Source organism: Drosophila miranda, assembly GCF_003369915.1.
Source record: "Drosophila miranda strain MSH22 chromosome Y unlocalized genomic scaffold, D.miranda_PacBio2.1 Contig_Y1_pilon, whole genome shotgun sequence".
Classification (NCBI taxonomy): domain Eukaryota; kingdom Metazoa; phylum Arthropoda; class Insecta; order Diptera; family Drosophilidae; genus Drosophila; species Drosophila miranda.
Window position 1 is genome coordinate 23,379,594 of NW_022881603.1, and position 66,433 is coordinate 23,446,026.

At 45.9% G+C, this 66,433-nt stretch overlaps 1 protein-coding gene across 3 annotated transcripts; it reads left to right on the forward strand.

Moving 5' to 3' along the window:
* Nucleotides 1-30,743: 30,743 nt before the first annotated feature.
* On the forward strand, nucleotides 30,744-48,781 carry LOC117191069. 3 transcript variants are annotated; one of them, XM_033396037.1, is made up of 2 exons: nucleotides 30,744-30,761; nucleotides 47,907-48,781. In XM_033396037.1, the coding sequence occupies exon 2, from the start codon at nucleotides 47,931-47,933 to the stop codon at nucleotides 48,465-48,467; it is 537 nt and encodes a 178-aa protein (XP_033251928.1). In that variant the 5' UTR covers nucleotides 30,744-30,761; nucleotides 47,907-47,930; the 3' UTR covers nucleotides 48,468-48,781. The 3 variants fall into 3 exon arrangements, with proteins under 3 accessions (XP_033251928.1, XP_033251926.1, XP_033251927.1); XM_033396035.1 differs by lacking the exon at nucleotides 30,744-30,761 and adding an exon at nucleotides 41,610-42,197; XM_033396036.1 differs by lacking the exon at nucleotides 30,744-30,761 and adding an exon at nucleotides 47,768-47,855.
* Nucleotides 48,782-66,433: the final 17,652 nt, after the last annotated feature.

Sequence of the window (66,433 nt, forward strand, 5' to 3'; positions counted from 1 at the left end):
GAATCGGTGAGGATGACCATATCTTCTACAGCGCAAAATCTGAACCAGATCGTATAATGATTATAGCCAGAATCAAGAAAACAATTTCATTCTTTCTCGCTCTGTCTCTCTCTAACACACAGGTTTCATGGTCGGTTTTGTCAATTGCAAAATATGAGTTCAAGGATCTCAGAACCTATAAGAGCCAGAGCAACCAAATTTGGTATCCACACTCCTGTGATATCGGACCTTGACCGTTTCGTGTCCAAATTTCGCCACACCCCCTTCCGCCCCAGAAAAGGACGAAAATCTGGGGCATCCACAAATCTCAGAGACTATTAAGGCTAGAGTAACCAAATTTGGTATCCGCACTCCTGTTAGATCTTACTATAAAACGTGTATCTCAAAATTTCGCCCCACCCCCTTCCGCCCACACAAAGAACGAAAATCTGTTGCATCCACAATATTGCACATTCGAGAAAACTAAAAACGCAGAATCATAGATAATGACCATATCTATCAGATTGCTGAATCTGGATCAGATCAGATCATTTTTATAGCCAATAGGAACAAGTCAATTTGCAGTGGCTACGCAGCGCCCGACGTCACGCTCAGACTGATTTTCTGTCTCTCTCGCACGCACGCTTTGTCGTGTCGTTCAATATTAGCGGCGTCTGCCGGAGGAGAGCCATACTGACTTAGTATCGGGTATAACCGTAGAGTTGCGGTGTCGGCAGCAACTCACAACGTTCCCCCTCGTTTTTATTATACCCGATACTCAAAATGAGTATTGGGGTATATTAGATTTGTGGTAAAAGTGGATGTGTGTAACGTCCAGAAGGAATCGTTTCCGACCCCATAAAGTATATATATTCTTGATCAGCATCAATAGCCGAGTCGATTGAGCCCTGTCTGTCTGTCCGTCTGTCCGTCTGTCCGTCCGTCCGTCTGTCCGTCCCCTTCAGCGCCTAGTGCTCAAAGACTATAAGAGCTAGAGCAACGCTGTTTTGGACCCAGACTTCTGTGATATGTCACTGCTACAAAAATATTTCAAAACTTCGCCCCGCCCACTTCCGCCCCCACAAAGAACGAAAATCTGTGGCATCCACAATTTTAAAGATATGTGAAAACCAAAAACGCAGAGTTGTAGAGAATGACCATATCTTTAAGACTGCAGAATCTGAATTGGATCGTATTATTATTATAGCCAGCATCAAGAAAACAATTTCATTTTTTCTCGCCCTGTCTCTCTCTAACACACACGTAGCATAGGCGGCTTTGCTTAGAGTAAAACATTAGCGCCTAGATCTCAGAGACTACAAAAGCTAGAGCAACCAAATTTGGTATCCACACTCCTAATATATCGGACCGAGACAAGTTTGTTTCAAAATTTCGCCACACCCCCTTCCGCCCCCGCAAAGGACGAAAATCTGGGGATATTCAAAAATCTCAAAGACTATTAAGGCTAGAGTAACCAAATTTGGTATCCGCACTTCTGTTAGATCTTACTATAAAACGTGTATCTCAAAATTTCGCCCCACCCCCTTCCGCCCACACAAAGGATGAAAATCTGTTGCATCCACAATATTGTACATTCGAGAAAACTAAAAACGCAGAATCATAGATAATGACCATATCTATTAGATTGCTGAATCTGGATCAGATCGGATCATTTTTGTAGCCAAAAGCAAGAAATCAATTTGCAGTGGCCGCGCAGCGCCCGACGTCACGCTCAGACTGATTTTCTGTCTCTCTCGCACGCACTCTTTGTCGTGTCGTTTAATATTAGCGGCGTCTGCCGGATGAGAGCCATACTGACTTAGTATCGGGTATAACTGTAGAGTTGCCGTGTCCGCAGCAACTCACAACGTTCCCCCTCGTTTTTTTTATACCCGATACTCAAAAGGAGTATTGGGGTATATTAGATTTGTGGTAAAAGTGGATGTGTGTAACGTCCAGAAGGAATCGTTTCCGACCCCATAAAGTATATATATTCTTGATCAGCATCAATAGCCGAGTCGATTGAGCCATGTCTGTCTGTCCGTCTGTCCGTCCGTCCGTCTGTCCGTCTGTCCGTCCCTATTAGCGCCTAGTGCTCAAAGACTATAAGAGCTAGAGCAACGATGTTTTGGATCCAGACTTCTGTGATATGTCACTGCTACAAAAATATTTCAAAACTTCGCCCCGCCCACTTCCGCCCCCACAAAGGACGAAAATCTGTGGCATCCACATTTTTAAAGATACGATAAAACCAAAAACGCAGAATCGGTGAGGATGACCATATCTTCTACAGCGCAAAATCTGAACCAGATCGTATAATGATTATAGCCAGAATCAAGAAAACAATTTCATTCTTTCTCGCTCTGTCTCTCTCTAACACACAGGTTTCATGGTCGGTTTTGTCAATTGCAAAATATGAGTTCAAGGATCTCAGAACCTATAAGAGCCAGAGCAACCAAATTTGGTATCCACACTCCTGTGATATCGGACCTTGACCGTTTCGTGTCCAAATTTCGCCACACCCCCTTCCGCCCCAGCAAAGGACGAAAATCTGGGGCATCCACAAATCTCAGAGACTATTAAGGCTAGAGTAACCAAATTTGGTATCCGCACTCCTGTTAGATCTTACTATAAAACGTGTATCTCAAAATTTCGCCCCACCCCCTTCCGCCCACACAAAGAACGAAAATCTGTTGCATCCACAATATTGCACATTCGAGAAAACTAAAAACGCAGAATCATAGATAATGACCATATCTATCAGATTGCTGAATCTGGATCAGATCAGATCATTTTTATAGCCAATAGGAACAAGTCAATTTGCAGTGGCTACGCAGCGCCCGACGTCACGCTCAGACTGATTTTCTGTCTCTCTCGCACGCACGCTTTGTCGTGTCGTTCAATATTAGCGGCGTCTGCCGGAGGAGAGCCATACTGACTTAGTATCGGGTATAACCGTAAAGTTGCGGTGTCGGCAGCAACTCACAACGTTCCCCCTCGTTTTTATTATACCCGATACTCAAAATGAGTATTGGGGTATATTAGATTTGTGGTAAAAGTGGAAGTGTGTAACGTCCAGAAGGAATCGTTTCCGACCCCATAAAGTATATATATTCTTGATCAGCATCAATAGCCGAGTCGATTGAGCCATGTCTGTCTGTCCGTCTGTCCGTCCGTCCGTCTGTCCGTCTGTCCGTCTGTCCGTCCCTATTAGCGCCTAGTGCTCAAAGACTATAAGAGCTAGAGCAACGATGTTTTGGATCCAGACTTCTGTGATATGTCACTGCTACAAAAATATTTCAAAACTTCGCCCCGCCCACTTCCGCCCCCACAAAGGACGAAAATCTGTGGCTTCTACAATTTTAAAGATATAAGAAAACCAAAAACGCAGAATCGTAGAGAATGACCATATCTTTTAGACTGCAGAATCTGAATTGGATCGTATTATTATTATAGCCAGCATCAAGAAAACAATTTCATTTTTTCTCGCCCTGTCTCTCTCTAACACACACGTAGCATAGGCGGCTTTGCTTAGAGTAAAACATTAGCGCCTAGATCTCAGAGACTACAAAAGCTAAAGCAACCAAATTTGGTATCCACACTCCTAATATATCGGACCGAGACAAGTTTGTTTCAAAATTTCGCCACACCCCCTTCCGCCCCCGCAAAGGACGAAAATCTGGGGATATTCAAAAATCTCAAAGACTATTTGGGCCAGTGTAACCAAATTTGGTATCCGCACTTGTGTTAGATCTTACTATAAAACGTGTATCTCAAAATTTCGTCCCACCCCCTTCCACCCACACAAAGGATGAAAATCTGTTGCATCCACAATATTGTACATTCGAGAAAACTAAAAACGCAGAATCATAGATAATGACCATATCTATTAGATTGCTGAATCTGGATCCGATCGGGTCATTTTTGTAGCCAAAAGCAAGAAATCAATTTGCAGTGGCCGCGCAGCGCCCGACGTCACGCTCAGACTGATTTTCTGTCTCTCTCGCACGCACTCTTTGTCGTGTCGTTTAATATTAGCGGCGTCTGCCGGATGAGAGCCATACTGACTTAGTATCGGGTATAACTGTAGAGTTGCCGTGTCCGCAGCAACTCACAACGTTCCCCCTCGTTTTTTTTATACCCGATACTCAAAAGGAGTACTGGGGTATATTAGATTTGTGGTAAAAGTGGATGTGTGTAACGTCCAGAAGGAATCGTTTCCGACCCCATAAAGTATATATATTCTTGATCAGCATCAATAGCCGAGTCGATTGAGCCATGTCTGTCTGTCCGTCTGTCCGTCCGTCCGTCTGTCCGTCTGTCCGTCCCTATTAGCGCCTAGTGCTCAAAGACTATAAGAGCTAGAGCAACGATGTTTTGGATCCAGACTTCTGTGATATGTCACTGCTACAAAAATATTTCAAAACTTCGCCCCGCCCACTTCCGCCCCCACAAAGGACGAAAATCTGTGGCATCCACATTTTTAAAGATACGATAAAACCAAAAACGCAGAATCGGTGAGGATGACCATATCTTCTACAGCGCAAAATCTGAACCAGATCGTATAATGATTATAGCCAGAATCAAGAAAACAATTTCATTCTTTCTCGCTCTGTCTCTCTCTAACACACAGGTTTCATGGTCGGTTTTGTCAATTGCAAAATATGAGTTCAAGGATCTCAGAACCTATAAGAGCCAGAGCAACCAAATTTGGTATCCACACTCCTGTGATATCGGACCTTGACCGTTTCGTGTCCAAATTTCGCCACACCCCCTTCCGCCCCAGCAAAGGACGAAAATCTGGGGCATCCACAAATCTCAGAGACTATTAAGGCTAGAGTAACCAAATTTGGTATCCGCACTCCTGTTAGATCTTACTATAAAACGTGTATCTCAAAATTTCGCCCCACCCCCTTCCGCCCACACAAAAAACGAAAATCTGTTGCATCCACAATATTGCACATTCGAGAAAACTAAAAACGCAGAATCATAGATAATGACCATATCTATCAGATTGCTGAATCTGGATCAGATCAGATCATTTTTATAGCCAATAGGAACAAGTCAATTTGCAGTGGCTACGCAGCGCCCGACGTCACGCTCAGACTGATTTTCTGTCTCTCTCGCACGCACGCTTTGTCGTGTCGTTCAATATTAGCGGCGTCTGCCGGAGGAGAGCCATACTGACTTAGTATCGGGTATAACCGTAGAGTTGCGGTGTCGGCAGCAACTCACAACGTTCCCCCTCGTTTTTATTATACCCGATACTCAAAATGAGTATTGGGGTATATTAGATTTGTGGTAAAAGTGGATGTGTGTAACGTCCAGAAGGAATCGTTTCCGACCCCATAAAGTATATATATTCTTGATCAGCATCAATAGCCGAGTCGATTGAGCCATGTCTGTCTGTCCGTCTGTCCGTCCGTCCGTCTGTCCGTCTGTCCGTCCCTATTAGCGCCTAGTGCTCAAAGACTATAAGAGCTAGAGCAACGATGTTTTGGATCCAGACTTCTGTGATATGTCACTGCTACAAAAATATCTCAAAACTTCGCCCCGCCCACTTCCGCCCCCACAAAGGACGAAAATCTGTGGCTTCTACAATTTTAAAGATATGAGAAAACCAAAAACGCAGAATCGTAGAGAATGACCATATCTTTTAGACTGCAGAATCTGAATTGGATCGTATTATTATTATAGCCAGCATCAAGAAAACAATTTCATTTTTTCTCGCCCTGTCTCTCTCTAACACACACGTAGCATATGCGGCTTTGCTTAGAGTAAAACATTAGCGCCTAGATCTCAGAGACTACAAAAGCTAGAGCAACCAAATTTGGTATCCACACTCCTAATATATTGGACCGAGACGAGTTTGTTTCAAAATTTCGCCACACCCCCTTCCGCCCCCGCAATGGACGAAAATCTGGGGATATTCAAAAATCTCAGAGACTATTAAGGCTAGAGTAACCAAATTTAGTATCCGCACTCCTGTTAGATCTTACTATAAAACGTTTATCTCAAAATTTCGCCCCACCCACTTCCGCCCCACAAAGGACGAAAATCTGTTGCATCCACAATATTGCACATTCGAAAAAACTAAAAACGCAGAATCATAGATAACGACCATATCTATCAGATTGCTGAATCTGGATCAGATCGGATCATTTTTGTAGCCAAAAGCAAGAAATCAATTTGCAGTGGCCGCGCAGCGCCCGACGTCACGCTCAGACTGATTTTCTGTCTCTCTCGCACGCACTCTTTGTCGTGTCGTTTAATATTAGCGGCGTCTGCCGGAGGAGAGCCATACTGACTTAGTATCGGGTATAACTGTAGAGTTGCGGTGTCCGCAGCAACTCACAACGTTCCCCCTCGTTTTTTTTTTTTTTATACCCGATACTCAAAAGGAGTATTGGGGAATATTAGATTTGTGGTAAAAGTGGATGTGTGTAACGTCCAGAATCTGGCCTGATGAGCTCGTGAGGTGGCTCAAAGGGGGCCTAGCTGAGGCCACCGGACGGGTCGCAGGTTGCGGATAGCGAACGACCTACCTATATACAGGTCATATAGGTAGGTCAGCTGCGAATTGGCTCCCAAAACCGATACCTTGGCAGAGTGGCTATGCAATCCTGCGGCTGCTCTGCCTGCTGGTAAAGTGGCGGGTGATGAGTCACCATCTACTAGTGTCCAAGCCAAATCTTTTACATATGCCGATAGAAGGAGTGCTGGCAATATCCTCCGTCGGCAGAACGCAAGCCAGATGTCCAGCCCGACGGACAAATGGATAAAGAAGGTTGAGTGGGCCTCGAAGGTGCTGCCGAACTTTGGCAAGGAAGCACCGAAGAAGGAAGCCCCTCAGCCAAAAAGGCAGCGCTCACAAGAGACTCCGGGGCCGACACCGAAGCGCTCCAGAGTGCTGCCTAACACATCATTCGCGCAGATTGCCAGAGAAAGGACGCTGATTGGCGTCCTGGACAAAGGCAGCGCGGACTCCCGGATACCTAGAAACCAGTGGAAGTGGGTGGAAGCGGCACTGGCCGACCGCTGCTTCGAGCTGCTGGAAAAGCAGCCTGGACCCCCCCCCCCCCCCCCCCGTCTGCAAAGACATGGGCTGGTACCAGGGCTGCATAAAAATCGTAGCCTGTGAAGACGAGCGCTCCGTACAGCTGTACAAAGCAGCGGTAGCGCAAGTCGGGGAAGTCTACCCAGGGGCGAAGCTCGTCGCTGTAGACTGGAGCGAAGTGCCCAGTAGACCAAGGGCGAGAGTCTGGGTGCCCGCCTCCATGAAGGAGCCGGAGCGCATCCTAAAAATGTTGCAAAGATGCAACCCCCACCTCCCAACAGCAGATTGGAAGGTGGTCAAAGTTGAGACGACACAGGGCCCCACAAACCAGGCGGTGGTCGTCCTCAACAAAGAGTCGCTGGCCCCGATTGAGGCTGCCAAAGGCGAGCTCAATTTTGGGTTCAGCTCTGTGACCGTAAAGGTCTACAAGTCGGATGCGGCGGCCGAGGCACGTCCTGTCGACAAGCCAGTTGAGCAGGACGCTGCCTCGGAGATCGAAGCACCCGACGATCACACAGAGATAGACCCAGAGGGCTACTCCACCGATGGCACGCTGAGATGCGACTTCGAGGCGATGTGTTGCCACGAGGAAGTCGAGGATGATCCGGATGCCGACATTACAGTGGTGGAGAACACTAAGGATGTCCTTGAGGCTCCTTCAGATCAATCTCCACCACTGTAAGGCAGCATCCGCTGCTCTTATACTCCGCCTCGAAGAGAGCGGAGCAGACGTAGCCCTGATCCAGGAACCTTGGATAGTGGGAGACAAGGTTTGTGGACTAGGGTCGAAGGAGTACAAGATAATTGTAGCTCAACATGAAGGTAAAACCCGCACCTGCATTCTCGCCAGAAAGCACCTTAATATCTTTCTGCTCCATAACTATAGCGATAGCGACAACACGGCGGCAAGCCTAGAGCTGAAAGGGACACATCTAAGGCTGATGTCGTCCTACATGGCCCATGAGGGAAACGATCCTCCCAACGACCTGGTTCGCAAACTAGCCAGCGACAGCGAGAGGTCGGACATAGACCTATTAATAGGTTGCGATGCCAACGCTCACCACACTCAATGGGGGAGCTCGAACATAAATGTAAGGGGGGAGTCACTTTTCAGCTTCATCCTCAACTCAAATCTATTTATTTGTAATCGGGGCAACGACCCCACTTTTATAATTAAAAATCGACAGGAGGTTATTGACATCACCCTAGTGTCTTCCAACCTGTTAGACATAGTCAAGAGTTGGCAAGTCCTTGATGACCACTCTTTCTCTGACCACAGATACATCGAGACCACACTATCCCTCGAGTGTCCGAAACCTAAGGACTATATTAATCCCAGGAAAGCCAACTGGGAAAAATATAGCTCAGCCCTGGAGGACTTACTCCCCTCCAAAGCACCATCATGCCCTGACACAAAAGACGACCTAGATCGCCTAGTGAACAGGTTCACAGAGGCATGCAACAAAGCCTTCGCGGCAGCGTGCCCCTCTAGCAAACCTAGGGGGAAAAAGAAACCCCCCTGGTGGTCAAAACAAATAGACATCCTACGTAAAAGCTGCAGGACCCTCTTCAACAGGGCCAAAAGCGCGAACGAGGAGAGCCACTGGGCAGACTACAAAATCAGTCTGTCACTATATAAAAAGGAAACAAGGAAAGCAAAAAGGGCCTCTTGGCAAAAATTTTGCTCGGAAATTGAGGAAACGTCAGAGGCCGCAAGGCTTCGCAAGATTCTCTCAAAAACGAACCCCTCGGTAGGGTATCTTAAAAGGAATGACGGCACGTGCACTAACTCCAGTGAGGAGTCCCTGCAGATTCTACTAGACACACATTTTCCAGGGTGCACAACCATCGAGACGGCACATCTTCCAGGAGAGGGACCGGTAACCTCGATGGATCACATCCTCACAAAAGGTAACATAAGCTGGGCAATAAACAGCTTCAACCCGTTCAAATCGCCAGGCCCAGACCAGGTAATCCCGGCCCAACTTCAGAAGGCCGGGGATACGGCCATCAACTGGCTACAAGGTATCTTCAGGAAGATACTGGCTGTGGGTACAATCCCGCGAACATGGCTTAAGGCAAAGATAGTCTTCATTCCCAAAGCTGGGAAAGCCTCGCACTCAGCTGCAAAAGACTTTAGACCAATCAGCCTATCGTCCTTCCTTCTCAAAACCTTTGAGAGACTCGTCGGGCTGCAACTGAGGACAACTATACACCCTCAGTTGCTGTCAGGCGCACAGCATGCCTACCGGAAAGGAAAATCCACGGAAACGGCTCTTCATGAAGTGATCTCAGCGGTAGAGAAATCTCTGCATCACAAAGAGTACTCACTCATAGCCTTTCTCGATATTGAGGGAGCTTTCAACAACGTTGTACCGGGCGCCATTACAGAAGCCCTGACTGACCTGGGGGTGGACCGTCACTTGGTGATGCTCATTGATCAATTGCTCACATGCAGGACGGTGACATCATCGATGGGATCGTCCGCCCAGTCAAGGTATGTCAACAGAGGCACCCCGCAAGGTGGTGTCCTGTCTCCTCTTCTGTGGAACATAGCAGTCAACAAGATTCTATGTGACCTGGAAGGGGGGGGCTGCAATGTCGTGGCCTATGCGGACGACGTTGCGATTATCTTCTCGGGGAAATACCCCCAAACACTGTGCGTCTTAATGTCCACAAAGCTAGCGCAACTGTCGGATTGGACAGAATCGCGCGGTCTGGGAGTAAATCCCTCAAAAACGGAACTCGTACTATTCACAAATAAATACAAGGTCCCGCCCCTCAACACTCCAATACTACAAGGATGCAGGCTCTCCTTTAGCGACAGTGCCAGTTACTTAGGGTTGGTAATTGACAAGAAGCTTAGCTGGAACCTGAATGTCAAAGACAGAGTGAAGAAGGCAATGACTGCACTCTACACATGCAAAAAAGCTATTGGGCTAAGATGGGGAATGATCCCAAGCATAGTCCAATGGATATATCAAGCTATAGTTAGACCAATACTACTCTACGGAGTTACGGTGTGGTGGCCGGCCCTATCAAAAAGGGCGATCACCAAGCAACTGGGCAAAGTCCAGCGGACTGCCGCCCTATGCATCAGCGGAGCTCTTCGCACCACCCCAAATGATGCGCTAAATGCCATCCTATGCCTACAGAGCCTTGACCTCGCAGGAAAGGAACGGGCAGAAGCAGCAGCAATACGTCTAAGAGACTCAGATCAATGGGTGACACAGTGCATAGGTCACTCAGCCATATTAAATAATAGCAGTACCGTCCCCTCAAAAACAGACTTCCAAGTTCCAAGAGAGTACACAGACACTCCCTTCGACACAATCATCCCTCACAGAGACGAATGGCTCGAGGGACTCCCAGGCCCAGATGGGGCCATAAACATCTTCACAGATGGATCAAAGCTGGACGACAGAGTCGGAGGGGGAATCTACTCTGAACAGCTAAGCATAAGGCATTCCTTCAGACTCCCAGATCATTGCAGTGTCTTTCAAGCGGAAGTCATAGCAATCAGGGAGGCTCTAGACTGCCTACAAGCGGCTGCCGTCACGGCAACCAAGCTAAACATTTATAGCGACAGCCAGGCTGCGATCAAATCGCTGAGCGCGATTTCCTCGAACTCGGCCACCGTGGCAGACTGCCGCAAATCTCTGCACGAGATGGCTCAGCAATTTGCTATTAGCCTGATTTGGGTCCCGGGCCACCGGGACATCGAGGGCAACTGTATAGCGGACGAGCTGGCCAGATCTGGCACTACAATCCCCCTTCTCCAAGACAAGGAGGATATCTGTATGCCAATGGCCACCTGTAAGCTCATTATAAGGGAGCAATACAAGCGACTAAACAACGATATGTGGCAAACAGTGCCACGATGTCGCACAACTCGGCAAACATGGCCGACCATGGACATGAAGCGCACCTCCGAGCTCCTCAAGTTAAGCAGGAAAAGGTGCAGCGTGGTCACACGTTCCCTCACGGGACACTGGCTAATAGGCACCCACGCTAACAGGCTGGGGGCCCCACATAACGATTTTTGTCGCAGCTGTAGAGACGAGGAAGAGGAGGAGACAGTGGAACATCTGTTCTGCTCCTGCCCAGCTCTCAGCAGAAGAAGGCTACAGCACCTGGGCTCAGCCTTTCTACACGACATCTCAGAGATGTCCAAACTATGTCCCAGGAGGATAGCGAACTTTGTGAGAGCATCTGGCTGGGATAATTGCTGACAGGAAGTCTCAGGAAGGAAATGATCCTATGCGGTATCACAACGGGCCGAAACCGGCCTAAGTGTGACGGGTTCCGAGCGAGCCCGGCAGCCGCCTCAACCTAACCTAACCTAACCTAACGTCCAGAAGGAATCGTTTCCGACCCCATAAAGTGTATATATTCTTGATCAGCATCAATAGCCGAGTCGATTGAGCCCTGTCTGTCTGTCCGTCTGTCCGTCCGTCCGTCTGTCCGTCCCCTTCAGCGCCTAGTGCTCAAAGACTATAAGAGCTAGAGCAACGCTGTTTTGGACCCAGACTTCTGTGATATGTCACTGCTACAAAAATATTTCAAAACTTCGCTCCGCCCCCTTCCGCCCCCAGAAAGGACGAAAATCTGTGGCATCCACAATTTTAAAGATAAGAGAAAACCAAAAACGCTGAATTGTAGAGAGTGACCAAATATTTAAGACTGCGGAATCTGAATTGGATCGTATTATTATTATAGCCAGCATCAAGAAAACAATTTCATTTTTTCTCGCCCTGTCTCTCTCTAACACACACGTAGCATAGGCGGCTTTGCTTAGAGTAAAACATTAGCGCCTAGATCTCAGAGACTACAAAAGCTAGAGCAACCAAATTTGGTATCCACCCTCCTAATATATTGGACCGAGACGAGTTTTTTTCAAAATTTCGCCACACCCCCTTCCGCCCCCGCAAAGGACGAAAATCTGGGGATATTCAAAAATCTCAGAGACTATTAAGGCTAGAGTAACCAAATTTGGTATCCGCACTCCTGTTAGATCTTACTATAAAACGTGTATCTCAAAATTTCGCCCCACCCCCTTCCGCCCACACAAAGAACGAAAATCTGTTGCATCCACAATATTGCACATTCGAGAAAACTAAAAACGCAGAATCATAGATAACGACCATATCTATCAGATTGCTGCATCTGGATCAGATCGGATCATTTTTGTAGCCAAAAGCAAGAAATCAATTTGCAGTGGCCGCGCAGCGCCCGACGTCACGCTCAGACTGATTTTCTGTCTCTCTCGCACGCACTCTTTGTCGTGTCGTTTAATATTAGCGGCGTCTGCCGGAGGAGAGCCATACTGACTAAGTATCGGGTATAACTGTAGAGTTGCGGTGTCCGCAGCAACTCACAACGTTCCCCCTCGTTTTTTTTATACCGATACTCAAAAGGAGTATTGGGGTATAACAGATTTGTGGTAAAAGTGGATGTGTGTAACGTCCAGAAGGAATCGTTTCCGACCCCATAAAGTGTATATATTCTTGATCAGCATCAATAGCCGAGTCGATTGAGCCCTGTCTGTCTGTCCGTCTGTCCGTCCGTCCGTCTGTCCGTCCCCTTCAGCGCCTAGTGCTCAAAGACTATAAGAGCTAGAGCAACGCTGTTTTGGACCCAGACTTCTGTGATATGTCACTGCTACAAAAATATTTCAAAACTTCGCTCCGCCCCCTTCCGCCCACAGAAAGGACGAAAATCTGTGGCATCCCGACAATTTTAAAGATATGAGAAAACCAAAAACGCTGAATTGTAGAGAATGACCATATCTTTAAGACTGCGGAATCTGAATTGGATCGTATTATTATTATAGCCAGCATCAAGAAAACAATTTCATTTTTTCTCGCCCTGTCTCTCTCTAACACACACGTAGCATAGGCGGCTTTGCTTAGAGTAAAACATTAGCGCCTAGATCTCAGAGACTACAAAAGCTAGAGCAACCAAATTTGGTATCCACACTCCTAATATATTGGACCGAGACGAGTTTGTTTCAAAATTTCGCCACACCCCCTTCCGCCCCCGCAAAGGACGAAAATCTGGGGATATTCAAAAATCTCAGAGACTATTAAGGCTAGAGTAACCAAATTTGGTATCCGCACTCCTGTTAGATCTTACTATAAAACGTGTATCTCAAAATTTCGCCCCACCCCCTTCCGCCCACACAAAGAACGAAAATCTGTTACATCCACAATATTGCACATTCGAGAAAACTAAAAACGCAGAATCATAGATAATGACCATATCTATCAGATTGCTGAATCTGGATCAGATCAGATCATTTTTATAGCCAATAGGAACAAATCAATTTGCAGTGGCTACGCAGCGCCCGACGTCACGCTCAGACTGATTTTCTGTCTCTCTCGCACGCACTCTTTGTCGTGTCGTTTAATATTAGCGGCGTCTGCCGGAGGAGAGCCATACTGACTTAGTATCGGGTATAACCGTAGAGTTGCGGTGTCGGCAGCAACTCACAACGTTCCCCCTCGTTATACCCGATACTCAAAATGAGTATTGGGGTATATTAGATTTGTGGTAAAAGTGGATGTGTGTAACGTCCAGAAGGAATCATTTCCGACCCCATAAAGTATATATATTCTTGATCAGCATCAATAGCCGAGTCGATTGAGCCCTGTCTGTCTGTCCGTCTGTCCGTCCGTCCGTCCGTCCGTCCGTCCGTCCGTCCGTCCGTCCGTCCGTCCGTCCGTCCCCTTCAGCGCCTAGTGCTCAAAGACTATAAGAGCTAGAGCAACGATGTTTTGGATCCAGACTTCTGTGATATGTCACTGCTACAAAAATATTTCAAAACTTCAACCCGCCCACTTCCGCCCCACAAAGGACGAAGATCTGTGGCATCCACATTTTTAAAGATACGATAAAACCAAAAACGCAGAATCGGTGAGGATGACCATATCTTCTACAGTGCAAAATCTGAACCAGATCGTATAATGATTATAGCCAGAATCAAGAAAACAATTTCATTCTTTCTCGCTCTGTCTCTCTCTAACACACAGGTTTCATGGTCGGTTTGGTCAATTGCAAAATATGAGTTCAAGGATCTCAGAACCTATAAGAGCCAGCGCAACAAAATTTGGTATCCACACTCCTGTGATATCGGACCTTGACCGTTTCGTGTCCAAATTTCGCCACACCCCCTTCCGCCCCAGCAAAGGACGAAAATCTGGGGCATCCACAAATCTCAGAGACTATTAAGGCTAGAGTAACCAAATTTGGTATCCGCACTTCTGTTAGATCTCACTATAAAACGTATATCTCAGAATTTTGCCCCACCCCCTTCCGCCCCCACAAAAGACGAAAATCTGTTGCATCCACAATATTGCACATTCGAGAAAACTAAAAACGCAGAATCATAGATAACGACAATGTCTATCAGATTGCTGAATCTGGATCAGATCGGATCATTTTTGTAGCCAAAAGCAAGAAATCAATTTGCAGTGGCCGCGCAGCGGCCGACGTCACGCTCAGACTGATTTTCTGTCTCTCTCGCACGCACTCTTTGTCGTGTCGTTTAATATTAGCGGCGTCTGCCGGATGAGAGCCATACTGACTTAGTATCGGGTATAACTGTAGAGTTGCCGTGTCCGCAGCAACTCACAACGTTCCCCCTCGTTTTTTTTATACCCGATACTCAAAAGGAGTATTGGGGTATATTAGATTTGTGGTAAAAGTAGATGTGTGTAACGTCCAGAAGGAATCGTTTCCGACCCCATAAAGTGTATATATTCTTGATCAGCATCAATACCCGAGTCGATTGAGCCCTGTCTGTCTGTCCGTCTGTCCGTCTGTCCGTCCGTCCGTCTGTCCGTCCCCTTCACCGCCTAGTGCTCAAAGACTATAAGAGCTAGAGCAACGCTGTTTTGGACCCAGACTTCTGTGATATGTCACTACTACAAAAATATTTCAAAACTTCGCTCTGCCCCCTTTCGCCCCCACAAAAGACGAAAATCTGTGGCATCCACAATTTTAAAGATATGAGAAAACCAAAAACGTAGAATTGTAGAGAATGACCATATCTTTAAGACTGCGGAATCTGAATTGGATCGTATTATTATTATAGCCAGCATCAAGAAAACAATTTCATTTTTTCTCGCCCTGTCTCTCTCTAACACACACGTAGCATAGGCGGCTTTGCTTAGAGTAAAACATTAGCGCCTAGATCTCAGAGACTACAAAAGCTAAAGCAACCAAATTTGGTATCCACACTCCTAATATATCGGACCGAGACAAGTTTGTTTCAAAATTTCGCCACACCCCCTTCCGCCCCGCAAAGGACGAAAATCTGGGGATACTCAAAAATCTCAGAGACTATTAAGGCTAGAGTAACCAAATTTGGTACCCGCACTCCTGTTAGATCTTACTATTAAACGTGTATCTCTCTCGCACGCACTCTTTGTCGTGTCGCTTAATATTAGCGGCGTCTGCCGGAGGAGAGCCATACTGACTTAGTATCGGGTATAACCGTAGAGTTGCGGTGTCGGCAGCAACTCACAACGTTCCCCTCGTTTTTATTATACCCGATACTCAAAATGAGTATTGGGGTATATTAGATTTGTGGTAAAAGTGGATGTGTGTAACGTCCAGAAGGAATCGTTTCCGACCCCATAAAGTATATATATTCTTGATCAGCATCAATAGCCGAGTCGATTGAGCCATGTCTGTCTGTCCGTCTGACCGTCTGTCCGTCCGTCCGTCTGTCCGTCTGTCCGTCCCCTTCAGCGCCTAGTGCTCAAAGACTATAAGAGCTAGAGCAACGATGTTTTGGATCCAGACTTCTGTGATATGTCACTGCTCCAAAAATATTTCAAAACTTCGCCCCGCCCACTTCCGCCCCACAAAGGACGAAAATCTGTGGCATCCACAATTTTAAAGATATGAGAAAACCAAAAACGTTGAATTGTAGAGAATAACCATATCTTTAAGACTGCGGAAGCTGAATTGGATCGTATTACTATTATAGCCAGCATCAAGAAAACAATTTCATTTTTTCTCGCCCTGTCTCTCTCTAACACACACGTAGCATAGGCGGCTTTGCTTAGAGTAAAACATTAGCGCCTAGATCTCAGAGACTACAAAAGCTAGAGCAACCAAATTTGGTATCCACACTCCTAATATATCGGACCGAGACGAGTTTGTTTCAAAATTTCGCCACACCCTCTTCCGCCCCCGCAAAGGACGAAAATCTGGGGATATTCAAAAATCTCAGAGACTATTAAGGCTAGAGTAACCAAATTTGGTATCCGCACTCCTGTTAGATCTTACTATAAAACGTGTATCTCAAAATTTCGCCCCACCACCTTCCGCCCACACAAAGAAAGAAAATCTGTTGCATCCACAATATTGCACATTCGAGAAAACTAAGAACGCAGAATCATAGATAATGACCATATCTATCAGATTGCTGAATCTGGATCAGATCAGATCATTTTTATAGCCAATAGGAACAAATCAATTTGCAGTGGCTACGCAGCGCCCGACGTCACGCTCAGACTGATTTTCTGTCTCTCTCGCACGCACTCTTTGTCGTGTCGTTTAATATTAGCGGCGTCTGCCGGAGGAGAGCCATACTGACTTAGTATCGGGTATAACCGTAGAGTTGCGGTGTCGGCAGCAACTCACAACGTTCCCCTCGTTTTTATTATACCCGATACTCAAAATGAGTATTGGGGTATATTAGATTTGTGGTAAAAGTGGATGTGTGTAACGTCCAGAAGGAATCGTTTCCGACCCCATAAAGTATATATATTCTTGATCAGCATCAATAGCCGAGTCGATTGAGCCATGTCTGTCTGTCCGTCTGACCGTCTGTCCGTCCGTCCGTCTGTCCGTCTGTCCGTCCCCTTCAGCGCCTAGTGCTCAAAGACTATAAGAGCTAGAGCAACGATGTTTTGGATCCAGACTTCTGTGATATGTCACTGCTCCAAAAATATTTCAAAACTTCGCCCCGCCCCCTTCCGCCCCCACAAAGGACGAAAATCTGTGGCATCCACAATTTTAAAGATATGAGAAAACCAAAAACGTTGAATTGTAGAGAATAACCATATCTTTAAGACTGCGGAAGCTGAATTGGATCGTATTACTATTATAGCCAGCATCAAGAAAACAATTTCATTTTTTCTCGCCCTGTCTCTCTCTAACACACACGTAGCATAGGCGGCTTTGCTTAGAGTAAAACATTAGCGCCTAGATCTCAGAGACTACAAAAGCTAGAGCAACCAAATTTGGTATCCACACTCCTAATATATCGGACCGAGACAAGTTTGTTTCAAAATTTCGCCACACCCCCTTCCGCCCCGCAAAGGACGAAAATCTGGGGATATTCAAAAATCTCAGAGACTATTAAGGCTAGAGTAACCAAATTTGGTATCCGCACTCCTGTTAGATCTTACTATAAAACGTGTATCTCAAAATTTCGCCCCACCCCCTTCCGCCCACACAAAGAAAGAAAATCTGTTGCATCCACAATATTGCACATTCGAGAAAACTAAGAACGCAGAATAATAGATAATGACCATATCTATCAGATTGCTGAATCTGGATCAGATCAGATTATTTTTATAGCCAATAGGAACAAATCAATTTGCAGTGGCTACGCAGCGCCCGACGTCACGCTCAGACTGATTTTCTGTCTCTCTCGCACGCACTCTTTGTCGTGTCGTTTAATATTAGCGGCGTCTGCCGGAGGAGAGCCATACTGACTTAGTATCGGGTATAACCGTAGAGTTGCGGTGTCGGCAGCAACTCACAACGTTCCCCCTCGTTTTTATTATACCCGATACTCAAAATGAGTATTGGGGTATATTAGATTTGTGGTAAAAGTGGATGTGTGTAACGTCCAGAAGGAATCGTTTCCGACCCCATAAAGTATATTCTTGATCAGCATCAATAGCCGAGTCGATTGAGCCATGTCTGTCTGTCCGTCTGACCGTCTGTCCGTCCGTCCGTCTGTCCGTCTGTCCGTCCCCTTCAGCGCCTAGTGCTCAAAGACTATAAGAGCTAGAGCAACGATGTTTTGGATCCAGACTTCTGTGATATGTCACTGCTCCAAAAATATTTCAAAACTTCGCCCCGCCCACTTCCGCCCCCACAAAGGACGAAAATCTGTGGCATCCACAATTTTAAAGATATGAGAAAACCAAAAACGTTGAATTGTAGAAATAACCATATCTTTAAGACTGCGGAAGCTGAATTGGATCGTATTACTATTATAGCCAGCATCAAGAAAACAATTTCATTTTTTCTCGCCCTGTCTCTCTCTAACACACACGTAGCATAGGCGGCTTTGCTTAGAGTAAAACATTAGCGCCTAGATCTCAGAGACTACAAAAGCTAGAGCAACCAAATTTGGTATCCACACTCCTAATATATCGGACCGAGACGAGTTTGTTTCAAAATTTCGCCACACCCCCTTCCGCCCCCGCAAAGGACGAAAATCTGGGGATATTCAAAAATCTCAGAGACTATTAAGGCTAGAGTAACCAAATTTGGTATCCGCACTCCTGTTAGATCTTACTATAAAACGTGTATCTCAAAATTTCGCCCCACCCCCTTCCGCCCACACAAAGAAAGAAAATCTGTTGCATCCACAATATTGCACATTCGAGAAAACTAAGAACGCAGAATCATAGATAATGACCATATCTATCAGATTGCTGAATCTGGATCAGATCAGATCATTTTTATAGCCAATAGGAACAAATCAATTTGCAGTGGCTACGCAGCGCCCGACGTCACGCTCGTGTCGTTTAATATTAGCGGCGTCTGCCGGAGGAGAGCCATACTGACTTAGTATCGGGTATAACCGTAGAGTTGCGGTGTCGGCAGCATCTCACAACGTTCCCCCTCGTTATACCCGATACTCAAAATGAGTATTGGGGTATATTAGATTTGTGGTAAAAGTGGATGTGTGTAACGTCCAGAAGGAATCATTTCCGACCCCATAAAGTATATATATTCTTGATCAGCATCAATAGCCGAGTCGATTGAGCCCTGTCTGTCTGTCCGTCTGTCCGTCCGTCCGACCGTACGTCCGTCCGTCCCCTTCAGCGCCTAGTGCTCAAAGACTATAAGAGCTAGAGCAACGATGTTTTGGATCCAGACTTCTGTGATATGTCACTGCTACAAAAATATTTCAAAACTTCGCCCCGCCCACTTCCGCCCCACAAAGAACGAAAATCTGTGGCATCCACATTTTTAAAGATACGATAAAACCAAGAACGCAGAATCGGTGAGGATGACCATATCTTCTACAGTGCAAAATCTGAACCAGATCGTATAATGATTATAGCCAGAATCAAGAAAACAATTTCATTCTTTCTCGCTCTGTCGCTCTCTAAAACACAGGTTTCATGGTCGGTTTTGTCAATTGCAAAATATGAGTTCAAGGATCTCAGAACCTATAAGAGCCAGAGCAACCAAATTTGGTATCCACACTCCTGTGATATCGGACCTTGACCGTTTCGTGTCCAAATTTCGCCACACCCCCTTCCGCCCCAGCAAAGGACGAAAATCTGGGGCATCCACAAATCTCAGAGACTATTAAGGCTAGAGTAACCAAATTTGGTATCCGCACTTCTGTTAGATCTCACTATAAAACGTATATCTCAGAATTTCGCCCCACCCCCTTCCGCCCCCACAAAAGACGAAAATCTGTTGCATCCATAATATTGCACATTTGAGAAAACTAAAAACGCAGAATCATAGATAACGACCATATCTATCAGATTGCTGAATCTGGATCAGATCAGATCATTTTTGTAGCCAAAAGCAAGAAATCAATTTGCAGTGGCCGCGCAGCGCCCGACGTCACGCTCAGACTGATTTTCTGTCTCTCTCGCACGCACTCTTTGTCGTGTCGTTTAATATTAGCGGCGTCTGCCGGAGAGCCATACTGACTTAGTATCGGGTATAACTGTAGAGTGTCCGCAGCAACTCACAACGTTCCCCCTCGTTTTTTTTATACCCGATAGTCAAAAGGAGTATTGGGGTATATTAGATTTGTGGTAAAAGTGGATGTGTGTAACGTCCAGAAGGAATCGTTTCCGACCCCATAAAGTGTATATATTCTTGATCAGCATCAATAGCCGAGTCGATTGAGCCCTGTCTGTCTGTCCGTCTGTCCGTCCGTCCGTCTGTCCGTCCCCTTCAGCGCCTAGTGCTCAAAGACTATAAGAGCTTGAGCAACGCTGTTTTGGACCCAGACTTCTGTGATATGTCACTGCTACAAAAATATTTCAAAACTTCGCTCCGCCCCTTCCGCCCCCACAAAGGAGGAAAATCTGTGGCATCCACAATTTTAAAGATATGAGAAAACCAAAAACGTAGAATTGTAGAGAATGACCATATCTTTAAGACTGCGGAATCTGAATTGGATCGTATTATTATTATAGCCAGCATCAAGAAAACAATTTCATTTTTTCTCGCCCTGTCTCTCTCTAACACACACGTAGCATAGGCGGCTTTGCTTAGAGTAAAACATTAGCGCCTAGATCTCAGAGACTACAAAAGCTAGAGCAACCAAATTTGGTATCCACACTCCTAATATATCGGACCGAGACGAGTTTGTTTCAAAATTTCGCCACACCCCTTCCGCCCCGCAAAGGACGAAAATCTGGGGATATTCAAAAATCTCAGAGACTATTAAGGCTAGAGTAACCAAATTTGGTATCCGCACTCCTGTTAGATCTTACTATAAAACGTGTATCTCAAAATTTCGCCCCACCCCCTTCCGCCCACACAAAGAACGAAAATCTGTTGCATCCACATTCGAGAAAACTAAAAACGCAGAATCATAGATAATGACCATATCTATCAGATTGCTGTATCTAGATCAGATCAGATCATTTTATGAGCAAAAAGGAACAAATCAATTTGCAGTGGCTACGCAGCGCCCGACGTCACGCTCAGACTGATTTTCTGTCTCTCTCGCACGCACTCTTTGTCGTGTGGTTCAATATTAGCGGCGTCTGCCGCAGGAGAGCCATACTGACTTAGTATCGGGTATAACCGTAGAGTTGCGGTGTCGGCAGCGACTCACAACGTTCCCCCTCGTTTTTATTATACCCGATACTCAAAATGAGTATTGGGGTATATTAGATTTGTGGTAAAAGTGGATGTGTGTAACGTCCAGAAGGAATCGTTTCCGACCCATAAAATATATATATTCTTGATCAGCATCAATAGCCGAGTCGATTGAGCCATGTCTGTCTGTCCGTCTGACCGTCTGTCCGTCCGTCCGTCTGTCCGTCTGTCCGTCCCTATTAGCGCCTAGTGCTCAAAGACTATTAGAGCTAGAGCAACGATGTTTTGGATCCAGACTTCTGTGATATGTCACTGCTCCAAAAATATTTCAAAACTTCGCCCCGCCCACTTCCGCCCCCACAAAGGACGAAAATCTGTGGCATCCACAATTTTAAAGATATGAGAAAACCAAAAACGTTGAATTGTAGACAATGACCATATCTTTAAGACTGCGGAAGCTGAATTGGATCGTATTATTATTATAGCCAGCATCAAGAAAACAATTTCATTTTTTCTCGCCCTGTCTCTTTCTAACACACACGTAGCATAGGCGGCTTTGCTTAGAGTAAAACATTAGCGCCTAGATCTCAGAGACGACAAAAGCTAGAGCAACCAAATTTGGTATCCACACTCCTAATATTTCGGACCGAGACGAGTTTGTTTCAAAATTTCGCCACACCCCCTTTCGCCCCCGCAAAGGACGAAAATCTGGGGATATTCAAAAATCTCAGAGACTATTAGGGCTAGAGTAACCAAATTTGGTATCCGCACTCCTGTTAGATCTTACTATAAAACGTGTATCTCAAAATTTCGCCCCACCCCCTTCCGCCCACACAAAGAAAGAAAATCTGTTGCATCCACAATATTGCACATTCGAGAAAACTAAGAACGCAGAATCATAGATAATGACCATATCTATCAGATTGCTGAATCTGGATCAGATCAGATCATTTTTATAGCCAATAGGAACAAATCAATTTGCAGTGGCTACGCAGCGCCCGACGTCACGCTCAGACTGATTTTCTGTCTCTCTCGCACGCAATCTTTGTCGTGTCGTTTAATATTAGCGGCGTCTGCCGGAGGAGAGCCATACTGACTTAGTATCGGGTATAACCGTAGAGTTGCGGTGTCGGCAGCAACTCACAACGTTCCCCCTCGTTATACCCGATACTCAAAATGAGTATTGGGGTATATTAGATTTGTGGTAAAAGTGGATGTGTGTAACGTCCAGAAGGAATCGTTTCCGACCCCATAAAGTATATATATTCTTGATCAGCATCAATAGCCGAGTCGATTGAGCCCTGTCTGTCTGTCCGTCTGTCCGTCCGTCCGTCCGTCCGTCCGTCCGTCCCCTTCAGCGCCTAGTGCTCAAAGACTATAAGAGCTAGAGCAACGATGTTTTGGATCCAGACTTCTGTGATATGTCACTGCTACAAAAATATTTCAAAACTTCGCCCCGCCCACTTCCGCCCCCACATACGATAAAAACAAGAACCCAGAATCGGTGAGGATGACCATATCTTCTACAGTGCAAAATCTGAACCAGATCGTATAATGATTATAGCCAGAATCAAGAAAACAATTTCATTCTTTCTCGCTCTGTCGCTCTCTAAAACACAGGTTTCATGGTCGGTTTTGTCAATTGCAAAATATGAGTTCAAGGATCTCAGAACCTATAAGAGCCAGAGCAACCAAATTTGGTATCCACACTCCTGTGATATCGGACCTTGACCGTTTCGTGTCCAAATTTCGCCACACCCCCTTCCGCCCCAGCAAAGGACGAAAATCTGGGGCATCCACAAATCTCAGAGACTATTAAGGCTAGAGTAACCAAATTTGGTATCCGCACTTCTGTTAGATCTCACTATAAAACGTATATCTCAGAATTTCGCCTCACCCCCTTCCGCCCCCACAAAAGACGAAAATCTGTTGCATCCACAATATTGCACATTCGAGAAAACTAAAAACGCAGAATCATAGATAATGACCATATCTATCAGATTGCTGAATCTGGATCAGATCAGATCATTTTTATAGCCAATAGGAACAAGTCAATTTGCAGTGGCTACGCAGCGCCCGACGTCACGCTCAGACTGATTTTCTGTCTCTCTCGCACGCACTCTTTGTCGTGTCGTTTAATATTAGCGGCGTCTGCCGGAGAGCCATACTGACTTAGTATCGGGTATAACTGTAGAGTGTCCGCAGCAACTCACAACGTTCCCCCTCGTTTTTTTTATACCCGATAGTCAAAAGGAGTATTGGGGTATATTAGATTTGTGGTAAAAGTGGATGTGTGTAACGTCCAGAAGGAATCGTTTCCGACCCCATAAAGTGTATATATTCTTGATCAGCATCAATAGCCGAGTCGATTGAGCCCTGTCTGTCTGTCCGTCTGTCCGTCCGTCCGTCTGTCCGTCCCCTTCAGCGCCTAGTGCTCAAAGACTATAAGAGCTAGAGCAACGCTGTTTTGGACCCAGACTTCTGTGATATGTCACTGCTACAAAAATATTTCAAAACTTCGCTCCGCCCCCTTCCGCCCCCACAAAGGAGGAAAATCTGTGGCATCCACAATTTTAAAGATATGAGAAAACCAAAAACGTAGAATTGTAGAGAATGACCATATCTTTAAGACTGCGGAATCTGAATTGGATCGTATTATTATTATAGCCAGCATCAAGAAAACAATTTCATTTTTTCTCGCCCTGTCTCTCTCTAACACACACGTAGCATAGGCGGCTTTGCTTAGAGTAAAACATTAGCGCCTAGATCTCAGAGACTACAAAAGCTAGAGCAACCAAATTTGGTATCCACACTCCTAATATATCGGACCGAGACGAGTTTGTTTCAAAATTTCGCCACACCCCCTTCCGCCCCCGCAAAGGACGAAAATCTGGGGATATTCAAAAATCTCAGAGACTATTAAGGCTAGAGTAACCAAATTTGGTATCCGCACTTCTGTTAGATCTTACTATAAAACGTGTATCTCAAAATTTCGCCCCACCCCCTTCCGCCCCCACAAAGAACGAAAATCTGTTGCATCCACAATATTGAACATTCGAGAAAACTAAAAACGCAGAATCATAGATAATGACCATATCTATCAGATTGCTGTATCTAGATCAGATCAGATCATTTTTATAGCCAATAGGAACAAATCAATTTGCAGTGGCTACGCAGCGCCCGACGTCACGCTCAGACTGATTTTCTGTCTCTCTCGCACGCACTCTTTGTCGTGTGGTTCAATATTAGCGGCGTCTGCCGCAGGAGAGCCATACTGACTTAGTATCGGGTATAACCGTAGAGTTGCGGTGTCGGCAGCAACTCACAACGTTCCCCCTCGTTTTTATTATACCCGATACTCAAAATGAGTATTGGGGTATATTAGATTTGTGGTAAAAGTGGATGTGTGTAACGTCCAGAAGGAATCGTTTCCGACCCCATAAAATATATATATTCTTGATCAGCATCAATAGCCGAGTCGATTGAGCCATGTCTGTCTGTCCGTCTGACCGTCTGTCCGTCCGTCCGTCTGTCCGTCTGTCCGTCCCTATTAGCGCCTAGTGCTCAAAGACTATTAGAGCTAGAGCAACGATGTTTTGGATCCAGACTTCTGTAATATGTCACTGCTCCAAAAATATTTCAAAACTTCGCCCCGCCCACTTCCGCCCCCACAAAGGACGAAAATCTGTGGCATCCACAATTTTAAAGATATGAGAAAACCAAAAACGTTGAATTGTAGACAATGACCATATCTTTAAGACTGCGGAAGCTGAATTGGATCGTATTATTATTATAGCCAGCATCAAGAAAACAATTTCATTTTTTCTCGCCCTGTCTCTTTCTAACACACACGTAGCATAGGCGGCTTTGCTTAGAGTAAAACATTAGCGCCTAGATCTCAGAGACTACAAAAGCTAGAGCAACCAAATTTGGTATCCACACTCCTAATATTTCGGACCGAGACGAGTTTGTTTCAAAATTTCTCCACACCCCCTTTCGCCCCCGCAAAGGACGAAAATCTGGGGATATTCAAAAATCTCAGAGACTATTAGGGCTAGAGTAACCAAATTTGGTATCCGCACTCCTGTTAGATCTTACTATAAAACGTGTATCTCAAAATTTCGCCCCACCCCCTTCCGCCCACACAAAGAAAGAAAATCTGTTGCATCCACAATATTGCACATTCGAGAAAACTAAGAACGCAGAATCATAGATAATGACCATATCTATCAGATTGCTGAATCTGGATCAGATCAGATCATTTTTATAGCCAATAGGAACAAATCAATTTGCAGTGGCTACGCAGCGCCCGACGTCACGCTCAGACTGATTTTCTGTCTCTCTCGCACGCAATCTTTGTCGTGTCGTTTAATATTAGCGGCGTCTGCCGGAGGAGAGCCATACTGACTTAGTATCGGGTATAACCGTAGAGTTGCGGTGTCGGCAGCAACTCACAACGTTCCCCCTCGTTATACCCGATACTCAAAATGAGTATTGGGGTATATTAGATTTGTGGTAAAAGTGGATGTGTGTAACGTCCAGAAGGAATCATTTCCGACCCCATAAAGTATATATATTCTTGATCAGCATCAATAGCCGAGTCGATTGAGCCCTGTCTGTCTGTCCGTCTGTCCGTCCGTCCGTCCGTCCGTCCGTCCGTCCCCTTCAGCGCCTAGTGCTCAAAGACTATAAGAGCTAGAGCAACGATGTTTTGGATCCAGACTTCTGTGATATGTCACTGCTACAAAAATATTTCAAAACTTCGCCCCGCCCACTTCCGCCCCCACATACGATAAAACCAAGAACGCAGAATCGGTGAGGATGACCATATCTTCTACAGTGCAAAATCTGAACCAGATCGTATAATGATTATAGCCAGAATCAAGAAAACAATTTCATTCTTTCTCGCTCTGTCGCTCTCTAAAACACAGGTTTCATGGTCGGTTTTGTCAATTGCAAAATATGAGTTCAAGGATCTCAGAACCTATAAGAGCCAGAGCAACCAAATTTGGTATCCACACTCCTGTGATATCGGACCTTGACCGTTTCGTGTCCAAATTTCGCCACACCCCCTTCCGCCCCAGCAAAGGACGAAAATCTGGGGCATCCACAAATCTCAGAGACTATTAAGGCTAGAGTAACCAAATTTGGTATCCGCACTTCTGTTAGATCTCACTATAAAACGTATATCTCAGAATTTCGCCCCACCCCCTTCCGCCCCCACAAAAGACGAAAATCTGTTGCATCCACAATATTGCACATTCGAGAAAACTAAAAACGCAGAATCATAGATAATGACCATATCTATCAGATTGCTGAATCTGGATCAGATCAGATCATTTTTATAGCCAATAGGAACAAGTCAATTTGCAGTGGCTACGCAGCGCCCGACGTCACGCTCAGACTGATTTTCTGTCTCTCTCGCACGCACGCTTTGTCGTGTCGTTCAATATTAGCGGCGTCTGCCGGAGGAGAGCCATACTGACTTAGTATCGGGTATAACCGTAGAGTTGCGGTGTCGGCAGCAACTCACAACGTTCCCCCTCGTTTTTATTATCCCCGATACTCAAAATGAGTATTGGGGTATATTAGATTTGTGGTAAAAGTGGATGTGTGTAACGTCCAGAAGGAATCGTTTCCGACCCCATAAAGTATATATATTCTTGATCAGCATCAATAGCCGAGTCGATTGAGCCATGTCTGTCTGTCCGTCTGTCCGTCCGTCCGTCTGTCCGTCTGTCCGTCCCTATTAGCGCCTAGTGCTCAAAGACTATAAGAGCTAGAGCAACGATGTTTTGGATCCAGACTTCTGTGATATGTCACTGCTACAAAAATATCTCAAAACTTCGCCCCGCCCACTTCCGCCCCCACAAAGGACGAAAATCTGTGGCTTCTACAATTTTAAAGATATAAGAAAACCAAAACTAAAAACGCAGAATCATAGATAATGACCATATCTATCAGATTGCTGAATCTGGATCAGATCAGATCATTTTTATAGCCAATAGGAACAAGTCAATTTGCAGTGGCTACGCAGCGCCCGACGTCACGCTCAGACTGATTTTCTGTCTCTCTCGCACGCACGCTTTGTCGTGTCGTTCAATATTAGCGGCGTCTGCCGGAGGAGAGCCATACTGACTTAGTATCGGGTATAACCGTAGAGTTGCGGTTCCGGCAGCAACTCCACAACGTTCCCCCTCGTTTTTATTATACCCGATACTCAAAATGAGTATTGGGGTATATTAGATTTGTGGTAAAAGTGGATGTGTGTAACGTCCAGAAGGAATCGTTTCCGACCCCATAAAGTATATATATTCTTGATCAGCATCAATAGCCGAGTCGATTGAGCCATGTCTGTCTGTCCGTCTGTCCGTCCGTCCGTCTGTCCGTCTGTCCGTCCCTATTAGCGCCTAGTGCTCAAAGACTATAAGAGCTAGAGCAACGATGTTTTGGATCCAGACTTCTGTGATATGTCACTGCTACAAAAATATTTCAAAACTTCGCCCCGCCCACTTCCGCCCCCACAAAGGACGAAAATCTGTGGCTTCTACAATTTTAAAGATATGAGAAAACCAAAAACGCAGAATCGTAGAGAATGACCATATCTTTTAGACTGCAGAATCTGAATTGGATCGTATTATTATTATAGCCAGCATCAAGAAAACAATTTCATTTTTTCTCGCCCTGTCTCTCTCTAACACACACGTAGCATATGCGGCTTTGCTTAGAGTAAAACATTAGCGCCTAGATCTCAGAGACTACAAAAGCTAGAGCAACCAAATTTGGTATCCACACTCCTAATATATTGGACCGAGACGAGTTTGTTTCAAAATTTCGCCACACCCCCTTCCGCCCCCGCAATGGACGAAAATCTGGGGATATTCAAAAATCTCAGAGACTATTAAGGCTAGAGTAACCAAATTTAGTATCCGCACTCCTGTTAGATCTTACTATAAAACGTTTATCTCAAAATTTCGCCCCACCCACTTCCGCCCCACAAAGGACGAAAATCTGTTGCATCCACAATATTGCACATTCGAAAAAACTAAAAACGCAGAATCATAGATAACGACCATATCTATCAGATTGCTGAATCTGGATCAGATCGGATCATTTTTGTAGCCAAAAGCAAGAAATCAATTTGCAGTGGCCGCGCAGCGCCCGACGTCACGCTCAGACTGATTTTCTGTCTCTCTCGCACGCACTCTTTGTCGTGTCGTTTAATATTAGCGGCGTCTGCCGGAGGAGAGCCATACTGACTTAGTATCGGGTATAACTGTAGAGTTGCGGTGTCCGCAGCAACTCACAACGTTCCCCCTCGTTTTTTTTTTTTTTATACCCGATACTCAAAAGGAGTATTGGGGTATATTAGATTTGTGGTAAAAGTGGATGTGTGTAACGTCCAGAATCTGGTCTGATGAGCTCGTGAGGTGGCTCAAAGGGGGCCTAGCTGAGGCCACCGGACGGGTCGCAGGTTGCGGATAGCGAACGACCTACCTATATACAGGTCATATAGGTAGGTCAGCTGCGAATAATCGGACATCCCTAGGGAGAGTACCGAAAATAAGCAGCCCCGGACAGCCAGCGGGTGTTCGCGAAGTAGCAACACTGACGATGCGCTTGTGGTGCCGCCTCGTATAAGTAGCTCACACACTCCCCTATCCCTACACACTACCTACCCACATCCCAACCCCCCACATTCAGCTCACACCGGGCCGGACTAAGAGTGTTATTCGACCCGTGCCGAGAGTCAGCCTGGCTGGGGCCCGGTATATAAAACTAGCCCAGTCGTTAACGGAGAGCTCAGGGACTTGGCAGCCCCCTGTTCTAAGTATGCCTTATCCGGGCAACGTGGATCTCTGCCCGGACGGACCGTACCCCTTCTCTGCAGCTCGTGGGAAAAAGAATGGAAGAATTTAAAAACAAACAAAATGAGTCTGGCACTCCCCAAATGCCAACAGGGAGCAATCCCAAACAGGGGAAGGCAGCGGCCCAAAGGCCTGGCCCGACCCGCAAATCAGCAGGGAAAACCTGCGCGGCGGAAGATGCTAGGGAGAGCCCAAAGCGGTCCCATCCCGTTTTCGGGGTGGGTGGTGAATTGGCTCCCAAAACCGATACCTTGGCAGAGTGGCTATGCAATCCTGCGGCTGCTCTGCCTGCTGGTAAAGTGGCGGGTGATGAGTCACCATCTACTAGTGTCCAAGCCAAATCTTTTACATATGCCGATAGAAGGAGTGCTGGCAATATACTCCGTCGGCAGAACGCAAGCCAGATGTCCAGCCCGACGGACAAATGGATAAAGAAGGTTGAGTGGGCCTCGAAGGTGCTGCCGAACTTTGGCAAGGAAGCACCGAAGAAGGAAGCCCCTCAGCCAAAAAGGCAGCGCTCACAAGAGACTCCGGGGCCGACACCGAAGCGCTCCAGAGTGCTGCCTAACACATCATTCGCGCAGATTGCCAGAGAAAGGACGCTGATTTGCGTCCTGGACAAAGGCAGCGCGGACTCCCGGATACCTAGAAACCAGTGGAAGTGGGTGGAAGCGGCACTGGCCGACCGCTGCTTCGAGCTGCTGGAAAAGCAGCCTGGACCCCCCCCCCCCCCCCGTCTGCAAAGACATGGGCTGGTACCAGGGCTGCATAAAAATCGTAGCCTGTGAAGACGAGCGCTCCGTACAGCTGTACAAAGCAGCGGTAGCGCAAGTCGGGGAAGTCTACCCAGGGGCGAAGCTCGTCGCTGTAGACTGGAGCGAAGTGCCCAGTAGACCAAGGGCGAGAGTCTGGGTGCCCGCCTCCATGAAGGAGCCGGAGCGCATCCTAAAAATGTTGCAAAGATGCAACCCCCACCTCCCAACAGCAGATTGGAAGGTGGTCAAAGTTGAGACGACACAGGGCCCCACAAACCAGGCGGTGGTCGTCCTCAACAAAGAGTCGCTGGCCCCGATTGAGGCTGCCAAAGGCGAGCTCAATTTTGGGTTCAGCTCTGTGACCGTAAAGGTCTACAAGTCGGATGCGGCGGCCGAGGCACGTCCTGTCGACAAGCCAGTTGAGCAGGACGCTGCCTCGGAGATCGAAGCACCCGACGATCACACAGAGATAGACCCAGAGGGCTACTCCACCGATGGCACGCTGAGATGCGTCTTCGAGGCGATGTGTTGCCACGAGGAAGTCGAGGATGATCCGGATGCCGACATTACAGTGGTGGAGAACACTAAGGATGTCCTTGAGGCTCCTTCAGATCAATCTCCACCACTGTAAGGCAGCATCCGCTGCTCTTATACTCCGCCTCGAAGAGAGCGGAGCAGACGTAGCCCTGATCCAGGAACCTTGGATAGTGGGAGACAAGGTTTGTGGACTAGGGTCGAAGGAGTACAAGATAATTGTAGCTGAACATGAAGGTAAAACCCGCACCTGCATTCTCGCCAGAAAGCACCTTAATATCTTTCTGCTCCATAACTATAGCGATAGCGACAACACGGCGGCAAGCCTAGAGCTGAAAGGGACACATCTAAGGCTGATGTCGTCCTACATGGCCCATGAGGGAAACGATCCTCCCAACGACCTGGTTCGCAAACTAGCCAGCGACAGCGAGAGGTCGGACATAGACCTATTAATAGGTTGCGATGCCAACGCTCACCACACTCAATGGGGGAGCTCGAACACAAATGTAAGGGGTGAGTCACTTTTCAGCTTCATCCTCAACTCAAATCTATTTATTTGTAATCGGGGCAACGACCCCACTTTTATAATTAAAAATCGACAGGAGGTTATTGACATCACCCTAGTGTCTTCCAACCTGTTAGACATAGTCAAGAGTTGGCAAGTCCTTGATGACCACTCTTTCTCTGACCACAGATACATCGAGACCACACTATCCCTCGAGTGTCCGAAACCTAAGGACTATATTAATCCCAGGAAAGCCAACTGGGAAAAATATAGCTCAGCCCTGGAGGACTTACTCCCCTCCAAAGCACCATCATGCCCTGACACAAAAGACGACCTAGATCGCCTAGTGAACAGGTTCACAGAGGCATGCAACAAAGCCTTCGCGGCAGCGTGCCCCTCTAGCAAACCTAGGGGGAAAAAGAAACCCCCCTGGTGGTCAAAACAAATAGACATCCTACGTAAAAGCTGCAGGACCCTCTTCAACAGGGCCAAAAGCGCGAACGAGGAGAGCCACTGGGCAGACTACAAAATCAGTCTGTCACTATATAAAAAGGAAACAAGGAAAGCAAAAAGGGCCTCTTGGCAAAAATTTTGCTCGGAAATTGAGGAAACGTCAGAGGCCGCAAGGCTTCGCAAGATTCTCTCAAAAACGAACCCCTCGGTAGGGTATCTTAAAAGGAATGACGGCACGTGCACTAACTCCAGTGAGGAGTCCCTGCAGATTCTACTAGACACACATTTTCCAGGGTGCACAACCATCGAGACGGCACATCTTCCAGGAGAGGGACCGGTAACCTCGATGGATCCTCACAAATCACATCCTCACAAAAGGTAACATAAGCTGGGCAATAAACAGCTTCAACCCGTTCAAATCGCCAGGCCCAGACCAGGTAATCCCGGCCCAACTTCAGAAGGCCGGGGATACGGCCATCAACTGGCTACAAGGTATCTTCAGGAAGATACTGGCTGTGGGTACAATCCCGCGAACATGGCTTAAGGCAAAGATAGTCTTCATTCCCAAAGCTGGGAAAGCCTCGCACTCAGCTGCAAAAGACTTTAGACCAATCAGCCTATCGTCCTTCCTTCTCAAAACCTTTGAGAGACTCGTCGGGCTGCAACTGAGGACAACTATACACCCTCAGTTGCTGTCAGGCGCACAGCATGCCTACCGGAAAGGAAAATCCACGGAAACGGCTCTTCATGAAGTGATCTCAGCGGTAGAGAAATCTCTGCATCACAAAGAGTACTCACTCATAGCCTTTCTCGATATTGAGGGAGCTTTCAACAACGTTGTACCGGGCGCCATTACAGAAGCCCTGACTGACCTGGGGGTGGACCGTCACTTGGTGATGCTCATTGATCAATTGCTCACATGCAGGACGGTGACATCATCGATGGGATCGTCCGCCCAGTCAAGGTATGTCAACAGAGGCACCCCGCAAGGTGGTGTCCTGTCTCCTCTTCTGTGGAACATAGCAGTCAACAAGATTCTATGTGACCTGGAAGGGGGGGGCTGCAATGTCGTGGCCTATGCGGACGACGTTGCGATTATCTTCTCGGGGAAATACCCCCAAACACTGTGCGTCTTAATGTCCACAAAGCTAGCGCAACTGTCGGATTGGACAGAATCGCGCGGTCTGGGAGTAAATCCCTCAAAAACGGAACTCGTACTATTCACAAATAAATACAAGGTCCCGCCCCTCAACACTCCAATACTACAAGGATGCAGGCTCTCCTTTAGCGACAGTGCCAGTTACTTAGGGTTGGTAATTGACAAGAAGCTTAGCTGGAACCTGAATGTCAAAGACAGAGTGAAGAAGGCAATGACTGCACTCTACACATGCAAAAAAGCTATTGGGCTAAGATGGGGAATGATCCCAAGCATAGTCCAATGGATATATCAAGCTATAGTTAGACCAATACTACTCTACGGAGTTACGGTGTGGTGGCCGGCCCTATCAAAAAGGGCGATCACCAAGCAACTGGGCAAAGTCCAGCGGACTGCCGCCCTATGCATCAGCGGAGCTCTTCGCACCACCCCAAATGATGCGCTAAATGCCATCCTATGCCTACAGAGCCTTGACCTCGCAGGAAAGGAACGGGCAGAAGCAGCAGCAATACGTCTAAGAGACTCAGATCAATGGGTGACACAGTGCATAGGTCACTCAGCCATATTAAATAATAGCAGTACCGTCCCCTCAAAAACAGACTACCAAGTTCCAAGAGAGTACACAGACACTCCCTTCGACACAATCATCCCTCACAGAGACGAATGGCTCGAGGGACTCCCAGGCCCAGATGGGGCCATAAACATCTTCACAGATGGATCAAAGCTGGACGACAGAGTCGGAGGGGGAATCTACTCTGAACAGCTAAGCATAAGGCATTCCTTCAGACTCCCAGATCATTGCAGTGTCTTTCAAGCGGAAGTCATAGCAATCAGGGAGGCTCTAGACTGCCTACAAGCGGCTGCCGTCACGGCAACCAAGCTAAACATTTATAGCGACAGCCAGGCTGCGCTCAAATCGCTGAGCGCGATTTCCTCGAACTCGGCCACCGTGGCAGACTGCCGCAAATCTCTGCACGAGATGGCTCAGCAATTTGCTATTAGCCTGATTTGGGTCCCGGGCCACCGGGACATCGAGGGCAACTGTATAGCGGACGAGCTGGCCAGATCTGGCACTACAATCCCCCTTCTCCAAGACAAGGAGGATATCTGTATGCCAATGGCCACCTGTAAGCTCATTATAAGGGAGCAATACAAGCGACTAAACAACGATATGTGGCAAACAGTGCCACGATGTCGCACAACTCGGCAAACATGGCCGACCATGGACATGAAGCGCACCTCCGAGCTCCTCAAGTTAAGCAGGAAAAGGTGCAGCGTGGTCACACGTTCCCTCACGGGACACTGGCTAATAGGCACCCACGCTAACAGGCTGGGGGCCCCACATAACGATTTTTGTCGCAGCTGTAGAGACGAGGAAGAGGAGAAGACAGTGGAACATCTGTTCTGCTCCTGCCCAGCTCTCAGCAGAAGAAGGCTACAGCACCTGGGCTCAGCCTTTCTACACGACATCTCAGAGATGTCCAAACTATGTCCCAGGAGGATAGCGAACTTTGTGAGAGCATCTGGCTGGGATAATTGCTGACAGGAAGTCTCACAACGCAGGAAGGAAATGATCCTATGCGGTATCACAACGGGCCGAAACCGGCCTAAGTGTGACGGGTTCCGAGCGAGCCCGGCAGCCGCCTCAACCTAACCTAACCTAACCTAACGTCCAGAAGGAATCGTTTCCGACCCCATAAAGTGTATATATTCTTGATCAGCATCAATAGCCGAGTCGATTGAGCCCTGTCTGTCTGTCCGTCTGTCCGTCCGTCCGTCTGTCCGTCCCCTTCAGCGCCTAGTGCTCAAAGACTATAAGAGCTAGAGCAACGCTGTTTTGGACCCAGACTTCTGTGATATGTCACTGCTACAAAAATATTTCAAAACGTCGCTCCGCCCCCTTCCGCCCCCAGAAAGGACGAAAATCTGTGGCATCCACAATTTTAAAGATATGAGAAAACCAAAAACGCTGAATTGTAGAGAATGACCATATCTTTAAGACTGCGGAATCTGAATTGGATCGTATTATTATTATAGCCAGCATCAAGAAAACAATTTCATTTTTTCTCGCCCTGTCTCTCTCTAACACACACGTAGCATAGGCGGCTTTGCTTAGAGTAAAACACTAGCGCCTAGATCTCAGAGACTACAAAAGCTAGAGCAACCAAATTTGGTATCCACACTCCTAATATATTGGACCGAGACGTGTTTGTTTCAAAATTTCGCCACACCCCCTTCCGCCCCCGCAAAGGACGAAAATCTGGGGATATTCAAAAATCTCAGAGACTATTAAGGCTAGAGTAACCAAATTTGGTATCCGCACTCCTGTTAGATCTTACTATAAAACGTGTATCTCAAAATTTCGCCCCACCCCCTTCCGCCCCCACAAAGAACGAAAATCTGTTGCATCCACAATATTGCACATTCGAGAAAACTAAAAACGCAGAATCATAGATAACGACCATATCTATCAGATTGCTGCATCTGGATCAGATCGGATCATTTTTGTAGCCAAAAGCAAGAAATCAATTTGCAGTGGCCGCGCAGCGCCCGACGTCACGCTCAGACTGATTTTCTGTCTCTCTCGCACGCACTCTTTGTCGTGTCGTTTAATATTAGCGGCGTCTGCCGGAGGAGAGCCATACTGACTTAGTATCGGGTATAACTGTAGAGTTGCGGTGTCCGCAGCAACTCACAACGTTCCCCCTCGTTTTTTTTATACCCGATACTCAAAAGGAGTATTGGGGTATAACAGATTTGTGGTAAAAGTGGATGTGTGTAACGTCCAGAAGGAATCGTTTCCGACCCCATAAAGTGTATATATTCTTGATCAGCATCAATAGCCGAGTCGATTGAGCCCTGTCTGTCTGTCCGTCTGTCCGTCCGTCCGTCTGTCCGTCCCCTTCAGCGCCTAGTGCTCAAAGACTATAAGAGCTAGAGCAACGCTGTTTTGGACCCAGACTTCTGTGATATGTCACTGCTACAAAAATATTTCAAAACTTCGCTCCGCCCCCTTCCGCCCACAGAAAGGACGAAAATCTGTGGCATCCACAATTTTAAAGATATGAGAAAACCAAAAACGCTGAATTTTAGAGAATGACCATATCTTTAAGACTGCGGAATCTGAATTGGATCGTATTATTATTATAGCCAGCATCAAGAAAACAATTTCATTTTTTCTCGCCCTGTCTCTCTCTAACACACACGTAGCATAGGCGGCTTTGCTTAGAGTAAAACATTAGCGCCTAGATCTCAGAGACTACAAAAGCTAGAGCAACCAAATTTGGTATCCACACTCCTAATATATTGGACCGAGACGAGTTTGTTTCAAAATTTCGCCACAGCCCCTTCCGCCCCCGCAAAGGACGAAAATCTGGGGATATTCAAAAATCTCAGAGACTATTAAGGCTAGAGTAACCAAATTTGGTATCCGCCCTCCTGTTAGATCTTACTATAAAACGTGTATCTCAAAATTTCGCCCCACCCCCTTCCGCCCACACAAAGGATGAAAATCTGTTGCATCCACAATATTGTACATTCGAGAAAACTAAAAACGCAGAATCATAGATAATGACCGTATCTATCAGATTGCTGAATCTGGATCAGATCAGATCATTTTTATAGCCAATAGGAACAAATCAATTTGCAGTGGCTACGCAGCGCCCGACGTCACGCTCAGACTGATTTTCTGTCTCTCTCGCACGCACTCTTTGTCGTGTCGTTCAATATTAGCGGCGTCTGCCGGAGGAGAGCCATACTGACTAAGTATCGGGTATAACTGTAGAGTTGCGGTGTCGGCAGCAACTCACAACGTTCCCCCTCGTTATACCCGATACTCAAAATGAGTATTGGGGTATATTAGATTTGTGGTAAAAGTGGATGTGTGTAACGTCCAGAAGGAATCGTTTCCGACCCCATAAAGTATATATATTCTTGATCAGCATCAATAGCCGAGTCGATTGAGCCCTGTCTGTCTGTCCGTCTGTCCGTCCGTCCGTCCGTCCGTCCGTCCGTCCGTCCGTCCGTCCGTCCGTCCGTCCGTCCCCTTCAGCGCCTAGTGCTCAAAGACTATAAGAGCTAGAGCAACGATGTTTTGGATCCAGACTTCTGTGATATGTCACTGCTACAAAAATATTTCAAAACTTCGCCCCGCCCACTTCCGCCCCCACAAAGGACGAAAATCTGTGGCATCCACAATTTTAAAGATATGAGAAAACCAAAAACGTAGAATTGTAGAGAATGACCATATCTTTAAGACTGCGGAATCTGAATTGGATCGTATTATTATTATAGCCAGCATCAAGAAAACAATTTCATTTTTTCTCGCCCTGTCTCTCTCTAACACACACGTAGCATAGCCGGCTTTGCTTAGAGTAAAACATTAGCGCCTAGATCTCAGAGACTACAAAAGCTAGAGCAACCAAATTTGGTATCCACACTCCTAATATATCGGACCGAGACAAGTTTGTTTCAAAATTTCGCCACACCCCCTTCCGCCCCCGCAAAGGACGAAAATCTGGGGATACTCAAAAATCTCAGAGACTATTAAGGCTAGAGTAACCAAATTTGGTATCCGCACTTCTGTTAGATCTTACTATAAAACGTGTATCTCAAAGTTTCACCCCACCCCCTTCCGCCCCCACAAAAAACGAAAATCTGTTGCATCCACAATATTGAGTATACGAGAAAACTAAAAACGCAGAATCATAGATAATGACCATATCTATCAGATTGCTGAATCTGGATCAGTTCAGATCATTTTTATAGCCAATACGAACAAATCAATTTGCAGTGGCTACGCAGCGCCCGACGTCACGCTCAGACTGATTTTCTGTCTCTCTCGCACGCACTCTTTGTCGTGTCGTTTAATATTAGCGGCGTCTGCCGGAGGAGAGCCATACTGACTTAGTATCGGGTATAACTGTAGAGTTGCGGTGTCCGCAGCAACTCACAACGTTCCCCCTCGGTATACCCGATACTCAAAATGAGTATTGGGGTATATTAGATTTGTGGTAAAAGTGGATGTGTGTAACGTCCAGAAGGAATCGTTTTCGACCCCAAAAAGTATATATATTCTTGATTAGCATCAATAGCCGAGTCGATTGAGCCATGTCTGTCTGTCCGTCTGTCCGTCTGTCCGCCTGTCCGTCCGTCCGTCTGTCCGTCCCCTTCAGCGCCTAGTGCTCAAAGACTATAAGAGCTAGAGCAACGATATTTTGGATCCAGACTTCTGTGATATGTCACTGCTACAAAAATATTTCAAAACTTTGCCCCGCCCACTTCCGCCCCCACAAAAGGCGAAAATCTGTGGCATCCACAATTTCGACGATACGAGAAAACTAAAAACGCAGAATCGTAGAGAAGGACCATATATTTTAGACTGCGGAATCTGAACCAGATCGTATAATTATTATAGCCAGAATCAAGAAAACAATTTCATTTTTTCTCGCCCTGTCTCTCTCTAACACACACGTAGCATAGCCGGCTTTGCTTAGAGTAAAACATTAGCGCCTAGATCTCAGAGACTATAAAAGCTAGAGCAACCAAATTTGGTATCCACACTCCTAATATATCGGACCGAGACGAGTTTGTTTTAAAATTGCGCCACACCCCCTTCCGCCCCCGCAAAGGACGAAAATCTGGGGATATTCAAAAATCTCAGAGACTATTAAGGCTAGAGTAACCAAATTTGGTATCCGCACTTCTGTTAGATCTTAATATAAAACGTGTATCTCAAAATTTCGCCCCACCCCCTTCCGCCCACGCAAACGACGAAAATCTGTTGCATCCACAATATTGCACGTTCGAGAAAACTAAAAACGCAGAATCATAGATAATGACCATATCTATCAGATTGCTGAATCTGGATCAGATCAGATCATTTTTATAGCCAATAGGAACAAATCAATTTGCAGTGGCTACGCAGCGCCCGACGTCACGCTCAGACTGATTTTCTGTCTCTCTCGCACGCACTCTTTGTCGTGTCGTTTAATATCAGCGGCGTCTGCCGGAGGAGAGCCATACTGACTTAGTATCGGGTATAACTGTAGAGTTGCGGTGCCCGCAGCAACTCACAACGTTCCCCCTCGTTCTAATTGTGTTTGCCCAAATGTATCTGTCAGTTGTTTAGTTTGCATGATAAAAACATTTGCGGATTGTGTTTGTCGTTTGACCTATCTATTTGTCTGCTTGTAGATTATGTATGTCAGATGCATCTGTCGGATGTGAGAGTTTATCGCAGGATCTATTGAATATAAATGTTTCTGTCGGATACGATCATCTAATATATTTGGATTCTTTTCTGCATCACTTATTTCTGTGTTTATAGGGAATCTTTGTATCTAATGATATCTATAGATAGATATTCCTATATCAATCAGAAATCTTTCTATTTAGATTTTAACCATCTTTCAGCTTCCGTTTCCCTTGGCATATCATTAAGTATATAAATACCCTCAAGTAATCCCTTATTTTCGTAACTCCCTCCCTCCACTCACTTCCGTGCCCACCTACAATCCCACAATCCCAGAGCAGATCTGTATAAGTAGTTTAACTAACAAAAGGGCGTCGCCTCATTTGAGATTTCCCTCCAGAGACAATTCAGTGAGCTTTACCCCGTACCACGCTCTTGTGGCATGCTGTGGCATGGTGTGGTGTTTGTTCTGGGGCATGTTTTGTGGGTTTACTTTACTTTACTTTACTTTACTACTGTGCTGCTGCCCCTGAATGCCTGGAATGGATGGTGCACAAACCATTTACGTGACACGTTTATAAGTTCTCATTGTTGCCGTTAATCAGATTCACGGAGTATTTCTTCACCGTCGTCGTCGACGTCGTTCTCTTTATGTACTTTCATTGTTATCACTGGGAAATGCCTTAATCCGAATTTATGAAACGAAAGCGGAAGTCTGCTCTGCGGCTTGTTGTTTCTATTGTCTTCTCCGCTCCGGTGCTCGGATCTGCACCCGTCGCTCTGCACCACCACCACCAGCATCACTCCCTCTGTCTCTTTGGTCCTCCTTTGTATATTTTTGTTGATCTTTAATGACTTTGGGGTACGTGAAACATCTTCAGAGGAAATTTCGAAAATATGTAAATATGTACCTCTGGCTCGTTAATCGTTTAGTCTACTTCGAGGGGCTGCTTCGATGCTCTATCCAAAAGTAGACGGATATATTTGGGAATTTGATATATTTCCAAGGCACACGCTGCCTCCGATCCCTAGCCCTTATCCCAAAGAGTTCTCCAGCTGCAATATCTCCGCCATGCCATCCGCCAGATGTAAGTGTAAATTAACCATCGCCTCTGATCGTTTCTCGGGCCGGGGACTACTTCCTTCACTTCGAGACTCTATTTATGCGCAAACACGAACGTAATTGAAAACCAACAAAACTAAGCAAATATTTTTCCTTTGGGCAATTATCATACGAGCGAACACACAGGAATTACCTCACAGAGTCACGTACGAGGTCCGTTCTGGGGCCTAAATAAACATCCTCTCTCCTCTTTTTGGCAATGCAATGCTCATTGCACATCCTGTCCGAGGCGATTCTTATCGAGATTCCTAGCCAGACAATAGAAATACACTCGTGGAATGCGATTGGATGCGTGACAGCTGCTAGGCATCGTATGTGGACAGGATGAGCCAGAGATTATGAGTAGCTGCATGTGTATCTGGGTTTGTCCTCTGCCTGGAAGCATTCCTAAGCGGATTGGCCGCCATTCCACAGCATAGCCCAGCAATTAGAATTGATTAGAGTGACGCCGAAATCAATTAGGTAAAAAAGGAGCACACGCAGGAAAAACTCAATTTATTTGCCGAGAGATCGACAACTGCTGATAAACAAGCCATTAGATGCACTTGAGATCGCAACAGGACACCACTTCAAAGGTGGAACATCTGCGCTGCAATTTGAGTGCAGGACCATCCTGAGGTGCCTTTCCTCACGTACATATACGCGTGCCCGACGTGGGCGTTATCCTGGAACTCGATCGATTGGATGGCATTTCCAAAGAAGTACTGTCGTAACCCGAGTCATCATCTCACTTCACGCTTTGGCCTATGACATGCGAGGAGCCAAAGGATTCAGTATGAAAGAAGGAGGGTATACACGCACTTGACAGCCAGTCAAATGTCGATATGCTACGATCCTCAGAGGACCTCGCCTTGGCATGCGAGTCAGACCGCTTCGATCCTGCGGCTGTCACTCCGAAAAGAGAGAGGAAGCCCTAAGGTCTGGAATCATTTACATTGAAATAAATGCTTTCAATGCGAGACAGGAAAAAGGATTTCCTGTAATTACTGGGAGTCCATGGATGCGATGGATATACTCGTGTGTATGCTCGATGGCTGCGTAATTAGTCAGCGGGGAAAATTCTACAAAAATTAATGAATCAGTGAGTGAATGAATGAGTGAATGAATGAATGCATTATTAATATGTGGAAGTGCAATATACACAGTGCACGATCGAAAGAAGTACTACCCTTGGGTGGAAAGAAGCAACGGAAAGAGGGAAGTGCCTTACTTTTTTAACAGAGGAGATGACTTTACGTTGAGTCAGAGATAGTCCCAATGATATAGTTGAGGCATAGTTAAGAGTAGTTTCCAGTAGTTTTCCACCAATCCCTTGTCTAAATAAGTTCGCTTTAGCGAGTGCTCACTTTTCCATACCATGTTTCGGTTTTGGTAACGAAGTGTGAAATGATAAATTGATGGAAAATGGTAATGGAAATTTGAATAAATTGGGTGACAAGTCAAAGGGCCACCACGATGAGTTGTCCTCTAATGGGGAAATGGTATTTGAAGTTGAAATCTAATGAACACCCTATGACAGCCGCACAGGGTTGGAACATGAAAGGGATAATCCATAGGGGTTTCACACTGAATTTCCATGTTGAATCGCTCTTCTATAAAGTCGCTTAATCTCTAAACAAAAACCATCGAATCCAGCAGAAGTTAGCCCACATTTCCCATCCTGTTGGCCCTTTTCGATCTCTGAAACCTTTTCATTGACCTCAGAGATGTTGACTCAATCAGCTTAACAGTCAGAGCCAGAAATGCGGGTCGGGCATCGTACTGCCAGATACAAACGATCTACAAATATGTCCACAGCTGGCGGGCCAAAACAGCTGAGAGACAAAGAGAGAGAGCGAGAGAGAGCAAGACCACAGTGAGCGCAAGAGAGGGAGGTCTATTGTGCGCACAGAGAGAGCGAGAGAGAGAGACGAGCCGAGGCAACAAAACTCGCTGCACAGACACGATCGCTATCAGTCGAAAACGTTGAGTGCGCGCGAACAGACCGTAGATACAGATACACCAAAGCACGAGCGCATTACTCAGCCGTCAGATACGAAGATACTCGTAGTCGCACACACAACATTGCAGTTTGCAAACTGGATTTACCACCCAAAAACCAAAAGCCACAAATCGTGTTAAGTGAAAAACGAAGCAAATTGCAGCAGCAGCAGCAAACAACAACAAAAACTTTCAAAACTCGAGCCAAAGCGAAATAGAAAAAGTAGTTCAAAGCGTGAAAAATACGTTACATGCTGCAAAAATTGTGAAACGTATCCGAAAGATACAAAAGAGACAGACAGAGAGAGAGAGAGGGAGAGAGAGCGCTTGAAGCGAAAGCCAAGACAAGCGACAAAAAGTGCAATTTCTTAAAAATATTATATACATATCAAACATATAGTTAATAATTCCAAGCAGGAAGCTTCCATCAACAAAAGAGATAGCTCGTAAAAACATAAACGAATCGGAAGTTCCACTACCGAAGCGGATTGCCAAAACAAACTATTGTTGGATTAACATTCGTTCATTTTCCGATCAAGGTAAGTCGGTTTACATATTTTCGAGCGAATTCAGGCTTCGTTTATGGCCCTCGTTAGCACTCCAACCAACCAAAAAAATACCCAAAAATCGATTTGAAGGTTCAATCTATTAGCCAGCATTTTGTTGGTGGGTCTGTCTGATTTTTATACCCGATACTCAAAATGAGTATTGGGGTATATTAGATTTGTGGTAAAAGTGGATGTGTGTAACGTCCAGAAGGAATCGTTTCCGACCCCATAAAGTATATATATTCTTGATCAGCATCAATAGCCGAGTCGATTGAGCCATGTCTGTCTGTCCGTCTGTCCGTCCGTCCGTCTGTCCGTCTGTCCGTCCCCTTCAGCGCCTAGTGCTCAAAGACTATAAGAGCAAGAGCAACGATGTTTTGGATCCAGATTTCTGTGATATGTCACTGCTACAAAAATATTTCAAAACTTCGCCCCGCCCACTTCCGCCCCCACAAAGGACGAAAATCTGTGGCATTCACAATTTTAAAGATACGAGAAAACCAAAAACGCAGAATCGTAGAGAATGACCATATCTTTTAGACTACAGAATCTGAATTGGATCGTATTATTATTAGAGCCAGCATCAAGAAAACAATTTCATTTTTTCTCGCCCTGTCTCTCTCTACACACACGTAGTATAGTCGGCTTTGCTTAGAGTAAAACATTAGCGCCTAGATCTCCGAGACTATAAAAGGTAGAGCAACCAAATTTGGTATCCATACTCCTAATATATCGGACCGAGACAAGTTTGTTTCAAAATTTCGCCACACCCCCTTCCGCCCCCGCAATGGACGAAAATCTGGGAATATTCACAAATCTCAGAGACAATTAACGCTAGAGTAACCAAATTTGGTATCCGCACTCCTGTTAGATCTCACTATAAAACGTTTATCTCACAATTTCGCCTTACCCCCTCCGCCCACACAAAAGACGAAAATCTGTTGCATCCACAATATTGAAGATACGAAAAAACTAAAAACGCAGAATCATAGATAATGACCATATCTATCAGATTCCTGAATCTGGATCAGATCGGATCATTTTTTTAGCCAATAGGAACAAATCAATTTTCAGTTGTTACGCAGCGCCCGACGTCACGCTCAGACTGATTTTCTGTCTCTCTCGAACGCACTCTTTGTCGTGTCGTTTAATATTAACGGCGTCTGCCGGAGGAGAGTCATACTGACTAAGTATCGGGTATAAATGTAGAGTTGCGGTGTCCGCAGCAACTCACAACGTTCGCTCTCGTTTTTTGTGGCTTTGGCTAATTGACCTCTAAAGATGTGCTCCAAAGTGTTGCAAGCATTAGGTCTGACCGATATGTATATTCAAAGTCTGTAGAGTTAATGGAAAGATTATAGTAGTTCAAAAATTTTAAGGTCAGCACTAAAGGTGCTGGAACAAGCTGAAATCTTTTTTAAGGAATAAACCAATGTTAAATCTTAATTTCTGGTAAAATAGAGCTTTCTTTTGGCTGCAAAAATCTACAGCTAATGAATATTTCAAAGACCCTAAAGTCTATGTGAAAGATTTCTTTGAAGTGCAGCTGCAAACATATCAAGATAATGAAGATTTCGTACAAGTTAAGAACCATCTTAAAGGTTTACTCAAAGTTAAGCGGCTTTAGTCCTTATTTCAAGCCAAAACATTTGTAGTAGAACAGCAGAAATCTCTCTCCTAAGAACGCTATAGAGAAAGAGAATGGAGAGAACCGCAACGAGAACCACTACCACTGCCCCACACACACGCACACAAAGCGACACTTAAAATACCAAGACGGCAGCTGCAAAAAAGAAATTTTTGTGGCCAAGTCGATAAAGATGCATTCAGCTCGATTGTTAGCCTCCCTCCGCTGTGGTCTGGTCTGCTCTGCTCTGTTCTGTGGCTCTCCTGCAGGGCTCCGTTCTGTTCTGCTTCTCCTCCTTATTGAATGCGCGCGCATGGGCAAAGGATATGCGCAGAGGGATGGAGATGGAGACCTACAATGAAAGGGAGGGTGAGCAGCACACAGACACACACAAATTCTCTGTAATCTTTGCAGCTGCAGGACAGACCGAATGTGCATGCCTCACTACACCTTGACACGTGCGCGGCGTGAACGCAGTCGTCCCTCCCCTTGATTTACTCGTACTCTCCCACTGAACAACTTAAAAGACTTCGAGAGGCTATTCCGAGATGCATTTGGCGCCATTTGGCTGTATTTTTCTGAACGCATCAGCGACAACAAGACCGAAAGTCGTCACACATCCGTCCATCACGACAGCTCTGTGGGGCTGCAGCACTGATGGCGAAATGATGTAGGGGGGACAAGCGTCGGCGACTGTCAGTGTGCAGACGTCGGGCAGACGGCGATCCCGATTCCGCCGCCAGACGCAGCCGCCTCACAACAGCAACAGCAACGGCATCAGCAACAGCAACGGCAACAGCAACATGTGCATAAATGGAATCCGGTTCGGTTGCTTGAGTGCGACTGCGGCTGGCAAAAATGTTTATTATTAAAAAAATATTCAGCAGATTATCATCTGTCGTCTGGTGTTTTTGCATCGCTTGTACTCCGATGAATGGACGAGTTTATTGCCTTGAAATCTAGCCAAGAAAATAGACAAAACCATTTTGCGTTTGCATGTTTAATCATGTTTACAGCATTGTAAGCAAAATGATAATTATCTGACAAGAGATGTAAACTTTTCTATTAAAATGCAATTTTATTCGGCAATTAGAGAGCAGCACTAAGGATCCCAAAGACTAGGAAAACTTAAATTTAAATTTAAATTTATATTTAATTTGAATTTAAATGAAAGAGAAAGGTCTCCCATATTTGAAGATGATAAACGTGTAAATAATAAGCGAATTACATATGTCAGCTTCCATGATAAATGTACCAAGATTCTGTTTTGAGAATGCGGAAATACGAGATGTGGGAGCGGAAACGGAGATTGCCTTGGGATGGGACCCGTCGTAAACACCCGCCGACAGAACAGAACAGAGCAGAGCAGACAAGACACAAGCCGACAGAAAAATACACATACAACACTCGTACATATTTGTGGATAGCAAATTACGCACTTAAAGTGCTCGCCAAAATGACAGGAAACGCGTCATTTTTACGAACTTCAAATTACGATTTTTTACGTTTCGTTTGTCTTTTGCACACTCAAAGACGGCATGTTTCCAGGTCCCAATTGTGTGGGTGTATGTTTGCGTGGTTGTTTGTTTAGTAGCTGCCACTAAGTAGCTACGAAAGACAGGGACAGTGAGTGTATTTCGTGAATGTAATTAAAACTGGCGCAAGTATCGCACATTTCCTCATTTATCTGCACTTGTGTATGTGTGTGTGTGTGTGTCAGTATTTCCTTGGAAAAAAGAGACAGAGAGAGAGAGAGACGAATAGGGTGTGAGGCTTAACTGCATCCTGTGTGCGCAGGCTGAGGCGGATATGCGAGCATTGCACAGACGATTCATTCCACTTCCTGTCATTGACTTTGTCAACGGACAAAGCGAACACCAAATAGTAACAGAAAACCATTTCCCCTGCCCTGCCATCTAACCCCAACAAGACAAAGACGAAGCGTGAAAATGCGACGCGTGCTCAACACGAGTTCTGTTCTCGATCAGGCGAATGTCATTGCCACGGTGCCATGTGCTCCCGCCACTGCTCCCGCCACTGCTACTGCTGTTCCTGCCACAACGAATCAATCACTCTGTGGGTGAACGACATTCCCGTTTGATGGTTGGCATTTGGCATTTGATGAGGAATAATCGTAGTCATCGTCGTCTCACCTACAAGCTTTTCACACTCTTTTCCATTGACTTCTCCGACCCGAATCGTGGCAGTGGCAACTCAAATTTCCTTCCAGCGCTGTGCGGAAATGCCCCATCACTTTTCATCTCAACAATTTGAATTCGAAATCGCCTGAAGTTCGGCAATAGTTGGAATCATTCTCCTGCGGGGGCTTCGATCTCCCACCTCTACCTATCTTCTAATGCTGTCCCTTGGAATAGTTTATGGCATCCGCTCTAGTGAGTCTCCATTCGGTTGATAAGCGTGGGTCGTAATGGGGGCTTTTGGTGGCGCATTAGTCCCATCTTAGAGTTCGATTGGGAGCTCATTCAACCTGCTCCGGTGCACCAACATGTTTAGCATAAACATATTTTCGGGTCCAGAACAAACAATCACACAAGAGACCCCAACAACAACTGGCATTCATCCCAAAGCGATGTGTGCGGTGGTTCCGACAACTCTTTTCATATTCTGTTGATTCAGCAGTTCATTTGTTTGCCCCATAGCCCATGGTATCCAGAATTACGTGGGAAATGTGGCGCCCTTCCAGTGCCACTGCCGTTGGCAGCGGAGTGTGTAATGAAAAATGATTCCCCCTACAGCGAGGCGACTCCTTTACGCACTTCCTTGGACGGAAGCTCGCATGGGTATTCCGGAAAACTATTAAAAGGTTCTCCCCGGCGCTGGCCCCGCTTCCTCTGTCCTCTGACTGTTCCACACAGCGAGCCCTTAAATCTCGGCGCTCGGAGCTGGGCCGCCGGCTTCCGCTCTCTTGGCTTCCCTTCCCCATCCCGTTCTCATTCCCATTGCCATTTCCACTTCCATTCACATTCGCATTCGCATTGACACCCTTTATGCCGTCCGTCGGCGGATGTTCCCTTGCTGATTCAAAATCGGTCTTGTTTTGCCTCCTCCAGCCAGCATCCTAGCATCCTAATCCTAGCAGCAGCAGCTCCCCCCACGCCCTCAATGCCACATCGCTGGCCAATGTTCTGGCTGCGGCGACCTCATCGCCACCGCCAGCCGTTCAGGCGCCACCAGCAAGCGCCCAGATGCCGCAAGTCATGCCGCCGTTCCGTTCCATTCCGTTCTGTCTACGGTCTGTTGGTAATCGCAATCGCAGTCATTCTCTGCCTGCGTTTCTATGTCAGATCCGTCCGCCTCTCCCGCCCCCCCGTCCCCTCTCTGTCAGCAGAATGTGACCGCTGATCGATATGACAGCAGCGCTGGGTAATCATTATTCAGCGCTTCCTTTCGCGTGCGACCCGACGCCTCGATGCGGATGACGCCCATTTCTGCCATCCGCCAACAAGGTCAGATTTAATAACAAAATATCATTTCATGCAGAGAGAGAGACAGCAAGAAAAGAAGAGAAAGAGCGAGAGAGAGAGAGAGAGAGGGAGAACTAACAAAGTTCTTCCATTGCGAACTTTGGATACTCTAAGTGGAGTGGCGAATGAGTAAACCCCCATGAGTAACTTGCGGATGAGTATTATTCGACTCCCTGTAATCCTGGAGAAAAAGGGTATACTGCCTTCGGCTGGGTGTATGTGACAGGCCTATAGAACCTATGGATCTCAGGGGTATCAGTTATAGACACAATTATATTTCTTTTTATGAAAGAGCACACAGATATCAAACCAGCTCAGAGGGTATCTCCTAGTCGTCGCTGCATCTCATCCATTGATTCGTTTTATGCGTGTTAGTATTTGTATTTACATTTTTGCTGCCGTTGCGGTTAAAGCAATTGCCAGCTCGTGAAAGCTATTCAGTCACCCAGCCCAGCCCCATGTGCATTAACCCCCTTTCCGCTGCCAGGCCCCGCCCAACTCCCCTTCCGCCAGGGGCTCCCGCCCCTTGAGCGACAAGTGAGTCACCGCCACTAATCGCAAAAATGACTCTCTTTCTTTCACTTGCAGACAAGAACTCGACCCACAATCACCATGCAAGTGGAGGCCAGCTATCCAAAGTATGCCGGACGTGTCCCGCCCCTGGATCTATCCCAGGAGAATGCCGCCCAGGAGCTGTGGGCCGTGGGCAGTGGGACGCCAACAACGCCATCGTCCAAGCGTCACCACCACCACCACCATCCCTACCACCACGTGCTGGACAAGTGTCGTGGCGGCGTGTCGCTGCTGAGCTCCGACGACCACAACAACAACCGATTGACCATGACGGGATCGGGTGACGACATCATAATGAGCCCCACGACCAGCCTGCCGCATCCCATGGGATCGGATGGCCTGCCGCTGGATCCCCGCGACTGGACGCGGGCCGACGTGTGGAAGTGGCTGATCAACATGGCCGTCTCCGAAGGCCTGGAGGTGACGCCCGAGCTGCCACAGAAGTTCCCCATGAACGGCAAGGCGCTCTGCCTGATGAGCCTCGACATGTACCTGTGCCGGGTGCCCGTCGGGGGCAAGATGCTCTACCGGGACTTCCGCGTGCGCCTGGCCCGCGCCATGGCCGTGCTCTCCTAGGGGACCTCATCCCACCCGTACCGAGGTCCTTCAACTTCTCACTGGTTGTACATAATCTAGGGTTCGCTTAGGCTAGCTTTAGTTCAGTTAGTTGTAATGACTAGTCGCTAGTGCTCTCGTTGATTAAGTCTTAGCCATTAAATCTGCATTTCGATGTTGTCAAAGAAGCTCTGGCTCTTGCTCTGGCTCTGGTTCTCTTCTTATTTATTTCTTCTTATTTAAGTTGAATCTGGAGCGGAAGTGGAGCTCAAATGCTGTCCTATTAGTTGATTAAGTTCGCATATGATGAAAATATAAAATGAAATTTTATAAATGAAAACGTGGCTTGGCTTTGCATCTGTAATTGGAGATGGAATGGAATTATAAAAGTTTCAAGTATGAAATGAAATTGAAGATATATAAATGAATTTCTGTGTACCCAACTAAGGGAACTAAGGATCGAATTTCCACTCACAAATATAGATTCAAGATCTATACATATAATCCCTACATGCATGACGCTGAAACACAAAAAATCATACGGCAGAATGTACTCAAATAAATTTGTAGATATGCAAACAGCCTTGATATACAATCCGCAGTTAGAGGGGAATGCTTTGTAGATTCTTTTGCATCTAAATTCTTGGTAGGCATATTAAATATATAGTCGTTATAGTCGAATATCCACTGCTGCATCCAAGCTCTTTTAGTCTTTTAGTCTCTGAGGCCACTCACTCGCTGTGAATTTTAGAATAAATGTGGTTTATTTTGGTCTCTGATCTCTGTCTCCTCCCCTGTCCAACGGAACACTTACCAGGCGATACCAAATTCCTAAAAGAAGAGATCTTCTGTGCTTTATGTTCTGTTTATGTCTTTCCCAATTCCCCCAGCAAACCCGCGCATTGACAAGTGACATACGTTTGCCCAATTAACACATCATTAACATAAACTTAGGGACTGGGATCGAAAGGGGGAAAAGTGCCCCCACACACTCACACAGAGGTACAGACACACACCGACAAGTGCAATAAACTCTTTGTTATTGCTGGCCAGAAGTTAATGACAAAATTTGTTTAGGCCTAGGCCATACATAGATCAGATCACCACGAAAGTGTTTATTTTCAGAAGACCCTGTTTTCCGTGTGTGTGATTAATGGTGGATGGACTGGGCGGGGAAAATGGAGTCACTTTATAGTAAATAAAGAGGGAATGGAAAGGGGTAGCTGAGAGATCTGTCATCTATCTAACCATTCAACTATTCATCTGGTTTTTAAAGCCACGATTCCCAATTTAGCCCCCATTTCAGTAGCAACACAGCATTTGCAAACGAGGGGGAACGTTGTGAGATGCAGCGGACACCGCAACTCTACAGTTATACCCGATACTAAGTCAGTATGGCTCTCCTGCGGCAGACGCCGCTAATATTGAACGACACGACAAAGAGTGCGTGCGAGAGAGACAGAAAATCAGTCTGAGCGTGACGTCGGGGGCTGCGTAGCCAGTGCAAATTGATTTGTTCCTTTTGGCTATAAAAATCATCTAATCTGATCAAGATTCAGCAATCTGATAGATATGATTATTATCTATGATTCTGCGTTTTTAGTTTTCTCGTATCCTCAATATTGTGGATGCAACAGATTTTCGTCCTTTGTGGGGGCGGAAGGGGGTGGGGCGAAATTCTGAGATAAACGTTTTATAGTAAGATCTAACAGAAGTGCGGATACCAAATTTGGTTACTCTATCCTTAATAGTCTCTGAGATTTGTGGATGCCCCAGATTTTCGTCCTTTGCGGGGGCGGAAGGAGGTGTGGCGAAATTTTGACACAAAACGATCAAGGTCCGATATCACAGGAGTGTGGATACCAAATTTGGTTGCTCTAGCTTTTATGGGTTCTGAGATCCTTGAACTCATATTTTGCAATTGGCCAAACCGACCATGAAACCTGTGTGTTAGAGAGAGACAGAGCGAGAAAGAATGAAATTGTTTTCTTGATTCTGGCTATAATAATTATACGATCTGGTTCAGATTTTGCTCTCTAGAAGATATGGTCATCTTCTCCGATTCTGCGTTTTTAGTTGTTCGTATCTTCGAAATTGTGGATGCCACAGATTTTCGCCCTTTGTGGGGGCGGAAGTGGGCGGGGCAAAGTTTTGAAGTGTTCTTGTAGCAGTGACATATCACAGAAGTCTGGATCCAAAACATCGTTGCTCTAGCTCTTATAGTCTTTGAGCACTTGGCGCTGAGTATCGGGTATAAAAACCCAAATGAAATGAGCGGATGCACGGGCGGATGGAGCGCTTTGAATTCTCTCTCTCTCTATCTATCTCTCTCATTCCCTCTCTATCGCTATGTATGTATATATCTTTCTATCTTTCCATCCGGGTTCTATTTGACTACGGATGCTGATTATCGTTATCCGTTATTGTCATAATTTTTCCACTGTTTGGTTTCTGTTTTTATACCCGATACTCAAAATGAATATTGGGGTATATTAGATTTGTGGTAAAAGTGGATGTGTGTAACGTCCAGAAGGAATCGTTTCCGACCCCATTAAGTATATATATTCTTGATCAGCATCAATAGCCGAGTCGATTGAGTCATGACTGTCTGTCCGTCTGTCCGTCCGTACGTCTGTCCGTCTGTCCGTCCCTATGAGCGCCTAGTGCTCAAAGAGTGCTATAAGAGCTAGAGCAACGATGTTTTGGATCCAGACTTCTGTGATATGTCACTGCTACAAAAATATTTCAAAACTTCGCCCCGCCCACTTCCGCCCCCACAAAGGACGAAAATCTGTGGCATCCACAATTTCGAAGATACGAGAAAACCAAAAACGCAGAATCGTAGAGAATGACCATATCTTTTAGGCTGCAGAGTTTGAATAACATCGTATTATTATTATAGCCAGCATCAAGAAAACAATTTCATTTTTTCTCGCCCTGTCTCTCTCTAACACACACGTAGCATAGCCGGCTTTGCTTAGAGTAAAACATTAGCGCCTAGATCTCAGAGACTATAAAAGCTATAGCAACCAAATTTGGTATCCACACTCCTTATATATCGGACCGAGACGAGTTTGTTTCAAAATTTCGCCACACCCCCTTCCGCCCCCGCAAAGGACGAAAATCTGGGACATCCACAAATCTCAGAGACTATTAAGGCTAGAGTAACCAAATTTGGTATCCGCACTTCTGTTAGATCCCACTTTAAAACGTATATCTCAAAATTTCGCCCAACCCCCTTCCGCCCCCACAAAGGACGAAAATCTGTTGCATCCACAATATTGCAGATTCGAAAAAACTAAAAACGCCTAATCATAGAGAATGACCATATCTATCCGGTTGCTGAATCTGGATCAGATCGGATAATTTGTATAGCCAAAAGCAAGAAATCTATTTGCAGTGGCTACGCAGCGCCCGACATCACGCTCAGACTGATTTTCTGACTCTCTCGAACGCACTCTTTGTCGTGTCGTTTAATATTAGCGGCGTCTGCCGGAGGAGAGCCATACTGACTAAGTATAAATGTAGAGTTGCGGTGTCCGCAGCAACTCACAACGTTCCCCCTCGTTCTTTTTGTATTGTGTGTCTTCTATGAATGAACAGACACACAGATGCATAGACAGACGCACAGATGCATAGATCCATAGATTCTCAGATACAGATACGTGAATCACGTTGCTCTTCCTGCTACTGCTTCTGATGCTGCTGCCGTTGACGCGCTCCATGTGGCTCATTGTCGCTCGATTTTTTGTAAGTTTGCATTTGGTGCAGTTTGGCTCTGTTTTCGGGAGCATCCGGGATGTAGTTAAAGGCAAAGGAAGTGAGACAAATGAGCCCCGACCTCAGCAGACCAGACCCATACACAGAGCCGAACTGTTCAGCCGCTTACCTTGTAAAACAGATGTCGCAACCTGACACATGCCACAAAAGAAGAGGCACAGGGCAACGGGCATGGGCATGGGCAACTTCTGGGCATGTCCAGCAGCTGACGCTTCAGAGGAATCTGCGGCCAGGAAGGGACACCAACCAGGAATTTCAACTGAAATTGTAACAGTTGTAACTTCATTTCAGTTGAATCCACAACTGAGGGGTGAACCCTGAGCTGGAGGCTGGAGTAACCGAAGTCGTCCTTCTGCAGGTAAATAGGATGAGGCACATGTGAATTCAGAGGCAGCGACAGAAGGGGATGTGTAGCGGTTCCCTGTGGCTCCTGTCGCTGATCCTCAATAAATGTAGCTGTGGCTTTGTCTTCCAAATGCGGCCAGCCACAAAGACTACTATCTTCGAAATCAAATTATGATTAATCATTCGCCCCACTCCGACCCGTAATCAAATATTGATTCATAATCTCTCTATCTTTCTGTGGCCGAGGCCAGGGGCAGACAAACCGGCAAATCAAATAAATCATATAAAGACCGGGAAAATTGAGGAAATGCCGCTTATGTAAAGTAGAATATCCGCTGACAGACGACGACTGGCGATCGGCGAACGGCGACCCGAGCGACCCAAAGCCGACGAACGGAAGACGAGGTGCGAAAACCATAAAACACGGACGGAACGGAAGTGGACGCGGAAGCGGACGGAAGCGAACGGAGAGCGGGGTTGACGGTTCCGTCGATCGCTCTGCGGCTTTGTCAACCGCACGCTGCACACACAACGGTTCCAGCTACCGGGCTTCAGCTTCTGCTTCTGCCCTGCCCTGCCATGCCCTGTGCCCTGCCTTTTGTGGCCTTTGCCAATTTGTCGAAATGCTTTTCCGCTTTTCCGGCATGTTGTCTTGCGGCTTCCCGTAATTGAATTTCGTTTCGAAGGAAATGACTAAACCAATTATCTTTCACTCTCCTCAAGTGCTATGAAATGGGCTGGGGTTCGATTGTGCAATTGAAACTGTGGAGATAATGTTTTTTATAAAATTACGATATGTTCTTTAATGCGTGACATCCAAATTGCAAGTGTGGCTTGCCTGCCCTTTACATTGCCGCTCCGATCGCTGAGCGCAGCTTCGCTCGGCCGACGTCGGTATGCAGACGCAAAGCGGAGATAGCGAAGAGCGAGCTGGCAGAGAGCATTTAGCAGGGCAAGCACGCGCAAAGCTTTAACAAACAAATGAGTGATATAGACATAAGTAACAAACAAAATAAGCGGCTGAGGGCCAAGAATTAGGTGCTATTTGGCTAGCAGCAAATCGGCTGGGTTCTGCTCCGAACATTCACCCCCCGTTGGAAGGCAAAGGCTTTCAACAGATCCATCCTGAAGGGGCAGAACCGCTATTTTTCTAACGGCCCTTTTGAAGATGCTTGCTTGGGCGCAGCTGGCGGCTACGCTGGGATGATCGTCGAATGCAGCAATCGGCGCTTCTTTACGAAGGCGCCTTGTCGTGATTACATCTTGATCATCGGGAACCTCTGTAATTGCATAGAATGGCAGGAAATTTGGCAATGTAGAAATTGTTGAAAGTTGAATTTCATTTAGCGTGGATATGTAGGTTTTTAATGTATCGAAAAGTTCGCGCTGAAGTTCCTGATTCTCCGATCGCAGTTTTTCCACTTGCACCTGGCACTCGAGCAGCTGCTTCCTGCATTGCTGCTCTAAGTTTTGGTACTCCAGCGTTGTGGGCCGAAAATCGTCATTAGAGATGCAAGAGGAATTTTCAAAAGCGGCTAAAACTGCACGCTTATTCTCCGAGCTATCAATGCTTCCTGACACTATCCAAACAAGTTTTGTCTCCTGCAATGTTGGCAATTGGTCTGATAGTCGAATCTGTCCGACGCACATTAAATCGAAGAACAAACCACAACCTATCAACAGATCGATACGTTGGGGCTTGGAGAAATTAGGCTAGTTTTAGATTATTCGGCATGGGCCAATCCTTTGCGTCTAGGCCGAAGTTAGGCTGCATTTCCGTAATTGAGTTGGTGACAATTGCAGCGAAGGAAGCTCGATAGCTTGCGTCCTGGGATTGTACAACTATATGTACAGACTTGCTCGAAGGTAGAATGGAATCTCCGATACCGGAGATGTTAACATAAGACGAGCGGTGATCCAACTGCAACTGATTAGCAAGTCTAGATGTTACAAAGTTTGCCTGTGATGCAGAATCCAAAATGGCACGACAAGGGATAAGTGCTCCATAACGATCTGTTACATGGACGAGGGCAGTAGGTAGCAACACGTTCTGGCTAGGCTGAGACTTCTGGATCGAGGGGGGAGGGCTAGAACATCCGCTTGCTAGAAGCACAGTCGCGGCCTCTTGCTGGATCGATTCCTCGACCGGTGAAGAGGAAGATGAAGCACCAGTTTCCGATGGAATGTGGAGTAGCGTGTGGTGTTTGGCCTGGCAGTGCCTGCAAAGTCCTGACCTGCACCTCTGCAATTCATGGCCTTTGTTGAGGCAGTTCAAACACAAGCGGCTCTTCTTTGCTTCTTTGTATCGTTCAAACGCAGAGATATTCAGGAGTGCCTGACATCTAGATCTAATGCTCGGAGGAATTGCAATGGTTACATGTGGAGTTAGGATGGTTATTACTGGAGGTGATAAGGGTGACGCTTTGTCTTCTCCCACCTGTTGACTAGGACTTATTTCCATGGCTGATCCCAAATTCTCCAGCATCCGACATCTCGCTTCCAAAAAAGAGGCCATGTTTGACCACTGAGGCAATCTTGAGGCTGGTTCTCCTCCCATTTCTCCTTGGTCTTGTGGTCTAATTTCGTACCTATGATGTAGATCAGTAACCCATCCGAAATATCCTGCGGGGTTGCCAAGGTCTGAAGTGCACGCAAGTGCGAATATATTTTGTCGCTGAGCGCGCGCAAGCCGATAGCCGAGCCCTTCTCCACCCCTTGCAGCCCGAAAATAGCCTTGACGTGTGCCTGAAAATGTAACAGTTTATTATCGAATCGCAACATTAGTAAATTCAACGCCTTGTCGTAATTCTCCTCAGAAAGTTCCAAGGAACGAATCGTATCCAGCGCAGCACCATCTAGACATCCACGAAGATATTGGAATTTTTCGATGATGATGATGATGGTATACGATGGTCTTTGTGCACCATTGTCGAGAACATCGAGTGGAATTCTGGCCAATCCATGTAGTTCCCACCGAATCGCGGAAGCTGCAACTCGGGCATTCGAGAACGGCCTATACTATTATAGGCGTACAACGACGAATTCCCCTCGAGAGTATGCCGAGCCGCTGAATTGGCAACATTTACCGTGCGAGCAGCCATCAACTCCCGCGACAGCCTGGACCTAACCTTGACATAAACATTCGAAAAGTCCAGCCGGGCATCATGGGCTAACTGCAGGAAATCCAGCCTTTCAAGGCTCGGTGGAGCGGCATCGAAATCCGCATTCATTCGCTCGATTTGCTCTAAGCGAGCTTGAAGTTCTGCCTCATCTAACTCGGCAAGCTCTTCCTTGGTGAGAAAGCGATCCATGACATTTAGTTGGCGCGCGATGGACTCGGCCTTGTGCTTGTAGAAACCTACATCACTCGGCATTGCTGCGTTCGCGACATTGGTAGGCTCAGGTTCTGCCATGTTGAGGGTTTAAAAGAGTCACTCAGCACGACCGTAAAAGACACCCTGTATACGTATAAACGTGGGAACCGAAAGCAAAGGGATTACAGCTAATGCCTTTAGCTGTGCGCCTGTGCGAGCTGTCCGATTCCGCTTTGTACTCCGCTTGTGTGTATTAGTGAGTTCGCTGCACTGCCTCCCGCACTGCACTGACCGAATTGTCGCGACAGAGAAATTAATAGCCAGCAATGCGTGTATGTAGGTGTATGTAAGTATGTTTTAGCACCGAATTGTGCTTAACCGCCGAAAATTTGCTAAGGCTAACGAACGTCGATCGCGAATGATTTTTAATTGACACTGCAACTCAGATATCACGTCGGGGTCACCAAATTTTATGTGGAGATAATGTTTTTTATCCCCAATCGGCCGACTAATTATTTCGAATTAAATAAAACTCGGCGCAGAAATAAAACGAGGTGGAACGTTGTGAGTTGGTGCGGAGACCGCAACTCTGCAGTTATACCCGATACTAAGTCAGTATGGCTCTCCTCCGGCAGACGCCGCTAATATTAAACGACACGACAAGGAGTGCGTGCGAGAGAGACAGAAAATCAGTCCGAGCGTGACGTCGGGGGCTGCGTAGCCAGTGCAAATTGATTTGTTCCTTTTGGCTATAAAAATGATCTGATCTGATCCAGATTCAGCAACCGGATAGATATGGTCATTATCTATGATTCTGCGTTTTTAGTTTTCTCGAATGTGCAATATTGTGGATGCAGCAGATTTTCGTTCTTTGTGGGGGCGGAAGGGGGTGGGGCGAAATTTGGACACAAAACGGTCAAGGTCCGATATCACAGGAGTGTGGATACCAAATTTGGTTGCTCTGGCTCTTATAGGTTCTGAGATCCTTGAACTCATATTTTGCAATTGACAAAACCGACCATGAAACCTGTGTGTTAGAGAGAGACAGAGCGAGAAAGAATGAAATTGTTTTCTTGATTCTGGCTATAATCATTATTCGATCTGGTTCAGATTTTGCACTGTAGAAGATATGGTCATCCTCACCGATTCTGCGTTTTTGGTTTTATCGTATCTTTAAAAATGTGGATGCCACAGATTTTCGTCCTTTGTGGGGGCGGAAGTGGGCGGGGCGAAGTTTTGAAATATTTTTGTAGCAGTGACATATCACAGAAGTCTGGATCCAAGACATCGTTGCTCTAGCTCTTATAGTCTTTGAGGGGACGGACGGACGGACGGACGGACGGACGGACGGACAGACGGACAGACAGACAGGACTCAATCGACTCGGCTATTGATGCTGATCAAGAATATATATACTTTATGGGGTCGGAAACGATTCCTTCTGGACGTTACACACATCCACTTTAACCACAAATCTAATATACCCCAATACTCATTTTGAGTATCGGGTATAATTACGATATGTTCTTTAATGCGTGACATCCAAATTGCAAGTGTGGCTTGCGCAGCTTCGCTCGGCCGACGTCGGTAGGCAGACGCAAAGCGGAGATAGCGAAGAGCGAGCTGGCAGAGAGCGTTTAGCAGGGCAAGCACGCGCAAAGCTTTAACAAACAAATGAGTGATATAGACATAAGTAACAAACAAAATAAGCGGCTGAGGGCCAAGAATTAGGTGCTATTTGGCAAGCAGCAAATCGGCTGGGTTCTGCTCCGAACAGAAACACTCCAGAGCAACGGAAAGAACTTTGGCTTCGTTCTCTTTTTTATACCCGATACTCAAAATGAGTATTGGGGTATATTAGATTTGTGGTAAAAGTGGATGTGTGTAACGTCCAGAAGGAATCGTTTCCGACCCCATAAAGTATATATATTCTTGATCAGCATCAATAGCCGAGTCGATTGAGCCCTGTCTGTCTGTCCGTCTGTCCGTCCGTCCGTCTGTCCGTCTGTCCGTCCGTCCGTCTGTCCGTCTGTCCGTCCCCTTCAGCTCCTAGTGCTCAAAGACTATAAGAGCTAGAGCAACGATGTTTTGGATCCAGACTTCTGTGATATGTCACTGCTACAAGAACACTTCAAAATTTTGCCCCGCCCACTTCCGCCCCCACAAAGGGCGAAAATCTGTGGCATCCACAATTTCGAAGATACGAACAACTAAAAACGCAGAATCGGAGAAGATGACCATATCTTCTAGAGAGCAAAATCTGAACCAGATCGTATAATTATTATAGCCAGAATCAAGAAAACAATTTCATTCTTTCTCGCTCTGTCTCTCTCTAACACACAGGTTTCATGGTCGGTTTGGCCAATTGCAAAATATGAGTTCAAGGATCTCAGAACCCATAAAAGCTAGAGCAACCAAATTTGGTATCCACACTCCTGTGATATCGGACCTTGATCGTTTTGTGTCAAAATTTCGCCACACCTCCTTCCGCCCCCGCAAAGGACGAAAATCTGGGGCATCCACAAATCTCAGAGACTATTAAGGATAGAGTAACCAAATTTGGTATCCGCACTTCTGTTAGATCTTACTATAAAACGTTTATCTCAGAATTTCGCCCCACCCCCTTCCGCCCCCACAAAGGACGAAAATCTGCTGCATCCACAATATTGAAGATACGAGAAAACTTAAAAACGCAAAATCATAGATAACGACCATATATCTATCAGATTGCTGAATCTGGATCAGATCGGATCATTTTTATAGCCAAAAGAAACAAATCAATTTGCAGTGGCTACGCAGCGCCCGACGTCACGCTCAGACTGATTTTCTGTCTCTCTCGCACGCACTCTTTGTCGTGTCGTTTAATATTAGCGACGTCTGCCGGAGGAGAGCCATACTGACTAAGTATCGGGTATAAATGTAGAGTTGCGGTGTCCACAGCAGCTCACAACGTTTCCCCTCGTTATACCCGATACTCAAAATGAGTATTGGGATATATTAGATTTGTGGTAAAAGTGGATGTGTGTAACGTCCAGAAGTAATCGTTTCCGACCCCATAAAGTATATATATTCTTGATCAGCATCAATAGCCTAGTCGATTGAGCCCTGTCTGTCTGTCCGTCTGTCCGTCCGTCCGTCCGTCCGTCTGTCCGTCCCTATCAGCGCCTAGTGCTCAAAGACTATAAAAGCTAGAGCAAGGACGTTTTATATCCGGACTTCTGTGATATGTCACTGCTACAAGTATATTTCAAAACTTTGCCACGCCCACTTCTGCCCCCACAAAGGGCGAAAATCTGTGGCATTCTCAAATTCAAAGATACGAGAAAACTGAAAACGCAGAAGCGTAGAGGATGACTATATCTTCTAGAGTGCAAAATCTGAACCAGATCGTATAATTATTATAGCCAGAATCAAGAAAACAATTTCATTCTTTCTCGCTCTGTCTCTCTCTAACACACAGGTTTCATGGTTGGTTTTGCCAATTGCAAAATATGAGTTCAAGGATCTCAGAACCTATAAGAGCCAGAGCAACCAAATTTGGTATCCACACTCCTGTGATATCGGACCTTGACCGTTTCGTCTCCAAATTTCGCCACACCCCCTTCCGCCCCCTCAAAGGACGAAACTCTGGGCATATTCACAAATCTCAGAGACTATTAACGCTAGAGTAACCAAAATTGGTGTCCGCACTCTTGTTAGATCTCACTATAAGACGTATTTCTCAGAAATTCGCCCCACCCCCTTCCGCCCCCATATGACGAAAAACTGTTGCATCCACAATATTGAAGATACGAGAAAACTAAAAACGCAAAATCATAGATAACGACCATATCTATCAGATTGCTGAATCTGGATCAGATCGGATCATTTTTATAGCCAAAAGAAACAAATCAATTTGCAGTGGCTACGCAGCGCCTGACGTCACGCTCAGACTGATTTTCTGTCTCTCTCGCACGCACTCTTTGTCGTGTCGTTTAATATTAGCGGCGTCTGCCGGAGGAGAGCCATACTGACTTAGTATCGGGTATAACTGTAGAGTTGCGGTGTCCGCAGCAACTCACAACGTTCCCCCTCGTTTTTTTTTGTATTTTTTAATTAGTCCACTGAATCAACAAAATATGGAAAGAGTTTCCAGAGCCACACACAATGCTTTGGGTTGGTAATCGGTCTGGGGGAATGGGGGAATGCCACTTGTTGTTGGTTGTCTGGGGAGTTGGATTTCTGGTTTGTGGTTTGTTTGTTTGTTCTGTATCCGAATAGGAATGCAAAACAAGTTGGTGGATCAACATTAGAATGTACCCTGCACCGGAGCAGGTTGAATTCGAGCTCTAAGATGGGACTAATGCGCCACCAAAAGCCCCCATTACGACCCACGCTTATCACCCGAATGGTGACTCACTAGAGCGGATGCCATAAACTATTCCAAGCGACACCATTAGAAGATACGTAGAGGTAGGAGACCGAAGCCCCCAGCAGGAGAATGACCCATAAGGAATACCTCCAGCTATTGCCGAACTTCAGGCGGTCCATACTTGTGATTCGTCTGTGATTCATTATTTCGATTTCAATTTCAATTCCAAGAGGTTTTGGGGATAGAGAGCCATGGGGGAACCCACCCATGAGGCACACATCTGGGCAACTTCCGCCCAGCGTTAGGAGGCAGTGGAACCTTGGCACTCTGTGATGGCAGCGAATTCAAGAGCACTTGAGGTTCCGCGCATTGGATTTCTCCGTTTGCGTTTTGTTTTTTCGGGGGCCTCCACGATTTGGTTCTCACTCCCACGCTCTGGAAACTCGGCTTTGGCCTTGAGAGTAGGAAAAGCTGTGTGAAAAGACCCACACACAGATACAGATACATAAAGAGATACGGATAGGATGGGAGAATGTTGTGCATGGAGAGTGTGGTCTGATTGCCACACACTAGAAGAAGTTCATGGGAACGAACTTTGCGGCCACTCAGCCGTAAGTCAAGTGTGAACGGAGAGAGGGCACAGAGGCACCTCCTCCATGAGAATGGAATGGAACGAGCAGGGATGGTATGGGATTACAGCGTGGGCCCCAAACAAGTGCAGCCATCTAATAGAGTTCTGCTTTGTAGAAGATATCGTAGTACCACAAGCCATCCCGCTCATGAATGCGACAATTAAAGAGTTCCTCCATTCATGAATCGCTTCTTGCACAAACTGCATTCACACCCGCTCCCCTCCCTCTTCTCAGGCAGCCCATACATTCCTGCTTATTTCCCCCCAATCCCCATCCCAATCTCAACTTTAACTACTTACTTATGCAAGGCAACGCATAGCTGTGTGGGCGTGTCATCACTTTCAATTTTGTGGCCAATTTGAGTGACACTTTCTGCCTGTTTGTCACGCCGCTTGCGTAGCCCCAGGCATGGAGGACAGTGGCGTAGTAGGGGCAGCAGGCTAGCTGCCAAGGAAACCTAGAAGAAGCCACTTTGCGTCTGGTCGTTGTCTGCAACGGCGTCTGCCTCGCTTCCGTTTCCTGCGCATAAATTTTAATGAGATGAGCAGGTTCTCCCCCAGTCCATTCGCCACCCTCTTCCTGCTCCTCCAATCAAAATGCTATCAATTAAAGATACCAGAGGAAAAAAAGAAACAGCAAAAAACCCTTTGTCTCTTACCTTGACTTTCGAGAGGGGCCTACACATGTACAAAGTCACGGCTATGTTGGCCAACCATTAACCAGTTTGGCCGAAAGGAGAAAACAAAAGAATAGTCGAGGCAACAGCCAAATGGTTGGATGAGGCTTTCACTGGCTTTCGCAACCATGAAATTCGCGAAAAAAACACGCGAGGAGGAATGTGGGGTGAAGCGAAATTGCTCGACAGGTGTTTACCCTATGCGGATTAGTAAGTCTGTGTGTGGGATCAAACAGAGCTTTAATACAATTTTCTTAGACAATTTTGTAAAAGCTTATATACCGTAGGACAGATTTCCAAAAAGATGCACGTAGAGTGCATGCGAGGGCTAATCTCTTGTGGAGAATTAGAAGTAAGGTCTAGAAGTAACTTGCAATAATTGTGAATTGACTGACTTGATTTGACTTCCTTCCCACTCCTGCAACCCGATATACCCGAAGGAAGTCTAGGACTCTCACTGGGGGACTCTCTCTGTGGCGCTGTCTCTCTACGATTATGCTGGCCGGCCAGTGGCCACACACACACACATTGCCTCTTACTGCCTTCAGCTGGCAATCGAAACAAGTTTTTCAGGTTCGGCGCACGGCCAGGCCAGCGATAACAACAATTGCATTGCTGTGGCAGCAGCGACGTGGTGGCGCATGCGCACAATTCCTGCGCATACTTTGGCTTCTTGGGTGCACAGACCTCCTGCTCCGCACCGCCCGTCTTGTGTTCGCTCTTAAGAAACATTTGCGGAATTTTAATTGCGCAAAAAATCGAGAAGCAGACGGCAATTGCAACTGATGCCAGGGTAGGGGGATGGGACATGACGTTGAATGATGGCTTGAAGTGGTTAGGCGGGAGGCGGGAGGCAGGAAGAAGGAGGGGAAGGAGCTGGACGAGTGAGAAGTGAGAACATATCACGTAATTGTGATAGATATAATGGCGATGGAGCAGAGCTGGGAGCAGATCATGGGCCCGATAGCATAACCATAACCATAATACGGGGACGTCTGCAATGCCAAACTCTAACACATTCACCAGCCACGCCTTGCGATCGCTGATTGCGACGAGAACAAGATGATGATGATGATGATGAGATGATGATGATGATAATGATGGGGATGGCAAACAAAAACCAACGGAGCAGAGTAGAACAGCACATTCCAGAGGGATCAGGGGAGAGTATATCTTACACGCTGCTCGAATTATAAGTCGTCGACATTTTGTACTTGCCACAGAGATACGTACATACTCGTAATCCGAGTAGAAGCGCACACAGAAAAATGAGCTAGCATAAATAAACCAAAGCGAAATAGAATAGACATTTGTATCTGTTTTTGTGTCTTCCACTCCCCACGGCCTCCCCCTTTTGGGGTGGTGGTGTAATTGAAGTTGCAGAAAGAAAACCAAAACAGAATAATAAAAGTATCTTGAGGTCTTCGCGTGGCCAGTGGAGCGAGAGGCATGGCGGCATACGGAAGCCATAAGCTGCAAGAGATTTCTCTTTGGCCCCTGCTCGTGTTTCGGCACTTCTGCTGGCTGTTGAACCCACCGCACCACTGGAGCGTGATCTGACCTGGGTCTGGATCTGGCTCCCAGGCAGTAGTGTTGGGTAAACATCGTTCAATTTACTGAATAAGTTCGTTCGTTCATTTTTATGCAGTGAACTAAGTCGTTCTTTTAGTTCGTTCCTTTTTGTTCATCTTATTCGTTCTTTTTCGTTCATCGTTCTTTTTTGTTCATCGTTCTTTTCCGTTCGTTCTTTTTTGTTCATCGTTCTTTTTTGTTCATCGTTCTTTTTTTTCATTGCCCCTTTAGTTCGTTCTTTTTTGTTCTTTGGCATGTTTTGTTTATCGGTCTTTTTGTTCTTAGTTCAATTTTAAAGTCTCATATCTAGTTTTAAGCTTATATGTAAATAATGCACTACAATTCATTGACGTTTTAACTTCTTAAATTTATTTTAATTCGTACTTAGTACTTGATATCGTTAAGACACAACCAACAGTTTCAATTAAGTATCTCGTTTTCCATTTTTTATGTTTTAGAAGTCGGGGCTGAAAAACAATAATCAATTTTACTTATGTTGTCCATTATAATTTTAAAACCTATAAAATACACACCATTTTTTAGTATTTCACATATTATTATGTAAAAACATAAGGCTTTCAACCTTATTGGGCGTCAAAAGCGTTCGTCTTTTGCGGACTATTTCTCCTGCTGCAGAAAATAGGCGCTCACATGGCGACGTGGCCACCAAACAAAGACGTTTCAACGCATATTCGTATAGTCGTGGATGTACATTTTTTCCTGCTTTCTATTGATGTTCTCTTCTGCTAGGTATTTATCTACCTCTCTAATGGCAGCAGCCGTGTTACAGCTTGGCTTTGTTATTTGGTTATACTGCTTGTCATACTCGTCCCAAATGCCACTTTTGGTTGGCGACGTTTTGACGGTTTCGATTTGTGAAGACAAATTTGAGCGTTTGAGCGATCTTACATTGTAGAGCTGCAACTGTTTTTTCATAGCATTCATCGGACCTAAAACCCCGTTTTTTAAATCTTGGGTCTAGTATGGTGCTCTCTGCATACAAAATATTATTTTCCAAATCCCCAAAACGTACGGTCAACTGCTCTTTGAGTTTTTCTACGACTGCCCGTAGAAAATCATCTTTTGGAATAGCTTTGGCTATGGATTGATGCAGCAATGTGGCCATTATAATAACCTTTGATAAGGTGACATTTTTCTCTGCTGAAATTTCAGTTGTTATTTCAGAAAATGGCTTCAGCACTGGCAATACACCATCAATAATTTCCCATTCTGCCTGGGTCAGTACTAGTTCAGGGCGTAGAAGGGAAATGACCACTATAACTCCATCTTTTAAAATAGACAAGCGCTGAAACATTTTGTATGTTGAGTTCCAACGTGTAGGCACATATTGTGTCAGCTTAAGGTCGGGAAGATTTAATTGGCTATTAATTTCTTTGAGCTTCTTGAATCCGGATGAGCTGCGATTGAAAAATTCTACAATTGGCTTTGCTTTGACCCTTACACTGTCAATTGGTCCCAGTGCTTTCTGTACAATGATGTTCAAAGTGTGGGCAAAGCATGGAATATGGCGCCAATTTCCCAATTTTATCGCTGATACGATATTGGCAGCATTGTCTGATGCAATTGCAGTAATTTTATCTCTTATTTTCCAATCAGCTGCAACACTCTGAAGAAAAGAGCAAAGATTGAGGCTTGTGTGCCTCTCACCGAACGCTTCACAAGCTAGCATATGCGAAGATAGTTCCATATTCGTCTTGTCTATGAAGTGTGCGGTTACAGCTATGTAACTCTCATTGGTGAGCGATGTCCATCCATCAGTTGTGAGACAAACTCCAGATGCAGATGCTATCTTCTCTTTCACATTGGCAATTAACTCACTGTGTATATTTGGAAGTAGCACACTAGACAGCGTTTTACGTGTGGGCAACTTATATCCAGAGCAATTTGAAACGTCCTCTATCAGCTTCTTAAAATCCGGCTCCTCCACGATCCGGAGAGCATGATGGCCTTTGGAAATCATTCGCACTAACTGTTTGTCTAATTGCTCACTTTTACGCGCTGTCGGTGGCTTCTGAACAAATGCAGTTATTTTTTGCTGCGATGTTGTGGCGGCAGAATAACTGGCTTCAGTACTTCCTTGTCGTTCAATTTCATCGAGAGAAGCTGGGTGTTTCAACTTCAAATGCCGTGTTAAATTGCTCTGTGAACCTCCGGCTATACTCAAATCCGACTTGCAGTACTTGCACTTTGCCTTTTTGTCATCTATGGCATCGAAGTGATTCCATAAAGCACTAAATTTACGTTTAAGCGACATTTCAAAACAGTTTAAATTTCTTTTCAACTTTCTTGCCAGAGTCCGCCACAACAAAATGTGAAAAGAGCTGCCATACTAACTCAAAAATAGCGAACAAAACGAAATGAGCAAAACAAAAAGAGCTGCCATACCAGCTCAAACATAGCGAACATGAGGAACGAAAACGAACGAAAACGAACGATGAACAAAAAAGAACGACAGATGAACAAAAAAGAACGATGAACAAAAAAGAACGAACGGAAAAGAACGATGAACAAAAAAGAACGATGAACGAAAAAGAACGAATAAGATTAACTTATTCAGTTCGTTCACTTCCATGAATAGTTCATTTTTGTTCGTTCGTTCATGAACGACCCAACACTACCAGGCAGTCATCCAGTCTGCGGACAAATCACTTGCCTTGCCTTGCCCCAAAACGTGCTCAAGGATGCGATCAATAATCAATCGCCATGCGCAAAGAGGAGATGCGAAACGACAACGAAGAGGAAACCGACAAGAAATCGTCCAAAATTACAGGAAGCAAAAGCACTTGCCGAAATGACCGAAAATCATTCAATTACGCCCAGAAGCGGACGGGCGACAGCTGGCCCTGCATAAATAATGGGCGGGTCCTTCCCAATAATTACGCAACGAGGCCGGATTAAGCGGAATTCAATAAGGTCAGCAGAAAATGCAGAGATTTATGAAAGGAAGCGAGGACCCAGCAAGGGCACCGTAAATGAGGTCAACCCTCAAGGTGTTTTATTAGACTTACTCCTTCGCCAGCGACATTTAAACTCAACTTTGGCGGCAAGATGTGTGCTTGGTCATTTTCAGCACTAGAACGTGGCCAGTGCTGCCAAGCAATTGTTGTATGGGCCGCACTTATTTAGAGATGACGCAAAAATAAAGACGGAAAAAGGCGTTTTTCACACTGGCGCTCCCACGGTTTAAAACTTACACATTTCCCCGTCAGGTATCGCTTTTGATATTTACATAAAAATGTAGTTAATATGTAGCACTTGTGTAGTTTTCGTGTATTTGTCATGTACAAAAATTAATT

What these genes read in the sequence shown, in the direction of transcription:
- LOC117191069 (XM_033396037.1), top strand. Translation starts at nt 47,931, where the DNA reads ATGCAAGTGGAGGCCAGCTATCCAAAGTATGCCGGACGTGTCCCGCCC.